General features: G+C 40.9%; 1 protein-coding gene and 1 long non-coding RNA gene across 3 annotated transcripts; both read right to left on the reverse strand.

Moving 5' to 3' along the window:
• Positions 1-881: 881 nt before the first annotated feature.
• Positions 882-42,871, reverse strand: LOC107800927 (uncharacterized). Of its 2 annotated transcripts, XR_012710677.1 has the most exons (3): positions 42,337-42,871; positions 17,428-17,467; positions 16,461-17,328 (listed from the first exon to the last, which is right to left on the reverse strand). It is a non-coding gene; the product is annotated as an uncharacterized LOC107800927 (long non-coding RNA). The 2 variants fall into 2 exon arrangements; XR_012710678.1 differs by lacking the exons at positions 16,461-17,328; positions 17,428-17,467 and adding an exon at positions 882-1,124.
• On the reverse strand, positions 12,673-16,417 carry LOC142181755 (uncharacterized). Its single transcript, XM_075255264.1, has 2 exons — positions 13,908-16,417; positions 12,673-13,836 (listed from the first exon to the last, which is right to left on the reverse strand). The coding sequence occupies exons 1-2, from the start codon at positions 14,649-14,651 to the stop codon at positions 12,949-12,951; spliced, it is 1,632 nt and encodes a 543-aa protein (XP_075111365.1). The 5' UTR covers positions 14,652-16,417; the 3' UTR covers positions 12,673-12,948.
• Positions 42,872-72,089: the final 29,218 nt, after the last annotated feature.

The following is a 72,089-nucleotide window of genomic DNA, read 5'->3' on the forward strand; positions in this document are numbered from 1 at the left end:
TAATACTAAATGATAGATAGTATAATAAAAAATAAGAAATACAAAATTATAAGAAGACTATATGATTTATTTTGCTTTAATTCAATATAGATTTAATTAATGAAATATTGTATTAAGAATTAAGATGCAATTTGAATTCTATTAACTAAATTACAATAAAAATGCAAATTATAATTTAAAATAATTAATTTTTTGTAATATTGACTGCGCATTGCGCGGATACTAGTATATACTAGTTCTTTAACTAAAACCTCAACAAGAACATGAGTCCACATGCCCTAAAAGCTCAACGGCTCATAATAATCTCAAATAAGTATGAGAACAAGATATATGTGCATGCTACTAAGGTGGATATAAGAAATATTGTATTACTAAACAATTTCATCATGTAAAATAGTTATATGAGATCCATAATATTAAACTAGTATATGAAGGATGCAAACATTTTAGTGTGAATGAGATGATCAAGTAGACAGGTAAAACATGCAATAAGTAAGGCAATGTGGCAAACAAGGCATAAAAAGGACTAATAAATTATCCCAAGCATGCATAAACCTAGGCCTCCAAAGGTCCGTAATCTAGTCAAAAGCATCAAGTTATAGTCGTAGGGCTCAATTTCATAAAAAATGCAATATTAAGTCAACAAAAGTCAACCCTGAGTCACGTAGTCAAACCTTGAAACAAAAATCGAATCTCGATGACCCATATCTTTTTGAGTCTAAATATATAATTAGATTCTCAATCGAAGTATATATTGGGTGTTCAAATCATTAAAAGTCGCTTTCTTATTTTCTGTCATGACCCAAAATTTACAAGTCGCGATAGCACCTAACCCGATCTGTTCGGTCAGCCAATTAACAACTAATACATTTCTAATAAAATAAATGTAATCAACAATCGATATATCTGGATTCCAAACAATAACCCAAGGACTGGTAGTACAAGACATGAGTTACTAAGACTGGATTATTGTAAAAACGGATATGAAATAAATACAAATTCTATTTGAAATGTACATATATAGAATTCAACTCTAGAACTATCCAGGGACAAGTGGTAGCCACATTAGGCACGAACATCTTCAGAGTCAGCCCCCGCCATCTACCGCAGCTCTGCTCCAGAATCTGCATGCAAGGTGCGGAAGTGTAGTATGAGTATATCCGACCCCATGTACTCAGTAAGTATCTTGACTAACCTCGGTGAAATAGTGACGAGACTTTTTAGTTAAAAGATACTCACTGATATAACCTGTACCATAAATTAGCAATAGAACGATACTACAATATAACATAAAAGAGTACACGAAACGAATATGCGAAGCAATAAATGAGTACTAGAAGAGATTACAATTTAATATGCATAATATTTCGACCAATCCTTTCCATGGAGTGATAACCAATAAACTATGATAGTAACTCCCTAACTTCCATAGTGTGAGAAATATACTCAAGATATCAAGTCAATGGCATGGCAACACCCTTCGTGCATTTATCTCATCCTCACCAAATAAGTGTATAAAAGCACCAACTAGGTGGCAGAAATGTCGATAACAGTAATGACAAAGTAGAAAATATACAAGCAACAATAATGAAGAAGGAAATACATATGGACAACGGTAATAGACCAGGTTGAAGGCATAAGAGTAATGACAACAATTAGAAAAGAGGAACATAAACTTCACCTAACTAGAATGATGGAGGGTCAAGATGTAGATATAACAAAGAAGAGGGGAAAACACGATCTTTGTGAGCTAACAAATAGAAGGCATGAATGACTAACATGGTAGAAAACTTATACTAAAGTGCAACAAAGTAGAAACGACATGGACACAGATATATTAGTAAGAAAGGAGGCATGATATTTGCAAGTTAAGCAAGTAAAAAGCATGGGCAACACAACAATTGAGATAGAGAACAATGACAGAACAACAACGACAAGTGACATATGAGACATAGGTACAACAATAACAGCTCAAGGTAAAGGCATGGATGTATACACAAGGAAAAGATATTACAACATAATGCATTTCCCTCGTCCTTGCCTGCACGGAAACGCCCTTTGTGCCATGAACTCGTGGTAATATAAAAGCATGATAATATAGATGAAATGTCATGGCATCACCCTTCATGCTTTTACTCTCATCCTTGCATGATAATGTAAGTGAGATGGCACGGCATCACCCGTCGTGTTTTACACTCTTCCTCACATGATAATGTATATACAATGGCATGACATCAGCCTTCTGCTTTACGCTCTTCCTCACCAAGCATATATATATATCAAGGACAAGCAAAGTAGGAAGTATGAATAACATCGAGGAGAGTGATTAAGCGAATATTCCAAATGAACATCAATCATAGCTTTCGAGCCAATAACAATTCAATAAACCTCAAGTATTTTATTATTCAAGTATTTCGATAAGTCTCACAAATGATCTTTAACTCAAGTATAGAGTCCAACATCTCAAGAATAACGGTCGTAGCGATGCATTAATGATTAAACATAGTGATGACTTAATTTAACACATCAAAGTTCAAAGTTTCACAAAAATCTGTCAAATTTTTAATGAAGTTATAATGAGCTAAATCTTGGTTCCTAGCATTTAATTTCATATTCTTGATAATCTAGAAGTCAAGAAGAGCATGAAACGAGCAGGTCACAAAATTCTACAAGACATAATTAATAGTATAATTTATCCCCCGGGCATGATTAACCCTGGCACATGCATATACGCTCGTCACCTCATATATGCATCACCCCCGCATGCAGTAAACAATGGCAATTGTAGAAAAAATTCTCTAAACAAAGTTAGGCAAGACACTTACCTCAAGCAAGCCAAGTCGATACACTAGAAGCGTCATCCCGCTCAAATCATCCTCTGAACGGCTCGAAACTAACCAAAAGCAACTCAAAATCATCAAATAATGGCGTAGGAAGCAAACTCAATTGATAAAGATCGAATCTTTACACATTTACTCAAAGTCAATCAAAAAGTCAAACCCTGTCTCGCACCTCAAAACCTGACAAAACTCACAAAATCTGACAACCCATTCAATTACGAGTCCAACCATACTAATTTCACTCAAATTCGACTCCGAATCGATGTTCAAAACTCAAAATTCACTTTAGGAAAGTTTAGACAGAAACTCCCAATTTCTCTTTTGAAATCATGAATCAAATGCCAAAAATGAGGATAGAATCACGAAATATAATCAAAATCGAGTATACACTTGCCCCAATCCATGTGATGAAAATCGTCTCCAAAATCATCTAAATCCGAGCTACATATCTCAAAATATGATAAAATGTGTGAAACCTTCGAAATAGAGTACTTTATAATACTGTTCCAGCAATACCATTCGCTAACGCAGTAACAGCCTCGCATTCGCAAAGCACATCTTCACAGCCCCTGAATAACCCTTTGTGTTCGCGTCCCAGTCCCCGCGAATGCGATGCACAGACCTAGCCACCCTCCGCGAACGCGTAAGCTCCATTGCGAACGCGAATCACAATCTCCCCCGGCTAAACTCCTTATACGCGAACGCGATATCTTCTTTGCGAACGCGTTGAACAAACAACTCTGCTGACAAAATACCCATCGCCATCGCGTCCCCTCTCATGCAATCGCGAAGCACAACTGAAACACCAAAAAAACCAGAAATCTCATGCAACTCCGAAATGATCCGAAGTTAATCTAAAACATACCCGAGCCCGCCGGGACCCCGTCCGAACATGCCAACAAGTCCTATAACCTAATATGGACGTACTCGAGGCCACAAATCACACATAATAATATCAAAATCACGAATCGCACCTCGAATCGAATTTAATGAACTTTTGAACTTTCAGCTTCCAAAACCCGTGCCGAACTATATCAATTCAACTCGGAATGGACTCAAATGTTTCACACAAGTCCCAAATGACATAAAGAAGCTATTCATATTCCCTGAACCATGATCCGAACCCGATATCATCAAAGTCAACTCTCGGTCAAACTTATGAACATTCCAAACCTTCAAATTTCTAACTTTCGCTAATTAGTGTCGAATCCTTCTAGAAATATCCAAAGGCAAATCCGGGCATACGCCTAAGTCCAAAATCACCACCCGGACCTAATGAAACCATTAAAACTCTGATCCGGGGTCAAATACGTAAAAGTCAAACTTAGTCAAGTCTTCCAACTCAAAGCTTCTAACATGAGATCCCGAATCATCTGAGAAACCAAAACCAACGATTCAAACAAGTCATAATACGTCATATGAGCTACTCAAGACTTCAAACAGCTGAACGGAATGCAAATGCTCAAAACGAGATCGAGTCGTTACATTTTCAAAGTCAAAACCCCCATTTTGACCTTTTGGATTCTATGATTTAGGTGTTAAAGTTTATCGATATTCATGATATATAATCAAAATGAGGTGTAGATTACTTATTTCCAAGATGTTGGTAAAATCTCTTCCAAAATCGCATTAGTCCGACCTCTCAAAATCCAAAAATAATAGCATGACTTCAAAATCTCAAAATTAGACATGTTATACCTCTACTGCCAAATCCTTCATCGCAAATTGCGACCAGGAGCTATGCGATTGCAAAGAGCAATCAACTGGCCTCCTACCAACTGCCAATATAGCCCACGTGACCACAAAGGTCACTTCCTCCAATCCACGCTATTATACTAGAAAAATCTACAAGTTTAGTTCTCGTTCCAAGTGCACTAAAATACTTCTCAGCCTCTCGGGTCCTAATCTAAACATCCAAACAAGACCAAAGTCAATTTAATGAATTTTACGGTTTCAAATAGCATGCAAATGTACGAAAATACCCCCGAGCCTTTGGGACCCAAACCTCCCACACTTATAAGTCCAAAATCATTGTACGAACATTTAAAATTTCTCAAAGCAAAAATTTGAGCAAAAACTCAAAACCATCAATTGAATCATTGCTTCTTCAATTCTCTTTTAATTCTCCCAACCCGCAAGTAGAAAATTCTATTGAATTGTTTAGTTTGAATTGAATGCCTCTTTGGGTTATTGATGCTCTAAAGTCAAATCAAACATAAATAGTATCACAAAAGTTTTTTTTTAATGTTAAAAAAAAAAGAACTTGCATAATAACAAGGCTTAATATGCCTGAGTATCTAACCCCAAATCAGTCTGAACTTTTTTCTTCTTCAAAAAACATGATTTTCGTTTAATATGTAACTGAACAAACTTTTGATTAAACCCTTTTGAATTTAACCTCTGGCGCCATGTAGACCTTTTTTCAGTATATCCTCCAAATATATCAATCTTGATTCGATTCCTGAGCATATAGGGCAATTTTTTTAAATATTTGTATTCTTTAATATCCAGTTAAATATCTCATAAGGTCTATATTTGCAACAGCACTTAAAAATTTTGACAATCTGTGTTGGAGTATTGTATAAGGCGAAAATTTGGAGTCTACACTCTACAGGAAGCTAAGCCACCAATCGCAATAAGTTTCTATATCTGCAACTTTGGAGAGGCGGGTTTCTCTATTATTTTAACTGCACCTAGCTATTTATTTTGTTTATTTGCAAAATTGAGTTTACCATAATTAATTTATTTCAATTAATCACAAATCTGCCTGCAATTACAAGTTCATAATAATGTTTGCTTATGGTTTTTGACACTTATACCTTAAAAACTTGCCAATTTTTTTCTTTTTTATGTCTTAGAGATTGATACACATTTCTATTATCCTTACTTGAGCGACATGACTGTATTGGGAAAAAAACTGAGTTTATATTAAAGATGATGTGGCATGACACGTGGATTAGTTAAATGGTCAAAGCGCAGCAATTGACTAAGAGGCACGGATGGAGACAGCCACGGGAAGAAGAATTTAAATAGGCACGAGACGACGTATAGATACGAGTCTCGTACCAATTTAAATTATTTACAGCCAACGGATTAGAAGGCATTGAAGGCAAAGATCTGATGACAGAAAGGAGTCCAAATTCATTATTAAATACTTGATACGTTACAAAATTGGTATTTAATAGGAATGATTGTATAACGGCTTATTTAATGTCATGATTATATCATTAAAGCTGAGGCTTCATTCCTTTACCTAGAATTATCTATAAAAGGAAGAAGTATCATCATTTGTAAGGACACAGAATACTATTGAGAATTTATTGAAATACACATCTATTTGCTTTTTTACCATCGTTCTCAAAAGTATTTTATTTTTGTCTCCTGATTATCAGTAACCCGAATTTCTTTTTAGCTTTGACCAAAGACTCAGATTTTTGGTTAAACAAATTGGTTCCGTTACCGAGAAACTGATAATCTTTCCTTTTAAGCTATATCTTATCTATTGTCGTCACCATGTCAAACAACAACGCCGACAACAATAGTAATAACACATTGGGAAACCATGAGAATCAAATACATCAAAATCAAGATAACGTGGTTCCCTCTCCTCTAAATTCACCACGTCAATCTCGTGAAGGCACTCCTGTTACTGAATCCCGTGCTGATCAACAAGAGCAATCTGAACATTTTGAAGGAGTTACAACTGAAGCTTTGCAAAAGCTAATTGATGCACAGGTCGGCAAAGCTCTTCAGGCACTTGTTAGTCGATTGCCTTCTGCGCCACCTACACCAACTCCTAATAATAATACATTGGAGAACCCCCGTTCTGGTCTTGATAATTCTGGAAACGGAGCAACCCCCAGTGAACCACAAGAAGGGGGACCAGGTAATTTAAATAATTCGTATTTGTAAAATTTAGTACTAACCTTGCAGAAACAACTTAAGGAACAAAATGAGCGTATTGAACAAATCCCCGGAGTTCCGCCTGTAATAAAAGGAGTAGACATGGACAAATACTCACAATAACCATGGAAGCCTAGTGCTGCTCCCCTTCCAATTCCGAAAAAGTTCAAAATGCCTGACATCCCGAAATATGATGGTACTACAGACCCACGTGACCACGTGACTGCATTTACAACCGGCGTAAAAGGCAACAACTTGACCAAACAAGAAATTGAATCAGTATTGGTCAAGAAATTTGGAGAAACACTCACCAAGGGTGCATTAACCTGGTATTCTCTTTTATCTGAAAATTCTATTAATTCTTTTGATGAGCTTGCAGATTCTTTTATTAAAGTACATTCGGGAGCACAAAAGGTTGAGAAAAGGATGAAAGATATTTTCAAAATCAAATAAGGGGATTCAGAGTTGCTTAGAAACTTCGTTGATAGATTCCAGCGTGAAAGAATGACTCTACCTCGTGTGCCTGACAATTGGGCTGCTATAGCTTTTGCAAGTAATTTAAATAACAAAAGTTCTGAAGCCACGAGACGACTCAAAGAAAGTCTTCGAGAATTTCCAGCAACCACATGGAATGATGTTTACAACAGGTATAGCACGAAGCTGCGAATCGAAGAAGATACCGTACCTAAGCTTCATCATGAAGAAAGGGGCGGTACACGAAGGTCATAAACCGAAAAAAGATCAGGTAAAAACAGGTACGATCCATATATGGGACCCGCAAGAAAGGACCCACGGTCGAAACAAGATAGCCATCAATATGATAAAAAATCGAGGAACCGGGATTCTGGCTCTTTTTCAAAGTTCAGGAATGATCGGAACAGACAAGAATCACGAGATGATGACAGAAGTTTAAAGGCATGATTCAGTGGATATAGTTTTAATGTCTCTACCTCCGAGCTCGTAGCTGTTTTAAGAAACATGGGAGATAAGGTACGGTGTCCAAAAGAGATGCGGTCAAATCCAAGTAGACACAATCCGGATCATAGGTGCGAATTTCACAACGATCACGGGCACAAAACTTCAGAATGTAGATTCCTGCAGAGTGAAGTGGATCATTTATTGAAGCAAGGATACCTCACTGAGTTATTTAGTGAGAAAGGAAAACAAGCTTATATGAAAAACAGACAAGAGCCACCACAACCTCCTTCACCCAAGAGGACAGTGAATGTCATAAGCGGGGAGAAGATATTCATGGCGTAACCTACACAGCCTCCAACAAGGTTTCTAAGGTAACAATTACACACGGGAAACGGGTGCGGCAGGTCCTTGAAAATGAAAGTATTTCGTTCGATGACGCAGATACCGAAGGAGTGACAACTCCACATAATGACGCACTGGTAATATCTTTACTTGTACATGATACTAATGTAAAACGAGTTTTGATTGATCCAGGGAGTTCTGTAAATATTATATTACTAAGGGTACTACGAGAAATGCAAGCTGAAGACAAAATGATACCCAAGGCGCACACCTTGTCAGGCTTCGACAATTCAAGTGTAGTAACAAAAGGTGAGGTATTTCTAACAACTTTTGCTATGGGTGTTGTGAAGGAAACTAAATTTCAGGTAGTTGATATGGAAATGGCCTACAATATGATCATGGGGAGACCATGGATACACGATATGGACGTTGTCCCATCAACTCTACATCAGGTTATTAAATTCCCATCACCATGGGGAATTTGCCAAATTCGTGGGGATCAGCAGATGGCTAGAAGTGTCAACGCTGTAACAAGTACGAGCGCCGAAAATAAAGAAAAGTAGCAATTACAGGAAACAGTTGAAGGTAAAAAAGATCAAACTTCAACTGAACAGGAAAAGATGGATTTGGACTCAAGGCCTGACACAATTCAAGAACCTGAAGAAAATGAAAGCATCAAAACGACAATTGAAGAGCTTGAGGCAGTGATGTTATTTGATCAATGGCCTGAACGGAAGGTTTATGTCGGGGCCAATTTAAGCACGAACATGCGAGGTATGATAATCGAATTTTTAAAAGCTAACTTAGACTGCTTTGCTTGGTCCCACGCTGATATGACAGGGATACCACCAAATGTGATGACTTACAAACTCAATGAGGACCCTTCTTTCACACCAATAAAGCAAAAGAAATGGAAACAAGGTGCTTTCAAGAACCAGGTGATTCAGGATGAAGTCCAAAAATTATTAAAAATCGGATCAATCCGTGAGGTAAAATATCCTACTTGGTTAGCTAACACGGTGGTTGTACCCAAGAAAAATGGTAAGTGGCGTGTTTGTGTAGATTATACCGATTTAAATAAAGCTTGTCCAAAAGATTCCTTTCCCTTACCGCATATAGAACAACTAATTGATGCAACCGCAGGTCATGAACTTTTAAGTTTTTTAGATGCATACTCAGGATATAATCAAATTAAAATGGATCCTGGTGATGAAGAAAAAACTTCTTTCATCACAGACAGGGGGACTTACTGTTATAAAGTAATGCCCTTTGGCCTCAAAAATGCTGGGGCAACCTATCAAAGGTTGGTCACCAAAATGTTCCAAGAACATTTAGGGAAAACAATGGAGGTATATATAGACTATATGCTCGTCAAAACCCAACAATCTCATGATCATATTTCTCATCTATCTGTTACTTTTGAAATTTTGCGAAAATTTAATATGAAACTCAACCCAGAACAATGTGCATTTGGAGTTGCATCAGGTAAGTTTTTGGGTTTTCTTGTTTCTAATCGTGGTATTGAAGTGAATCCTTCTCAGATCAAAATAATAGAAGAAATCCCGGATATCCTTACTAATAAAAAGGAAGTACAAAGATTAACAGGAAGAATTGCATCTTTGGGGAGATTTATTTCCAAATCCTCAGAAAGGTGTTTTAAGTTTTTCTCTGCACTTAAAAAGCAAGATCATTTTGAATGGAATGAAGATTGTCAACAAGCCCTTAGAAATTTGAAAGCTTATTTGTCAAAACGACCGTTGTTGGCAAAATCGAAGGTGGGGGAAAAACTTCTCATTTATCTGGCCGTATCTGAAGTCGCAGTAAGTGCTGTTTTAGTCCGCGAGGACCAAGGTAAACAATCTCCTATTTATTATGTAAGTAAGTCCTTATTGGAAGCTGAGACACGATACCCACAGCTAGAAAAATTAGCATTAGCTATGATCATGACATCTAGAAAGTTAAGACCTTATTTTCAATGTCATCCCATTGTTGTAGTTACTGCTTTTCCGCTTCGAAATATTTTGCATAAACACGAACTTTCAGGAAGATTAGCAAAATGGGCTATAGAACTAAGTGAGTATGAAGTTATTTATCAACCCAGGACTGCTATAAAGTCTCAAGTACTAGCTGATTTCGTGGCTGATTTTAGCCAGGGGATGCATTTAGAAGCAGAAAAAGAATTACTAGTTTTTATTGGTGCGAACCCGGGGACTTAGGTTTTATACACTGACGGTTCATCTAATGTAAAAGGTGCAGGCCTAGGAATAGTCCTCGTACCACCTGCGGGTGAGACCATTAGACAGGCTATAAAATGTCATTCTATAACTAACAATGAAGCAGAGTATGAGGCTGTAATTGCAGGTTTAGAATTGGCACGAGCACTCGGCATAACACAGATTATAATCAAGAGTGATTCTCAACTCGTGGATAATTAGATGCTGGGGACTTATACAGCCAGAGAGTCACGAATGCAAGAATACATCGCAAAGGTACGGGAGTTAATAAAGCAATTCCAAACTTGGAAAGTAGTGCAGATCCCAAGAGATGAGAATGTAGAGGCAGATGCTTTACCAAACCTTGCATCCGCAGCAGACATGGCAAACAATACAGATGCTTCAGTCATACATCTATTTCATTCCGTTCTTGAATCTGATAAAAACGAGGTAAATTTTAATCATCTAACATGGGATTGGAGAAATGAAATTGTTGCCTTTTTACAGCACGGAACCGTGCCTAATGACAAAGGAAAGGCTTACGCGCTTCGCAAAAAAGCTGCACGATATTGTTTATATCAAGGAAATCTTTATCGAAAGATGTTCGGCGGACCACTAGCAAGGTGTCTCGGACCCTCTCAAACCGAATATGTCATGAGAGAAGTACATGAAGGACATTGTGGGAATCACGCAGGAGGACGGTCACTGGTAAGAACGTTAATTCGCACAGGATATTATTGGCCTAAGATGGAAGAAGAGGCAACCAATTTCGTGTCCAAATGTGATAAATGTCAAAGGTACGACAATAATATGCATAGACCAGCTGAGTTACTACATCCTATTTTAGCCCTATGACCCTTTATGAAATGGGGAATGGATATCGTAGGTCCACTTCCACAAGCAAAAAGTCAGGTAAAATTTCTACTTGTACTTACATATTATTTCACTAAATGGGTAGAAGCAGGGGCATTTAAACAGGTACGAGAAAAAGAAGTTAAAGACTTCATATGGCGAAATATAATATGCCGCTTTGGAGTACCAAAGGAGATCGTGTGTGACAATGGACCACAATTCATTGGAGCTCAAGTTACAGAATTTCTTCGAAGTTGGCAGATCAAAAGAATAACGTCTACGCCATATCATCCAGTGGGGAATGGACAAGCAGAATCAACTAACAAAGTTATTATCAATAACTTGAAAAAGAGGTTACAAGATTCAAAAGGTAATTGGCCTGAGGTGTTACCTGGAGTATTATGGGCTTATCGTACAACGACCAAAACAGGCACTGGAGAAACATCATTTTCAATGGTTTATGGTACGGAAGCCTTAATTCCAGTTGAAATAGGTGAGCCAAGCACACGATACGATCAGGCAACGGAGGAATCTAATAATGAAGAGATGCGGGTTAGCCTAGATTTACTTGAAGGAAGAAGAGAAGCTGCTTTGATAAGGATGGCAGCACAAAAGCAAGTAATAGAACGATATTATAATAGGAAAGCACGCCTCAGATTTTTCAAAATTGGGGACTTCGTGCTTAAAAAGGTGTTCCAATCTGCAAAAACTACTAACTCAGGAAAGCTAAGTCCAACATGGGATGGACCATACAAAGTCCGTGGCATTGCGGGAAAAGGATCATACCAGTTGGAAATAATGGATGGTAAAGTTTTACCCTCACATTGGAATGCTGTCCACTTAAAAAGATACTACTTTTGAGAAAGTACCCACGGTCAGGTATCATCGTGTTAAAATTTCTCTCTTGGTTTATTAATATTTTACTAACGATTTTAGATGCTAGGCAAAATATCCTAACTCGTGCCAAATGATGAGTCACAACCTGCAAGGCAAAATGGAGTATTCTTAAATTCCTAGCCCAGGGTTACAATTAATCTGATGGAAATACACACGAGTTAGGCGGTCTTCATCTATAATCGCACATTCGGGTCCCGCATATCTTTCTGTTTCAGGAAAAAAGGGCTAAAGTAAAAGAAATAAACAAGTGTTCGAGGCTTCATACTTCACCGCTCAAACACTTGGGGGACTACAATATTGTACACAGATACATGTAGAAATGCAGATACGAATATCGAACGATAGAAGTCAAGTGTTGAGAAAACTTCAGCATTCATGAGAACAACAGAGTCATCTCTCAAACTCATAAACAAAGTCACCTCTCAAACCCTTCTTAATATGTAAAGATAAGGTCATGACTATGTATTGAAACAGGTTATGAAGAAAAACCTTGTTTATTTTATGTTGTTCACAAATCTGTTACAAGAAAAACAGTTACGAGAAAGTTGTAGATGTATTGTAATACATGTAACAGTCAAACACTTGTTAAAAGTTTATGAAAAAAAAACTTGCCAAACTTGTTTCATACAAAACGTGTGTATTCCTATTTCTTTCATCGTATTATAACATCATTATGAAGTTGAGACGTCTTCTTCATTAAGTGTCGATAAAATAAAAGGGCCCTCTTTTATAAGCCTCATGTTAATAAGTCATGAGAAGAATCATAAAGCATTTTCAAAGGATAAAAATACTAAACTACTCTATAAGTCCTAAATAAGTAAGGAAAAGGCAAGAATAGAACACATTGAAGTACTAACGAAACTTCTTAATATAATTAAAAAGACTAAGTAGAAACTTAGTCAATAAAGGTTTATACAAGTGCCCCATTATGATAACTGGGGACTTTCACCAAAAAATCCCTTAAAAACTAAGGGATAAAACCATCATCCAATTGAAGGGGTTAGCACATCCGAAGTTGCAATATTAATTTCACTTTCAGCCATAGGCACGGTGGCAACTTCTAAAGAAGCAGCAACATGAACGGTTTCAGCTGAAGCAGGAATTGTAATCCCAATTGCTGCAGTAGTCACTTCTTCATTTAAAAGTTCTTCTATTCCAGGAACTTCAAGTGCAGGAGAAGGAGTATCAGTAGACTGTTGGCTTTGCTCGATGGTATCTACGACTTTGGCCAGTTCAGACTGCAAGTCAAAACCTTCTTGAGCAGCTTCCGTCAAAGCATCACGACGAGATTTCAGGAAAGCCCAACTCACCTCTATGTTAAAATTTTCCTCTAGAAGTCCATATTCCTTTTCCCACATAGCAAGATCGTATTTTAAGATTTGATATTCAGCTAAATGGGAATCAAGGGAAGCTTCAAGAGAAGCATGATAACTCTTCAAGGCATGAATCTCGTCAGAAGAAGTCTGTAAGTCAGCCTGAGCTTGAGTCAAGCTTTGCACTAACTCTCCTGCATATTCTTCCTTCCTAGCCAAAAGTGCCTTCAGCTCCCTAACTTCTTCACTAGCCCTGGATAATTGTTCTGACAAAGAGCATTCCAAAATCTCTTTGTCTCTTTTCAATTGGCTTGAAGAGGCTTTGACAGTTGCCAGTTCAGAAGTTAAACCACGGTTTTGCTGCTCCAGGAGATTTTTATCTTCTTGCAACTCCTTTATGGTCCCTTGAGCATTCTCGAACTGCTCCTTCCAATTGGTTGTTTCAAGCTGGGCTCCCCTAACTATTTCTTCGGCCTCGTGGACAGTCTTTTCAGACTCACGAGCTTTTCTTTCCAGTAGGGAAATTCTTCCCATTAATTCCGTGCCAATAAGGTTAGCCTACAGAGATAACTCATAGAAATGAGAGATTGAAGATAATTTAAAAAAAAAAAACTTGTTGGTAAAAATACCTTCAAAGTAGAATGAACTACGTCATTCATCAGAGTTAAGCAGCTATGGCTCTCCATCTTCTTCTTCTCGATATCTCCAATTAGAGGTTCGAGCCAAACATCGGCTCTACCGGTCTTCCTCAAGAGGCTATGATTGGCAGGAACCTCCAAAGTAACACTTCTCATAGTCATACTTCCACTGCTAGAACCTGTCTCTGTATGATGAACAGAGGGAAGAGGAGCAATGGAAGGAATGGAAGGAAAAGATGTAGAAACCAACGCAGGAGCGGAAGCAGGTGCGGTAGAAACAGCCAAGGGAATGGATATAGGAGCGGTAGAAACTGGCAAAAGAACGGAAGTCGTCAAAACTGGTAAAGAAATACTTACGGTTGGCAGAGGAATGGAGGAAATAGGAACAAATGAGGAAAGAGGAGCTTCATCAAAAACAAGGCCGAGCTCGCCACTCCCGAAACCACTGTTAAAAAGATGCTGAATTGACTCATTATTATCTCTTGATTCGGCGTCCTCGTCAGAATGAATCAAAACAGGTTCGGTGGTGGAGGTTCGAGCAGGAGTGTTTTCAACTTCATCATCAATGATTATTCGTCTCCTGACCCTTGGCCTGGTAATTAGGGAGGTACCCACCTCTTCTTCTTCAGAACTTTCCTTTGTAGCTTTCCTTTTAGGCAGCAAGGCTCGAGCCTTATCCAAATCAAGAGCAGCATTCGCAGACATGCGAATGACCATAGCTACTTTAGCCGTCATTCCTCTAATGCCAAATCCTGATTAAAGGATGGATATACATGATTAAAGTTGAGGAAAAAGTGCTTAACATGTAAAAAAAAATTTCATATAAAAAGGGGGATACCATGTGTTTTGACCTTCCAGCCATGTAAGGAAGAAATTGATTTCCAAGTTCTCTGCTCCCTAGAAGCAATCTTCAAAAGTGAGTCTACCCAACCACGGAAGTTGGGAATAGGTTCCACATCTCCCATGGTTGCTACAAAAAACCAAGAAGGGACGAGGTTAAAAACAACTTTCTTTTGAAATTCTCAAAAGTAGGTACGGTAAATAAAAGGAAACCTACGTTCAAAATTCCACTTCTCAGGGAAGGGAATATTTGTTTCGCCAATCAAGTCCACCGTACGAACAGCAACGTAACGGATATACCATCCACGATCTTTGTCATCCTCAGGATTTACCAAAACTTTTTTGCTCCTTGCAGTTAAGGTAAAAACCCTATGGCGTATTAAGTTAGGATGATATAGATGAATGAGGTGAGAAAAGGTGAAATTGACATTGGCCTTGGAGGATAAATATCTCAAACAAGCCACTGTTCTCCACACTAATGGACCGATTTGGGCCAAACAAATTGTAAAGAAACGACAAAAATCGAGAATAACTGGGTCAATCGGAGGATTAAAACCTAAAGTGAAGGGGTAAGTGTAAACAGAAGAATACCCACTTCTAAAAGAGGAAATTCTTTGATTTGGGGAAGGAATTGACATTCGGAGACTATCCTTCCAGTTACAATCTCTTCTTATGGTGGGGATAGTAAGCTCGGTTACTATTGTTGGGTAAGTATCAGCTCTTTCTAAATTTTTAATTTGTTTTTGAAGAGACGTTTTGTCACTTTCAAAAGACAAATCGCTGGGAACTATATCATCAACTGAGGGTTCTTGAGAAGAATCAAGAATTTCCCTACTTTTAGAAGAAGGGGCTTTTGGGATAGAACTCCTTGAAGAAGAACCAGAGGAGCTGCCTCGCGTAGATTCTAACCCTGTTCGAAGCCTACCTCCTCCACCTCTTCTGTGTCTAACAGGGGCGTTGGGGAATTGATCTAGAATTGGAACTTTTTTACGGTTAGGGTTTGAAGAAGACATTGTTAAGAAGGAAGTATGTGCTGAAGATTTGTGAAGAAGACAAAGGAAGACAAAGTTATGTGTAAAATGGGAACCGTCAACTTTAGAAGTGTAATGATGAAAAGCCTATAATAAAGGCAGCTATCACTTCGTAAATAGTGAGAATGAAGAAGTCTCGAAAAAGGGTATGAATAGCGGAATCAATTAGAAAATGACAATGGGCAGAACATTAAATGGAAAAGACTGCTGAGGCGTTAATACTGTCATGAACATTAATTGTGGCAAAAATTCCTTTTACATGAAGATCCACTTCCCAATTATTTAATTGATAAAAAAAATAGAAAGTGGGGGGACTATCTGTATTGGGAAAAAAACTGAGTTTATATTAAAGATGATGTGGCATAACACGTGGATTAGTTAAATGGTCAAAGCGCAGCAATTGACTAAAGAGGCGCGGATGGAGACAACCACGGGAAGAAGAATTTAAATAGGCACGAGACGACGTATAGATACGAGTCTCGTACCAATTTAAATTATTTACAGCCAACGGATTAGAAGGCATTGAAGGCAAAGATCTGATGACAGAAAGGAGTCCAAATTCATTATTAAATACTTGATACGTTACAAAATTGGTATTTAATAGGAATGATTGTATAACGGCTTATTTAATGTCATTTATTATATCATTAAAGCTGAGGCTTCATTCCTTTACCTAGAATTATCTATAAAAGGAAGAAGTATCATCATTTGTAAGGACACGGAATACTATTGAGAATTTATTGAAATACACATCTATTTGCCTTTTTACCATCGTTCTCAAAAGTATTTTATTTTTGTCTCCTGATTATCAGTAACCCAAATTTCTTTTTAGCTTTGACCAAAGACTTAAATTTTTGGTTAAACAATGACCTCGTCTTATTTCATAAGTATTTAAAACAATGCTGGACCCAAGCCACCTCAGATCCTTTATTTATTTATCCAATATGTTGATAATGTTGGTGGTGAACGTATATAAAATTTAAGAAAGCATTAACTCGAGTCTTTCATACTTTTTCTTTTTGGAAAATTTCCAAAGAAATTCGCAGCTGCTACCCTTCAGATGAGCATTGAGTAATTTACTCACCGTGCAATAACTCGTAAACCACACAGGAGATGTAAATCACATTAGACAAACCCGGTGCGGTGACTGATGAGATTGTTGGTGAGAGAAACCGATCCTAACTCTCCCACATAGGAATCACTCACTCAACTAACTCATCCAACGCTTGCAGACGAGTCTTTCATACTGGAAACGTGTCGCGCGTGGATAATCTGATGTAGCACGATAATATCGGTGTAAAGGGGGTCCTTACTGCTTGAAATATTAGTCATCAACCCCAGATTAGTCGGGATTTATATTTATATATTCTTCATTTTTTTTTCTTGGTTAACTGGGATTTATATATTCAGATGTTATTGTTTTGCTGCTCTATTCAAGTTCATCCATATTTAACCGTCAACCTACTGCAATCTTTTCAGAAACCTGAACTAGGTACCAGCTACCCGAAAGCCATATCTGCTGAGCCATTGGTCCTTAAAAACTGAAAAAACAATCATGTATTTTTCATTTTTTAGCCATAATCACGTTGGTTAGAACCATTTAGTAAATAATAACGTCCATAATTATGGGTAAACATTACCACTTTCTTGCGTTTCACTGCAAACTTGACATTTGCCGACCTGTTCCATGTGAAATTAAATTAGGTCTATCCTGATTGGTACCGGGGTACCTATGCAACTATACTACCAAACTGAAATTCCTCTAACTTCTAAGAAATGGGATAAAAATCAATCTTGCAACATCAATGATCTTTTAAATGGAGAAGAAAAATTTGTGTACCCATAAAAGGTGGGGACCAGCGGCGGAGCCAACTTTATAACTACGGGTTCGGCAGAACATGGTAGCTTTGACTCAAATTTATATTTGTGCAAAAATAATTTATATGATATATATAAATAGTCTATTTAAAATCCAATAAGTAAAAAAATTATGATCAAATACCCATAAACTATAAATCCTAGCTTCGCGCCCGCTAAATATGATAAAGATGTTGGTAAATGTACGCATTGATAAATAAGAATACGGGTACAAGTACAATTTCTGCTTTTATCAAAAGAAGAACAAAAGAACGAAAAATAGTACTAGATGGAGTAATAAATGTAACACTAGCACATGGTAGTAGCAACCACACCCTATAAAAGTCACTACTGTTGCAACGACTTTGGACTTGATATCAATTGCCCGAAATGAAATTTAAGGAGTATTAAGATTCATAAAAATAAATTCCTACCACACATGTGACATGCTATCATTATAAAATATCCATCAAAACTACTGAAAATAAAGATTATTTATAAGTGGTCAAATTCCTTAACATGGATGTCATAGCATATTTCCACGGAAAAAAAAAACAAGAAAGCATCAGATTTTTTAGGATGGTAAGCAATTACTAGTTCTAAATATTAAGTCAAAATAGCACGAGCTAGTCAGTTTTCAGATTGATCATTCAAAAATAGCTCGCGTTTGCAAAGTCATTGAAAAATAACAATTATTTTGCTGCAACACGAAAAGTTCCAGCATAATATACTGGAGATCGGTGCACCTGTGTATGTGTATGAACTTCCAACATATTATGCTGGGAGCATATGTGTATGAACTTCCAGCATATTATGCTGGATCGGTATATTATACTAGAACTCCAGTATATTATGCTGGAAGTCCATTATATTATATTGGAACTCCATTATATTATGCTGAAAGTCCAGTATATTACGCTGGAAGTCCAACATTTTTGAATAAATATCAAAAAAAATGAAGGGGTAAATCTTAGCTAATTATAATAATCTCTAGAACAAAAGGTATGTAAGATGAATACAGTGGATAATATTCTTTGATAAATGATCGAACGTTAAAGATGCCAATCGTTTACGTAGGAAAATGTTACAGTCAGTGTTCTCAGCAAGAAAAGCCAAAAGCCCCCTTTATAAGGTTGTTTTCCCGCTATATATAAGGAACAAACCTCTTCTGAACTCTAAAAAGCATATTATGGGGAATATCCGAAGGAATATTCCTAATGCCCCCTATTGGACCTACACTACTGTAAAAGTCGTGCAATCTCTGTTCGCTTGTCTGTTGTCCTCCATAGGACGTCAGACTACGAGGATCTCGTCGTTTGCCGTATTCATCAATGGTCGTGGTCGTCCAAATTTGGACCCATACAGTTAGTCCTTCCGCTTGTCGAGGTTGCAGCTCAGTGCATCCTTGATAAGCGGACTCCATCCGCTCTTGTGGAGAAATTTGGTCTTACGGAGCGTTATGGATTGACCAATAATGGGAGGTCAGCGTGCTCAACAAGACACCAGATAGTGTATCTTATCAGAAAATGACGTCATCTCCATGTGCGTCATCATTATGCGTATTTTCGAGACAGGGGTTGAGAGCTTGTCGCTTCGATTTTGGTGCCACTCTGCTGCCTTCCGCTACGATTCTTGCGCCACCCAATCCTATAAATAGGTGGAGGGTTTGTTTTTTCAAAAACTCTTGGCCATTTCATTTCCGGTTATTCTTTCTCATCTCTTTCGTGTTTGTTTTACCATTTTCTATACTTCCTCTTCTCTCATTCTCCATTCTTAGTCTTCCATATTGTTTTAACGCATTTTCTGTAGAAGAGATGCCTAGAACGCACCAATCTCGTGAGGGGGTCTCTGACGCCACTCTGTTGTCCGTGGCACTTCCTTCTGGTGATGATGGCATGACGCTGGAGGAGGGGGACAACTTTTCCACCGTGGAGAAGTTGCTGCCAAGACACCCTTCGTCTCGAAGTGATTTTCTTAAGGATCCTCCTCCTACTCCCATCCCTTTGTTCTCTGAAACCGAGCAAGTTCATATTGATACTCTTCGTACAAAGTATAATATTCCCGCTGACGTTGATATGGTTTCAGCGGGGAGGGACTTTGTAGAAGTCCAAAGGCCTAGGTACTGTGCTTTTTTTGAGTACCCCTTCGTGATCGGCCATTCCTTCCCCCTTCTTTCGTTAGTGGAAGAATTCTGTCAATTCTACCAGGTTTTTCTGGCACAACTTTCTCCGTACACGCTTAAAATACTCCTGCTGTTAACAAAATATGCGAAGTTAGCGGGGTGCGAGGTAATTTTTCACCATCTTCTGCACTTGTTTTCACCCAGCTTTCATAGGGGCACTATGGTGCATTTGAGGCACCGTGGCACTAAAGGGCTGATGGTTGGGACCGACGACCGAGCGAGTCGTAAGTTTTGGCACAAATACTTCTTCGTCAGAACCGCACATGTCGTGTCTAACCCCACTAGGTTTCCGGAGCGATGGAACGAGAACCGTAAGTGCCGCCATTTGTTTTGTTCTTTCTTTTCTTCCTCATTCACCTTAGTGTTTATTTGCTTCTTGTTTGTATCTATGGGGCTTCCACCTCAACCTATTGCAGGTATAAGGGATTGGGTGGCCCGTCTTCTCCCCCATGCAGTGGAAACTCGACTAGCCTACTTTCGTGAAGCACTTTGGGCCGAGGGTTTCGTCTGGTAAGTGTCTTCTCCTGTATCACTCCTTGACTACACATCGTTGTCTATCGATACGACTTTTTATGATAACAGGTCGAGGAGCTTCTAGGCAGAGGGCTCCAATCCCTGCATTCCGACAAGCTATCGCTGCTGTAGGACGACAGTTTACTTTGAGTGAGTACGTCTGAGAGGGTCGTGCTCAACCGATACAGACGGGAGATCCTTCTCGTGACATGGTCGTGAGGGAAGAGGCCTCTTCCGCACCGATCCCTTACCTTGTGGATGAATCCTCTAATGGGGATGAGTCGTTACAGAGGAAAAAGAGGAGAGTGGAGCTTGGGAAGGATGTGGTCGTGGACACTGGTAAAAGAGTGACAGGTGTGTCGCAGAGGGCGCCTGCGACCACGTTTATAGCTGATGCTATTTTGGCGGGGAGGTCTCCCTAAACAGAAGGGGTTTACCCAGGAGGTGGTTCCGCGCGTTCTGTCGAGGGTGGTGCATCGTCTAATGTCGGAGGGGGCCTATACATCGAGGGGAAAGGCTCGGGTTTGGATGTCGACCCAGGGGTTGTTCGTGAGTTTTTAGAATGCCATACTCATGTGGAGGTCAGAGTGGAGGGTTCTGATCGGCATGTAGTTATTCCTGGGGATTACAATCTGTTGTCGAATTGTGATCAGGTGCGTCTGCTTTAGCCCCTTTGTGTGCTGCTTCCGAGAGCGAGGTGCTCAGAGCGATGAGTAACATAGAGTTATCTCAAAACGTCGCTGGCATGGCCTTGTGGGTAGATGTCTTTCTCTTCTTTTTAGTCGTTGGGTTTGTGTCGTCATTTTTGACCTGCCTTTCTTTAACTTTTTCCTATTGTGCCCGACCCTTATCATGGAGCATGAGCGTGAGCGCCGGGAAAAGAAGAGGACGACCATCTACGGGAAGATGTCTTCTAAATATCAAAAATATCGCACCAAGCACCGTGCGATGGCCGACATCTACAACCAGGACCCTGACTTCTAATTGTTCCGCGAAGGGCTTAAACAAAGGGAGGATCAGCTGGCGCGTAAGGTCGAGGAGTTGAGGGAGCGAGACGAGGACCATATGAAGGCCATTACCCGCAACAGTGAACTTGAGGCGTCCCTTAAGGTAAAGGAAGATGAGCTCGAGTTAAGTAGAGGGGTGATGGCCGAGAACGCCAACCTACAAGCGAAGATGACCAGTTTGACTACCGACCTGGGTGCAAAGACGGCGGAGATCAATGAGCTCAAGGGTGAGTTGAGTGTGAGTGCCGATAGACTAGCGACTGCTATTTCTAAAGCGACAATTTTGGAGGATACCCTCCGTCTCTACAGGTCGGAGCGGACCAAGGAGGAAGAGACATCCGCGCTCAAGGTAGCGAGGCTTGAGGAGCGTGTTAAGGAGTTGGAGGCAGAGCTATTTGTGTTGACCGGGTAAGTGGTTTCACTAAGAACGGAGGACGCGAGTCGACGCTCACAACCTTCTACGTCTCGTGCCTCGTTGTTTATATGAGTTGAGGGTTCATGCTGAGGCTCGGATCGATGTGTACAAGGCTCTTCATGCTGATGGGAGGGCATCTGAAGTAGAACTTCAGGGAGTGCGTGATGAAGCTCGTGCAGCTCGTGAGGCATGCAAATACGACCCTCTTACGCCTGACGGGGATGATATCAACTCTGATGATGCGAACTGTCTTGCCTCTGACTATTGGTATGAAGATGTGTATGCTACCGGGGATGATGTGTAATTTTTGGTTTGTACTTACTTTTTGCTTCAGGATTTTTGTAAGGGCATGCTTGAGCCCGTTGTAAAGATAGGTGCTAGTAATATTATGTTTTAATGAAGAAATTTTTTTGTCGATTTAGTGATGATCTTTGTAATATTTATGATATCCCGGATACTCGTCGAACTGCTAAGCCGATTTTGCTTCGGGTGAGGTCGGACCCTTTTCTTTTGGCGATGGCCTTAGCCATTGGGATGCTACTTTCGAGCTGTGATGACCTTTTAGGTCATCACTTGTTTTATAAATGAATTCTGCGTTTCGAGGCGTTAAGAACCTCATTCGACATCACCTCGATTTGCGTACGTAGTCTGGGTGCATAGCCAAAAAACCATAATGTGAAATCTGTAAAAAAAATGATGAATTTTGACTTCAAATTAGATTTAAGTTGACTTCTGTCAACATTTTGGGTAAACGAATCTGGACCCGTAATTTGACGGTCTCGGAGGATCCGTGGAAGAATATGGGATTTAGGCGCATGCCCGGAATCGAATTCCGAGGTCCCAATCCCGAGAAATGAATTTTTTAAAGAAAATTATTTTATGGAATTATTTATGAGTTTTTGAAAGGAAACATGTTTAAACCTTGATGGTATCAGGCCCGTATTTTGGTTCTGGAGCCCGGTACAAGTCTTATATATGATTTAAGACGAGTCTATGAAATTTGGTAAGAAACGGAAGTCGTTTGAGGTGATTCGGACCCGTAGTTGTGAAAATTGATACTTTGAAAGTTTTGAGATTTTTCTTAGATTTTTATGCTAAATTCGTTGTTTAAGAGGTTACTTTGGAGATTTGATCGCATGGATAAGTTCATATGATGTTTTTGAGTTAGTATGTATGTTTGGTTTGGAGCCCCGAGGGCTTAGGTGAGTTTCAGAAGGTTTTGAACTTAGGAAAAAGTTGCAGGTTTTCAGTTTCTGGTGTTCTGGTGTGTTGTTCTTCGCGTTCGCGGAAGGAATCTCGCAAACACGAAGGGTAAGTTAGGCTGTAGGAATTTTCCTTCTACGCGAACGCGAAGCGTTGGACGTGTTTTCCTTCGCGAACGCGGACCTGCTATCGCGAACGCAAACGCTTTTGGGCCTGGGCAGGGGGAAGGAGATTTTGTTCTATGCGAACGCGGGCAACGACCCATGAACGCGAAGGCTCGAGGAGTCAAAGATCCACGAACGTGAGCTTGTGATCGCAAACACGATGGTTAATTGGGCCTGACACATCGCGAACGCGATGAAGGTCTGCCCAGTGATTTTAAAACAGAAGCAAAAATGGGATTTCACCAAAATTACATAACTTCTCCTTCCAAACTCCAAATTGGGTGATTTTTGAAAGAGAACTTAACCACAAATCCATAGGTATGTAATCTTAGACTCAACTTCTTCAATTTCCATTAACACCCATTAGATTTCTAGGTCTAAATCATGTTCTTAAGGGTAGAAAATTAGGGATTTGGGTAGAGTTAGGGCTTTTTGCATAATTGGGATTTAGACCTTGTTTTGGGGTTAGATTTTGTAACTTATTACATATTCGGGCTCGTGGGTGAATGGGTGATCGGGTTTTGGTCCGAACCTCGTGTTTTGACCAAGTGGGCCCGAGGTCAATTTTTGACTTTTTGGGGAAAATGATAGAAAACCTATAATTGAGCATTGGGTATGAATTCTTTAGCATTTATTAATGTTGTTAAATCAATTTGGACAAGATACGAATTTTTTGGAGGCGAATTCTAAAGGAAAAGTGGTGTTTGAGGCTTGAGTTGGAAGTAGAAGTTCGAGGTAGGTGTTTGGTCTAACCTTAGCTTGAGGGATTAAGAGTTGTGTCCTATTTGCTACATGTTACTTGTTGAGTACGATGTATAGGAATGGTGACGAGTATCTATACGTTGGTGTCAAGCATGACCGTGAGTCTTAAATTGAAATTGTTGTGTTCTGAATAAATACTATTGCCTAAGTTGTTGATTCTCTGTGTTGAACAAGGATTATCATTATCCTCGTGGAAATTTCTTACGATTGAGTATTGGTGCTGGTTGGGGTAGTTAGATGTTAGAACAAATTTGGTTATAGTTGATTCTCCCTTGCCGGTACGTATTTACTTATACTGTCGATTCCCTTGCTGGGATAGTGTTGTTTCTTTATTGATCCTTTGGCAGGACTCTTGTTGGGATTGGTATTGAACTGTATATGTGGATTGGGTTGCGTGCCACAATAATATTATATTTGGATCGGGTTGCAAGCTACAATAATATTATATTTGGATCGGGTTGCACGCCGCAACATTGATATAATTGGGTTGGATTGCACGCAGCAACAATAATATCATTGGATCGGGTTTTACGCCGCAACAGTGATAAATGATATAGATAGGGTTGCATGTCGCAACAGTGTTATTATGTTTTGGATTGGGTTGCGCGCTGCAACAATAGATAATACAAGGTGCTTATAGCTTGGTGACGAGTTCCTTATTGTTTTGCTATGAATTCTAAATTGTCCTTAAGCCTTTCTCTTAATTTACTATTGGTACTGATATGTCCCCGCAGCATGTACCCCCTCCCATACTTGATTGTATTATTACTATTCTTCTTTTGCGTTGTAAATAGTTAAATTGCACATGTTTATTTGGTAGTCTGGTCCTAGACTCGTCACTATTTTGCCGAGGTTAGGCAAGGCACTTACCAGCACATGGGGTCGGTTGTGCTGATACTACACTCTGCACTGTGTGCAGATCCCGGAGTAGCAGCTTTTGGACCTTAGATTGGGTGGCTGCCTTCAGTCCACAGAGATCCAAGGTAGTCCTGCAGGTGTCCGCATGCCCTGGCGTCTCCCTCTATCCCTTTACTCCTGTTTCATTTACTTAGTTCAGAAACAGTGTATCTTTTATCTTTCAGACTTTGTATGTAGTATTCTTAGATCGTCTGTGAAAATGTGACACGAGTTCTGGGTGGTCGAGGCTCAAACAGTTGTATTAGATACATATTTCAGATAGTTTACTGCATTTCTTTCGCTTATTGTAATTTTTGCTGTCTACACGTTATTGCTTTATAATTGTTAAAGAGTATAAATTGGTAAAAAGGTAATTTGTCAAAACAGCTGGCTTGCCTAGCTCACATTAGTAGGCGCCATCACGACTCCCGAGGGTGGAAAATCTGGTTCGTGACAAGTTGGTATCAAAATGCTAGGTTACATAGGTCTCATAATTTACGGACAAGCTTAGTAGAGTTTGAGGGATCGGTATGGAGACGTCTGTATTTATCCCCCAGAGGCTACAGAGTTAGGAAAAACTTCACATTTATTCTTTCCTGTCGTGCGGTTTGGTTTCTCAATGCTAATTGAATTTCTACTCTGTTCTTTCGCAGATGGCGAGAACACGCGCTTCCTCATCCACCGATCAGTAGCCCGAGCCCCCAGCAGCAACTCCCACGAGGGGTAGAGGCTGAGGCCGAGGCCGTGCTAGAGGCCGAGGTAGGGGCAGAGCTCAGCCTAGAGCAGCAGCACCAGCGGCGGAGCCTCAGGTTAACTTTGATGATGAGGTTCTGGCCCAGGCAGTTCCGGTAGGCCCAGGTCAGGTCCCAGAGGGGTTTATTGCTACCTCAGTACTACAGGATGCTCTGGTCCGTCTAGTGGGCCTTATGGAGAGTGTCACCCGGGCAGGCTTGCTTCCTGTAGCCCCAGCCGTCTCTCAGGCTAGAGGAGGAGCTCAGACTCCTACTACTCGCACTCCAGAGCAGGTAGCTCCCCAGTTTCAGACTCCAGCAGTTCAGCCAGTTGGAGCAGTTCAGTTGGGTGTGGCAGCTCAAACCGGTGATGGAGCAGCTATGTTTGTCAATGCTTTGTAGAGGTTGGACAGGTTCACCAAACTCTTCACTACTACTTTCAGCGGTGCATCTTCTGAGGATCCCCAGGATTATCTAGACAACTGTCATAAGGTTCTCAGGAACATAGGGATAGTGGAGACCAATGGGGTCAATTTTGCTTGTCTGGATCCGCCAAGACTTGGTGGAGAGATTATTGCTTGGCTAGACCACCCGGATCACCAGCTTTGACTTGGGAGCAATTTACTCAGCTATTTCTGGAGAAGTTTCTCCCCATTACTTAGAGAGAGGCCTATCACAGGCAGTTTGAGCGTCTCCAGTAGGGTTCTATGACCGTTACTCAGTATGAGACCAGATTCATCGATTTGGCTCACCATGCTTTTATCATACTTCCCACCGAGAGAGAGAGAGGGTGAGGAGGTACATTGAGGGACTTATTCAGCCGATTCGACTTCAGATGGCCAAGGAGACGGGGAGTGAGATTTCCTTTCAAGAGGTGGCCAATGTGGCCAGGAGAGTTGAGATGGTCCTATCGCAAGGAGGTGGTCAGGGGTCTGACAAGAGGCCTTGTCAATCAGGCAGATTCAGTGGTACCCCGTTTGGAGGCAGGGATTAGTATAGTAGGGGCCATTCTCCACGGCCCTTTCAGTCAGCACTTTAGGTTTCTCACAGCACTTCAGGTGGTCGTGGTTCTTATATGCAGTATTCGGATCAGCAGCCCTACAGTGCACCACCAGCTCCTATTAGTGCACCACCACTCCAGAGTTTTTGGGGTAGTCATTCAGGTCGCCAGGTTCAGTCTCAGTTTCCTCAGCTGCAACACTCAGGTGAATGCTTTGAGTGTGGTGAGTATAGTCATACCCGGAGGGCTTGTTCGAGATTGGTAGGTAATCAGTCGCAGTAGCAGGGTTCCCGTGCTATGTTTTAGGCACCAGGTGTTCCACCGCCCGCTCCGCCAGCTAGGGGTGGGGATAGAGGTGCTAGAGGTGAAGGTAGAGGTATTAGAGGTATAGCTCAGACCGCTAGAGGTGGAGGCCAGCCAACAGCATGCCATCCCAGAGATGTAGTCCAAGGTGGTGGGGCCCAACCCCGATGTTATGCTCTTCCAGCCAGGCTTGAGACTAAGGCTTCTGATGCAGTTATCACAGGCATTGTTCTGGTTTGTGGTAGAGATGCTTCAATTTTGTTTGATCCAGGGTCTATATACTCCTAAGTGTCATCTTATTTTGCGCCGTATCTGGTCATGCCTAGTGATTCCTTGAGTGCCCCTGTATATGTGTCTACACCGTTGGGTGATTCTATTATGGTAGATCGAGTCCATCGTTCGTGTATAGTTGTGATTGGGGGTCTTGAGACTCGTGTAGATTTGTTACTTCTGGACATGGTTGATTTTGATGTCATATTGGGGATAGACGGGTTATGACCTTACCACACTATCTTGGACTGTCATGACAAGATTGTGACCTTAGCCTTGCCGGGTTTATCTCATTTAGAGTGGATAGGGACTCCTGGTCATTATACCCTTAGTGTTATCTCTTATGTGAAGGCTCAGGGTATGGTCGAGAAGGGGTGTTCGGCCTATTTGGCATATGTTCATGATTTTAGTGCCGAGGTTCCTTCTATTGATTCTGTGCCTGTTGTTCGTGAATTTCCTGAGGTATTTCCTTCAAACCTGTCGGGTATGCCACCCGATAGGGATATTGACTTCTGCATTGATTTGGCTCCGGGCACTCAGCCCATTTCTATCCCGCCATATCGTATGGCTCCACCTGAGTTGAAAGAGTTGAAGGAGCAGTTGCAAGACTTGCTTGAAAAAGGTTTCATTAGACCTAGTGTTTCGCTTTGGGGTACGCCAGTGTTGTTTATTAAGAAGAAGGACGGATCGATGCGAATGTGTATAGATTACCGGCAATTGAACAAGGTTACAATCAAGAATAAGTATCCATTGCCGAGGATTGATGATTTGTTTGATCAGCTTCAGGTTGCTAAGATATTTTCGAAGATTGACTTGAGATCTGGCTACCATCAGTTGAGGATTAGGGTATCCGATGTCCCTAAGACAGCTTTCCGCACCCGGTATAGACATTATGAGTTCTTGGTGATGTCATTCGGGTTGACAAATACCCCAGCAACTTTTATGGATTTGATGAACCGAGTGTTCAGGCCTTACTTGGATTCAGTATTGATAGTCTTCATTGATGATATTTTGATCTATTCCCGCGGACGGGAGGAGCACGAGTAGCATCTTAGAGTGGTTCTTCAGACTCTGAGGGATAGTCAGTTGTATGCCAAGTTTTCGAAGTGTGAGTTCTGGTTGAGTTCAGTTGCATTCCCTGGTCATGTTGTATCTGCAGAGGGTATTCAAGTTGATCAGAAAAAGATTGAGGCAGTCAAGACCTGGCTTAGACTAGCATCAGCTACAGAGATCCGAAGTCTTTTGGGGTTGGTAGGCTACTATCGTCGGTTTGTGGAGGGGTTTTCGTCTATTACAGACCCGATAACCCGGTTGACCCAGAAGGGTGCCTAGTTCATATGGTCGGATGAGTGTGAGGCGAGCTTTCAAAAGCTTAAGATAGCTTTGACTACGGCACCAGTGTTGGTTTTGCCCATAGGTTCAGGGCATTATACAGTTTATTGTGATGCATCTCGTATTGAACTTGGTGCGGTGTTGATGCAGGATGGCAAGGTCATTGCCTATGCTTCACGGCAGTTGAAAATTCATGAGAAGAACTATCTGGTTCATGATTTGGAGTTGGCATCCATTGTTCACGCGTTGAAGATTTGGAGGCATTATCTATATGGTGTGGCATGTGAGGTGTTCACGGATCACAAGAGTCTGCAGTACTTATCCAAGCAAAAGGAGTTGAATTTGAGGTAGAGAAGGTGGTTGGAGCCGTTAAAAGACTATGATATCACCATCTTATATCATCCGGGAAAGGCTAATGTGGTGGCCGATGCTTTGAGTAGGAAGTCAGCCAGTAGGTGTAGTCTTACTTATATTCCGGTCGGTGAGAGACCACTTGCTTTGGATGTTCAGGCTTTTGCCAATCAGTTCATGAGGATGGATGTTTCTGAGCCCAACCGTGTGTTAGCTTGCACGGTTGCTCATTCTTCTCTATTGGAGCGTATTCATGATCGGCAGTATGATGATCCCTATTTGTGTATCCTTAGAGACACGGTGCAGCACGGAGGTGCCAAGTAGGTTACCTTAGGAGATGATGGAGTTTTGAGAGTGCAGGGTCGAGTTTGTGTGCCTAATGTGGATGGACTCTGAGAGTTGATTTTATAGGAGGCCCATAGTTCCCGGTACTCTATTCATCCGGGCGCCGCTAAGATGTATCAGGATTTACAGTAGTATTATTGGTGGCGGAGAATGAAGAAGGACATTGTTGCACATGTGGCTCGGTGTTTGAACTATCAGCAGGTTAAGTACAAGCATCAGAGGCCTGGCCGTTTGTTCCAGAAGATTGAAATTCCTGAGTGGAAGTGGGAGCGTATCACTATGGACTTCGTTGTTGGACTCCCACAGACTCAGAGGAAGTTCGATGCAGTGTGGGTTATTGTTGATAGGCTGACCAAGTCAGCACATTTCATTCCTGTGGTAGTCTCCTATTCTTCCAAGAGGTTCGCTGAGATCTATATCCAGGAGATTGTTCGTCTTCATGGTGTGCCTGTGTCTATCATTTTGGATCGAGGTACGCAGTTTACCTCACATTTCTGGAGAGTAGTTCAGCGAGAGTTGGGCACATGGGTTGAGTTAAGCACAGCATTTCATCCACAGGCGGACGGGCAGTCCGAGCGGACTATTCAGATTTTGAAGGATATGCTTCGAGCTTGTGTCATTGACTTTGGAGGCTCGTGGGATCAGTTTTTGCCTCTAGCAGAGTTTGCCTATAACAACAGCTACTAGTCGAGTATCTAGATGACTCCTTATAAGGCTTTGTATGGTAGGTGGTGTCTGTCGCTGGTTGGATTGTTCGAGCCGGGAGAGGCTCGGTTGTTGGGTACAGATCTAGTGTAGGATGCTTTGGACAAGGTCAGGATTATTCAGGACAGGCTTCGTATAGCTCAGTCCAGGCAAAAGAGTTATGCCGACCGTATGGTTCGTGATTTAGCTTTCATGATCGGTGAACGAGTATTAGTTCGAGTGTCGCCTATGAAGGGCATGATGAGATTTGGAAAGAAGGGCAAGCTTAGCCTTAGGTTCATTGGCCTGTTTGAGATTCTTGATCGACTGGGAGAGGTGGCTTACAGACTTGCGTTGCTGCCGAGCTTATCAGCCGTGCACTAGTGTTTTATGTGTCCATGATTCAGAAGTATCACAACGATCCATCCCACGTGTTAGATTTCAGCACTGTCCAGTTGGATAAGGATTTGTCTTATGAGGAGGCGCCGGTAGCTATTCTAGACCGGCAAATTCGTTAGTTGATATCGAAGAGCTTTCCTTCTGTTCGTGTTCAGTGGAGAGGTCATCCTGCTGAGGTATCGACCTAGGAGTCTGAGTCCGATATGTAGAGCCGTTATCCCCATCTTTTCCCTGACTTGGGTACTTCCTTCTTACGTCCATTCGAGGACGAACGGTTGTTTTAGAGGTGGAGAATGTGATGATCCAAAAGGTCATCACTTGTTTTAGAAATGAATTCTACGTTCTGAGGCCTTAAAAACATCTTTTGGCATTACCTCGATTTGCGTGCGTAGTCCAAGCGCGTAGCCAAAAAACCATTATGTAAAAATCTGTGAAAAATGATGAATTTTGACTTTAAAATGGATTTAAGTTGACTTCGGTCAATATTTTAGGTAAACGGATCCGGACCCGTGATTTGACGGTCTCGGAGGGTCCGTGGATAACTATGGGACTTGGGCGTATGCCCGGAATCGAATTCCGAGGTCCCAAGCTCGAGAAATGAATTTTTTAAAGAAAATTGTTTTTTGGAATTATTTATGAGTTTTGGAAAGGAAACGTGCTTAAAACTTGATGGTATCGGACCTGTATTTTGATTCTGGAGCCCGGTACAGGTCTTATATGTAATCTAAGATGAGTCCGTGAAATTTGGTAAGAAACGGAAGTCGTTTGAGGTGATTCGGATTCGTAGTTGTGAAAATTGATGCTTTGAAAGTTTTGAGATTTTTCTTAGATTTCTATGCTAAATTCATTGTTTAAGAGGTTATTTTGGCGATTTGATCACACAGATAAGTTCATATGATATTTTGAGTTAATATGCTTGTTTGGTTTGGATCGTCGAGGGCTCGAGTGAGTTTCGGAAGGTTTTGAACTTAGGAAAAAGTTGCAGGTTTTTAGTTTCTGGTGTTCTGGTCTGTTGTTCTTTGCGTTCGTGGAAGGACTCTCGCGAACGCGAAGGGTAAGTCAGGCTGAAAGAATTTTCCTTCTACTCAAATGCGAGAAACAGGACGCGAACGCGAAGCCTTGTAGGTGTTTCCCTTTGCGAACGCGGACCTGCTATCGCGAATGCGAAGGCTCGAGGAGTCAAAGCTTCGTGAATGGGAGCACGTGATCGCGAACGCGATGGTTAATTGGTCCTGACCCATTGCGAACGCGACAGACCCATCGTGAACGCAATGAAGGTCTGCCCAGTGATTTTAAAACAGAAGAAAAAATGAGATTTCACCAAAATTTCATAACTTCTTCTTCCAAACTCCAAATTGGGCGATTTTTGAAAGAGAACTTCATCACAAATCCATAGGTATGTAATCTTAGACTCATTTTCTTCAATTTCCATTAACACCCATTACATTTCTAAGCCTAAATCATGTTCTTAAGGGTAGAAAATTAGGTATTTGGGAAGAGTTAGGTCTTTTTGCATAATTGGGATTTAGACCTCGTTTTGGGGTCGTATTTTGGAACTAATTACATATTCGGGCTATGGGTGAATGAGTGATCGGTTTTTTTTACAAACCTCGTGTTTTGACCAAGTGGGCCCGAGGTCGATTTTTGACTTTTTGGAAAAAATGATAGAAAACCTATAATTGATCATTGGGTATGAATTCTTAGCATTTATTGATGTTGTTAAATCAATTTGGACTATATAAGAGTTGTTTGGAGGCGAATTCTAAATAAAAAGCGGTGTTTGAGGCTTGAGTTGGCCGTGGAAGTTCGAGGTAAGTGTTTGGTCTAACCTTAGCTTGAGGAATTAGGAGTTGTGTCCTATTTGCTACATGTTACTTGTTGAGTTCGACGTATAGGAATGGTGACGAGTATCTATACGTTGGTGTCAAGCATGACCGTGAGTCTTAAATTGAAATTGTTGTGTTCTCAATAAATACTACAAATGCCTAAGTTGTTGATTCTCTGTTTTGAACAAGGATTATGATTATCCTCGTGGAAATTATTTATGATTGAGTATTGGTCCTGGTTGGGGTAGTTAGATGTTGGAACAAGTTTGGTTATAGCTGATTCTCCCTTGCCGGGATGTATTTACTTATATTGTCGATTCCCTTGCGGGGATAGTGTTGTTTCTTTATTGATCCTTTGCCGGAACTCTTGTTGGGATTGGTGTTGAACTGTATATGTGGATCGGGTTGCGCACCGCAACAATATTATATTGGATAGGGTTGCACGCCACAACATTATTATATTTGGATCGGGTTGCACACCACAACAATGATATAATTGGGTCAAGTTGCACGCCGCAACAATAATATAATTGGATAGGGTTGCACGCCATAACAATTATATAATTGGATCGGATTGCACGCCGCAACAGTGTTATTATGTTTTGGATCGGGTTGCGCACCGCAATAATAGATAATACGAGGTGCTTATAGCTCGGTGACGAGTTCCTTATTGTTTTGCTATGAATTCTAAATTGTCTTTATGCCTTTCTCTTAATTTACTGTTGATACTGATATTTCCCTGCATCATGTACCCCCTCCCATACTTGACTGAATATTACTGTTCTTTCTTTGCGTTGTATATAGTTAAATTGCACAAGTTTATTTGGTAGTCTGGTCCTAGCCTCGTCACTACTTCGCCGAGGTTAGGCTAGACACTTACCAGCACATGGGGCCGGTTGTGCTGATACTACACTCTGCACTGTGTGTAGATCCCGGAGCAGCAGCTTTTGGAATGTAGAATGGGTGGCTGCCTTCAGTCCACGTGGATATGGATGTTACATAGGAAATGCCTAAGGTGGTTGCTGATAAGCTAGGATAGTAACATGTTTTATGCCCCTACTTGCCTATGCTTTGATCATATATTGTTACAAAATAGTCCTAAAAGGCTCACAAGTTGTGCTTGATTGCAGGTTTGATCGACAAAGTGATGAAATGTCAAAGATCGGCTCAAAAAGAAATGAAACCTGCTCAAGTATCAAAGACCAAGAAATCTAAGGAAAGAAGGCCTAGTGCGGACCGCACAAAGTTGAATGCGGCCGCACTAGGTGGTTCATAGAGTTGGTAAACTAGGCTAAAGGCAACGCGGCCGCGGTACACATCTCGCGGTCCGCGGTGAAGGCTCCACGGCCGCACTACTCTTTTGTGCGGTCCGCGGTCATGAGATTCAGAGAGATGAAAGTTTGAATAGCCAATGCCATGCGGTCCGCGGTCGTGATTGCGCGGACCGCGCCAGCTCCCTCCGCGGTCCATTCTACGTGGTCCGCGGAGTCCAAGTTCAGAGAAGCAAAAGTCAAAGTGAAAGATCCCAATACGGCCGCGGTCCATTTAGTGTGGCCCGCACTGACCCCGCAAAGGTATTTTTGTCCAATTTTTCCAGCCTAGTATAAATAGAACATTTTACCATTTTTAGGTCATCTTTGGTATTCAGACGTGAGTTGCGCTTCTAAGAACGATATTTGTAGCCATTTTTGGCACTTTTGCTTTACATTTACGATAAATTTTTGTAGTTTAATTTTAGCATTTAATTAATATGTTTAGTTCTTCATCTATTTCTTCAATTTCTTTATCTAGCATGAGTAGCTAAACTCATTAGCTAGGGTTGTGGCTCAACCCTAGTGTGGGTAATTGATGGGTGTTGCCATCTAGTGTTAGATTGACTATGGGTGTTTGCTATTTGGGTTGATTTTATGTTTTAATCTAGAATTGGTGGTTGCAAACACTGATTCAAGCTTTGTGGGTTTAACTCTTCTTGAGAAAGAGAGTCTATGACCCCAAAATTGACCCAACAAGGAATTGGGATGGACTCATGAGAAATGATAGTCCCAATTAACGGGTTAAACCTCGAGAGAGTAATTACCCTACTTGAACCCTAGTTGCTTGGTCTAATTTGCCTACCTATTTGGTCTCGAGAGAGTCAATTGGGCAAAATCACTCTCTTTACCGAAAGGTGTGAGAGTGGGTAAAATTGTGCAACGGTTATAGCATAAGCCCCAATTATGTCAATCGAACCTTAGTAACATCTACCCGTCAATTAGCCACCTAGGTAGTGTCATGACCCTAGTGCCCTTCTTCCCATTAGATTCAACTTAGCAACATTCTCGTAGCATAATTTAGTGTTAATCATAGGTTTTATAAAAATAGTTATAATTCGAAAACCCAAAAATGTTTGAAGTGACATTAGGAGTACAAACATATCTCTAGGCTAGACAGACAATCCAACTCCACTACTAGCTCCCTGAGGAAATCGATCCCCACCCTCATATCGAGTAAAAGCTATTGTGACCCGCTCTTCCTACCTTAGTGTAGTGTCGAGTTGGCAGCAATCACTTTTTGGTGCCGTTGCCGGGGAGCTTACGGTGTTGACTATCTGTTTATTTAGTTTTGTGTTTTGCTTCTCTTTCCTTCTTGTTTACTAATTTTTTTTGTGTCGATCAATAAGGTACAAATGGCTCTTAATGCAAATGACCCTCTCAGCTATGTGATAGTGGGGGAGGAGGTAGAGGATCTAGAAAAAGATGAGGTCTTACCTCAAGTTCCACGGAGAGGCCGAAATGCCAATGTAAATGCAAATGAGAACAACAATATTCCAGACCCTCCTCCGCCACCGCCGAGAGTGGCTCCCAGAGTTTCACCAAATCAAGGATATGACAGTGCTATTGTTCCTTCCTGAATCCGGGCGGGGAACTTTCAAATCATAAATGTTATGTTGACCTTGCTCGAGCAAAGAGTGTATTTCACGGGCGCCTCCGATCAAAATGCCTACAAGCACTTGAAGGGGTTCGTGGATACATGCTGGGGTAGCAAGCAGACAAACGTGTCCGAGGATGCATTGAGATTGAGGCTTTTCCCGTTCTCTCTTCAAGGTAAAGCATTGGATTGGTTAGAAAGGCTCCCCAATCATTCTATTACAACATGGGATAAATTGGCGGACAAATTTATTGTCAAGTTCTTTTCTCCAAGTCATATGGCAGCTCTTCGGGATGAAATTCTATCCTTCAAGCAAGAGCCAACGGAACCTTTGCACGAGATATGGGAAAGATATAAAACAATGGTGAAAGAGTGCCCTAATAACGACATGACTGATGCTATGATTCAACAAACCTTTTATCGGGGCATCAACACCACGAATCAATGCATTGTGAACCAATTGGCCGGAGGGAACTTTATGAAACTTTCTTACCAAGAGGCATGTGATGTACTTGATGAAATGGCTGACACCTCTTCGGCATGGCAAAGCCGAGCAAATGTGCCCCAAGGTGACCCCACGGTCATCCATTTACACAAGGAATTGCACGTTCATGGTCAAGCTATTGCCGAGCTTACTACTACTATGAACCAACTGGCGAAGGTGCAGTTACAACAAATCCAAAATCCGTGCCAAGTCAACGCAATGGAAGGTGTCACTATGCTTAAGAAAAGGCAAAGAGGGCAACAATCTCAAGGGAATTGTGAACAATATGACAATTATGGTAGTGGGTTTTCAAATGAGTGTTATGATGACCAAAATGAAGATGTTCAATATGTCAACAACTATCAAGGCAATAGAAGCAACTCTTCCAACCAATAATGGCGACCCCAAGGAAATTGGGGCAATCAACAACAAGGCGGAGGTAATTGGAATAACAACAATCAACAATAAGGTGGTGGCAATTGGAATAACAACAACCAAAATAACAATTGGGGTAATCAAGGCAACCAAGGGAATTGGAATGGTAATAGCAATAATTGGGGCAACAACAACAATCAAGGCGGGTGTAACAACAATGGAAACCAAGGCAACATGGGGATGGGCTTTCAAAGGCCCCCAATGTACCAATAACCGATCAATCCACCCCCTTTCCCTTCTCAAGGTCCTAGTTCTTCCGTAGGTGATATGGGAAGAATTGAAAGCATGTTCGAGCAAATGATGAAAAAGAACTAAGATTCTGATGCCCAATTGGCTTCTCATAATACATCTATCCGGAACTTGGAGGTGCAATTAGGCCAAATCTCTCAAGCGTTGAATACTCGTCCCAAGGGTGCTCTACCAAGTGATACGGTAGTGAACCCGAAGGGTGGGAATAACAATCATGTGATTGCGATTACAACAAGAAGTGGGAGAGGCGGTGATGTGAATGCCTCAAAGCAAAAGCAAGTTGTGGATGAAGATGTTGAGTTGCGTGATGATAAAGTACCTTTGGTTGTTGAAGATGTGGTTGAAGAGAATGTGAACAATGATGTGAGGATTGATATTGATGAGGCCGAGGTAGAAACTCAAGATGCCGTGAACCCGTCTAGGGAACACGTGATTGACATGCCCGAGCCGGTTGTGCCAAAAGCCAAGGCTCCTTTGCCAAGGCCACCTCCACCTTATCCTCAGAGGCTCGCGAAGCAGAAGAATGATAATCAGTTTAAAAAGTTCATTGATATGATGAAGAACTTATCTATTAATGTGTCATTGGTGGAGGCACTTGAACAAATACCGGGCTATGCAAAATTCATGAAAGACTTGGTCACAAAGAAGCGTTCTATGGATTGTGAGACTACAAAGATGACTCACCAAGTTAGTGCTATAGTGCATTCAATGGCCCTGAAGCTTGAAGATCCCGGTGCTTTCACCATTCCTTGCACTATTGGGAGTGCGGATTTTGCAAAGGTCCTTTGTGACTTGGGGGCTAGCATAAATTTGATGTCGTACTCTGTCTTCAAGACTCTGGGTATTGGGCAACCTAGGCCAACTTCAATGAGACTTCAAATGGCAGATCGATCGATGAAGCGACCTTTGGGCATTATTGATGATGTGCTTTTCCGGGTGGATAAATTCATATCGCCGGCCGATTTTGTGATTTTGGATTGTAAGGTGGACTATGTCTCAAAGTGGGTTGAAGCCGTGGCTTTGCCCAACAATGAAGCCCGGAGTGTTGTGGCATTTTTGAAAAAGAGTATCTTCACATGGTTTGGCACTCCTCGTGCTATCATTAGTGATGGGGGATCTCACATTTGCAACAAAACTTTTGACACGTTGCTTTCTAAGTACGGTGTCAATCATAAGGTTTTGACCCCCTATCATCCTCAAGCTAGTGTCCAAGTGGAAGTCTCCAACAGAGAAATTAAGAGTATCTTGTCTAAAACTGTCAATGCTAATAGGACCGATTGGTCGAAAAAGTTGGATGACGCTCTTTGGGCTTATCAGACGGCTTACAAAACTCCGATTGGTTTGTCTCCGTATAAGTTGGTGTTTGGGAAAGCTTGCCATCTTCCGGTGGAATTAGAGCACAAGGCCATGTGGGCTTTGAGGAAGTTGAACTTAGAATGGGATGTTGCAGCAAATCTTCGGGTTGAACAACTTAATGAGCTCGATGAGTTTAGATTCCTTGCCTACTCCATCTCGTCCTTGTACAAGGACAAAATGAAGTACCTTCACGACAAATATGCTCGGGGTAAGGAGTTCAAGGTTGGAGATATGGTTCTCTTGTTCAATTCCTAGTTACGTCTGTTTCCGGGTAAGCTCAAGTCAAAGTGGAGTGGGCCTTTTGAAGTTGTGTTCGTTACCCCATTTGGTGTTCTTGATCTAAGAAACAAGAATGGTGAAGTATTCAGAGTCAATGGACATCGGATCAAGCATTATCTTGGGAAATTTGATGATAGCTACGTGGTGGCACTTCTCCATCTAAAGTGATGTGCTGGTAACATGCATCGTGCCGCGACGTTAAATCAGGCACTGCTTGGGAGGCAACCCATGTTTTTTTCTTTTTGTTGTTTTCTGTATTTTTCTTGGTAGTGTAGATTTGATTTTTGAGCTAACTAATTGTGAGATGTTGCAGGGATTGAGTTGATGCAGTGCAAAATAGTTTGAAAAAAGTTGAACAGTCTCTAAAGTTTGGTAGTGCGGCCGCATTGCACTTTGTGTGGTCTGCACTGGTGATGGTCAAAAGTGGTGCTCTCTGAAGTTTGCCACCGCGGTCGCATTCTATTTAGTGCGGTCCGCGGCCGCGGTGTGCTTTTGTGCGGTCCGCAGAGGTTGCCTTTTCAAGCTTCAAGTGAAGACACCCAGTGCGGTTTGCAGTTGGTTTTGTGCGACCGCGCTGGTAGGTGAGGATGGGTCACATTGCTTCTCTATAAATAGACCCCAAGAGTCACCTTTTACCCTTTTCGAACTCTTAACACTCAGAAGCCTAAAAGCACTATTCACACTTTCATTTGATTGTAATTCTTGTTTGCATTGATTAGTTGCATTCCATCTCCACAATCTGGTAACATTTCATCCATATTTTATTGATTAATTTTATACTTTCCTTTTATTTTCATGCCCAGTAGTCTTAGCTTCTTTTTCTTCCCGTAGTCTTTATTTAACTGTTAGCATAGGGTAGTTTTAAATGTTGGGTTTATATGCTAATATGCTTAGTGATTGGGCAATTGAGTAGGGACAAGTTAGGTGTAAAAATTGAACAAAAATAGCAACAACTTAAACCCTAACTTAGTGCCTGTGCAAAATAATCTCCGCGGCCCACGGTCGCCTTTGTGTGGTCCGCGGTGCCCTTACACGGTCTGCATTGCCATTTTTGCGCGGACCGCGGTGCCCAAGTGACTGAAATTGAACCTATGCTCAGTGCGTCCGCATTGCACTTTATGCAGTCCGCGCTGGGCTACCGCGGCCGCGATACCACTTTGTGCAGGACCGCGGTGGAGAGATTCAGAGGAGTGGTTTCTAGACCTTACCCCAATGAGGACCGCGGTGGCTTTTGTGCGGTCCGCGGTGCACCCAATGCGGCTGCACTCCTTTTTTTGCGGGCCGCGGTACACTGTTTCTCCAATATGTTCTACAACTTTTGATCTTCTGTTCTGCAATTCATTTTCCAAAATCTTTCACTGTCTGTGTTGATACTAACAAAGCTAGATGTTTATGCTTGCACGAAATGGTTAAACAAAGAGGCAAAGGCTCGAAACAACCCGGCCGAGGTAATTTCTCCCGGGGAGGGAAGCAAAGGATGGTAAAACTTACTCCCCAGGCTCGAAAAAACATAAAGGATATGAGGAAAGCAATCAAAGCAGCCCACAGAGCCATTGACTACTCGGGGAGTGAGTACGAGCCCTCTCGGGAGATCTCTTCAGATTCAGTCCCACTATATATCCTGTATCCGGAGAACTTTCATGCATAGAGACACTCTTCCCTCTTCCCCCGATGCTCGAGCTTCAATCAACATTTTTTCTGGGTCATTTGAGGGCTCAGCGGCAGGTAGTAGGGATGAATACTCTACCTCTCCCACAACGTCAATATCTGGAGAGGGTGCTAGAGGTGATGAGGGAGATGGGGAGTTATTTGGGGGTGGCGTGCCATAAGCTGGGGGTGTTGACCGGACTAGAAATCCCGCTGTTTGGGAAGATAGATTCGTCAGCCAAGTGGCGTTCCACAAGTTCATGGAATGGTGGCCGGCACGAAAGTTGATTCTTAAGAGGAGCTTCATTGAAAGAGACCTTCTACCCCTATACCCCAATGTACATAGACAGTTTCAAACTCGAATGGGTTGGGAGCACTTCAAAGATAATTGTGTGAAGGCAAATGAGCATATGGTCAAGGAATTTTATAGCAATATGGCCCACATCTTGTAGGGCACTAAAGTGACCAAAGTGAGAAACAAAAATGTGGTATTTATCGGGAAGGCACTAAATGAATACCTGGGGTTCAACGAAGAAGATGAGTCCCTTTACAATGAAAAGTTGGCAATGGGCGAGGAGGTTCGTCTGTGGTTAGCCTCATACCTGGCAGTCCCGGGTACGGTTCAAGAGTGGTAGAGAGTAGGGGTCAAAATACTTCGGAGGATTTTTAACTTTGAGGCTAGGGGATGGTTGACTTTTGTGTGCAGTCGGCTCGATCCCACTACCCATGATCAAACTATTCTGCTTGCCCGGGCTGTTCTTGTTGCATCTATTATGGCGGGAGACCCTATCAACGTGGGCAATGTGATGTCCCGTGTCATTTCTGCAAAGGGGGTTGAGCATGACCGAAACTACCCTTTTCCCAGCACCCTCACTATGTATTTCAAGGACCTGGAGGTGGAGAAGAGACCTTTTAACATCAAGGTCAAACCTGTGGCTCCGTTTTCATGGTACAGTCTGAAGGGGTCAGCAACCCCAAGGACAAAAATTACAAGCCACCTGCTTCTGCTCCAATCGGCCAATCTGAAGAGCCGGTTGCGGTAGAGCCCTCCACTGAGCCTACGTCAACAGTCGCTGCATGCCTCCCGGACCTTCCACTACTACTGGTCCCTCCACTTCAGCTGGCCCAGGGATTCCATCTTCCCGGGCCCATCCTATCACTGCCCACCAGCTGAGCCAGACACTTCATAGCTTGAATAACTGGATGTCAGCTGCGTCATCCAAGTTGTCCATCTTGACTTCTACCATTGCGGTTCAGTCGGCACCACAGCCAGCACAGTTTCCACAGGCCATTGAGGATATATTGAAGAGGATCCTAGAGAGCCAGGGAAATATCATCAGTACTCAGGGTGCCTTGGCTAAGGCAGTAGATTCACATGGCAAGGCCCTGAAGGAGCTTGCCAGGAAGCACAAGAAGCTGCGCAAAACACGGGCTTCCAAGGAGTCGGTGAAAGAGCTGAGAGAAGATGTAGACAAGAAGATGGCAGACCAGATGCCTCTTGACTTATTATTCGGGGATCCAGCCCCAGCAGCAGCACCAGTAGCTGTCACACCTCCTTTTTACTACACCCCCGTAAGAGAGTGTATAAGGGAGTTTTTCCAATTAAAAGACAATCGAAATAGGATTATTTATTTATTAAATTCAGAGTCGCCACTTGGGATAATTTTATGGTGTCCCAAGTCACCGGTTCAAATCCCGAATCAAGAAAAGGATTGACTCTGTTTAACAGTTCGCGAATACAGAAATCCGGGTAAGGAATTTTGTTAACCCGGGAGAAGGTGTTAGGAATTCCCGAGTTCCGTGGTTCTAGCACGGTCGCTCAACTGTTATTTTTGTCTCAATTATTTGATTTTAAAAACACTTTTAGACCTATGTGCATTTTAGCTTTAAACCGCTTTTAATTATTTTAAGGAAGATTTCAACGTCATCTAAAATACGTCTTTGGACCACGCCACATGAAATGCACCCGTAATCCGAGACACATTTTATTTAACGTTGCTAAGATTTGGATTTGGGTCACATGAAATGCACACCCGGGTTTAGGAAATTAATTTAAATTACGAGCCCAAAGCAACTACGAAAAATGTGTTTTCTATACTAAACCTTTCTGAGTGTAGCCTGAAAATTCTTCTGCTCATATTCATGATGCATGAAAAGTTAACGTCCTAAGGCGTTATTTCTATCAAAAACCAACATGACACATATTCACTCTTGTTCAAATTTTATACAGCTAGAATATATAATCACAAAAATGAATCCCAAATCATGACCTCTGCATATAAAGAAAAAAACATGAATCAAAATAGACCAGTACATATGCTTCTAACAGGAATAAAGGCTCATTAGATATCTTAATACAACAAAATGGGAAGAAAGGTTTTAGAGTCACTTATAACTTGTTTCCAACTACCAATAATTTAAACAAAAGCGTAGGATTTTGTATATCAGACTAGAAAGAACATATAGAATTTATATAGTTAGTTAACATTAGAACTTAGCTGAATTCCTAAGACATAGCATCTAATTTAATAGATGTGATGATGGCTGCTGCCTCAATCAGTTTCAAATCTCATGGAACAGACAACCGTATCCTATACTTTGTAACAATTCTTATAAGTTATAACACTAACGTCTTAACCATTTTAAAGGAGATAATCACAATGCATTTGTGAATACATATGGACATGCTATCAATTGACGCTTTAGTTTAAAATGGAGAAGTTATAAACATGATTCCTAATACATTGACAGTTACTAAAAATACTTAGCTCATGATTCCGAACAAACAACGAACACAGAATGATGGCTTAAATTAATTACATCAGAGGTTAGTAAGATGCACTTCAAATATGTAAAAAGAAATGAGCGAAGTAACAACAACCTTTCCAATATATGCAGATTATAAACATGCTTAGACCTGCGGAATCGAAAAGAGGAGAAAAATCACTGACCTTTTGCGGGCATCGAACCGAGGCATTAGCTTTGGATCTACCGAACTCCGGCCTTGAACTCGCTAATTTGGATGATTGTTAAACGATGCAATAGTCAACAAAATGCAGCACCTCTAGTTAACAAAATCCAAGAATAAAACAGTTCCACAGTGCTCAAGAACTTCAAGATTCATCCGGACATCAGGAAAAATCCTTACTTAATCTTTCAATATATATAAAGATTTCTGACTGGTTTACAAGAAAATACGAAACCTCAACTGCATAGGAGCTCAGCGGCTATGGACTAGCAATAATCAACCATGAACAACCACAGTTCCAAGCTTCAATAATTTTTGAGAAATCCACAGAAGAGGATTTGAATTCCTGATCTTTGGTTACCTTAAGGGAAGAGGATTTGAATTCGTTACCTTAGGGAAAGGGAGGTCTGGTCACTGTTGCAGAGAGGATAGGAGAGGAGTGTCGTTGCTCCTTGGAAAGGAAGGGGTCCAATGGTCTGGTGATTTTCAGAAGATCAGAGAATGAGCGTTGTTTCCTCTGTTTTGTCCCCCTTTAATTTAGGTCTAAATTAGTTTTATAGTTTTTTTATGTTAAAGGGTATGGGCCTAGGGATTATGGGCTATGTCTAAAAATCAGGCCTAAAAATAGGTTGCTCGAGCCCAAGTTTTATTCTCTCACCGCGAACGAGACTAAAATACTACTTGATTTATTAATTAATCCTACTCAAGTAAAATAACTATTAAAATAAGACTGACCGTTAAAACAAAACTATTTTTTGGTATTTTTCAAGATTAAAAATGACTACAAAATATTAATGAACCTATTTTTTGTAATTTTGATTTTTTTGTAATAAAATAAAGTAAAAGAGTCAAAATTACTTAAAATATCTATATTATGCCTTATATTAAATATTTACGCGCTAAATATGAAAAATCTTGGGGAGGGTCAAAAATCACATGTCTACAACTGCCCCTCTTTGACTGGAAAGACGAAGTATTTTCAGACAAAGATCGACTAGACAAGTTTTTTGACCCGACCCTTATTTGGAGAGACTAAAACTAAGAGAAAAAGGGAATGTGACTGAGCCCTGGTATCTGAGCTGCCTACATATCCTTGGCTATAAAGGAATCAGGCCAAGTGTAGTTCAAAGATGAGTGAGAAGACAGAGTATGCCGAGGTGGAGAGCTGGTCGAGGTGCCGTTCCGCTGAGGTTCCAGTCCGCAGTCCCGTTATTACATCAAAAATCAAAACATGAAAAAGACTAGCTAAGCCTGTCAACTACGAGTTACAAGATTCCTATCTATAAGTCTTCGGAAGCTTGATCTTGAGTCTTGAATGGTTCTTCATGCAGACTTTGGATTTGAACCTTGACGCTTGCTAGTTGCAGGTGCTAGCTCATTCTTCTTCAGCTTTTCGGATCTAAACCGGGCATGCAGTGCTTGTAACCTCGGCCATGTCTTGAGCAACCCACGTCTTTCATCAACTTCTGCATTTGGATTAACTTCCTGTCTTCCCCTCCTTTTCCTTATTGCGACTAACTTCTGTTGATCATCTCGGGATGTTGACTCGCATTCTTGCCACGAGCTTCTTTTGTTGCTGACTTGAATTGTAATCTGAGATGTTTCCCCTTTCTCCAGGTGGACGCCTGATTGCTGAAACTTGAAAGTATTCCCTTGTTCTCCAGGTGGGCGCCTGATTGCTGAACTTGAAATGTATTCCCTTGTTCTTTAGGTGGGCGCCTGATTGCTAAAACTTGAATGTATTCCCTTGTTCTCCAGGTGGGCTCTTGATTGCCAAAAATAAACAAAAACAAAGAAAACTTCTACCTGAGTTTGACATATTACCAAATATCACTAAGAACTTGAAACCCGAAACTTGGACTATACTCCCTTGTTCTCCAGGTGGGTGCCTGATTGCCGAATTCGAAATGTATTCCCTTGTTCTCTAGGTGGGCGCCTGATTACCAAAACTTAAAATGTATTCCCTTGTTCTCCTGGTGGGCGCTTGATTTCCACAAAATAAACAAAAACGAAGAAAATTTTCTGCCCCAGTTTGATGCTGGGCGCATTGAATCATGTTACCAAATATCTCTAAAAGCTAGATCCCATTATCCAGGAGGGTCATAAAAACTCCTAGTTAAATGACGGCTTTAAAAATCTAAATCATATCTTCTAAAGGTGTTACTCCTGCTACATCTTGTTATCTAAGAAAGTCTTAAACTATATCCCATTATCCAGGAGGGTCCTGACAACAAAAAATTAAATCCCATTATCCAGGAGGGTCCTGAAAACTTAAAACTAAATCCCATTATCCAGGCGGGTCCTGAAAACCTAAAACTAAATCCCATTATCCAGGAGGGTCCTGGAATTTAAAATCAAATCTCATCTTAAGGGTGAAAATTTCAGAGCTAAATTCAACTTCCTAACGGTGAAACTTATTCTAAATCTTAGCATCTAAGGGAGGTATTAAACTAAGTCCCATTATTTAGGAGGGTCCTTAAAATTTCAAATTGAATCTTATCCCAAGCATGAAAACTTCAAAGCCAAACTTATATTTCCTCAAGGTAGAGCCTAGCTAGATCTTGTTACTCATGAACGTTTTGAATTTTAACTAAGTCCCATTATCCAGGAGGGTCCTGAGAATTTTAAGATTAAACTCCATTATCCAGGAGGCCCCTGAAATTTTAAAATTAAATCCCATTATTCAAGAGGGTCCTGAAAATTTAAAAACTAGATCCCATTATCCAGGAAGGTCCTGAAAACTTAAAAAAACTAAATCCCATTAACTAGGAGGGTCCTGAAAATTTTAAATTAAATCTCATTATCCAGGAGGGTCCTGAAAATCAAAAATCAAGTCTTATCTTAAGAGTGACAACTTTTATGGCTTAATTATACTACCCTACAGCAGAATTTACGCTAAATGTTGTTATCTAATTGAAATATTAAAGTTATGTCCCATTATTCAGGAGGATCCTGAAAACTCCTAATTGAATCCTATCTCGAGCATGCAAACTTCTAAGCTAACTTATATTCCTTTGGGATACATTTATGCTAGATTATGCTATTTCTGAACTTTAAACTAGGTCCCATTTTCCAGGAGGGTCCTGAAAACTATAAATTAAATTCCATTATCCAGGAGGGTCCTGAGAGTTTGCGGTCAAACCTATCTGGTTCTTGCCTTTCCTTGCAGTGGGTTTCTCCGAAACAAACAAAATTTCCTGCCCCCTGTTTCAAATCAAAGAAAAATCTTGTCAGTTTAAAATATGGTGGTTGGCCTTGACTTTGAGGGAGGTTGCTCTTTCACTTCTCATGATAACCGATTTCCACTCAAAGACCTTGCTTGTTCCTTGACTAATCACTTTCTCTGTCATCCTTATCACAGAAAATACCTCTTCTCCGTTCAGACCCAATACCCTCTATCTGTTGCATTACTCATGAACTGACATTTACCAACCTTTGTGTCTCCCATGAATCCCAAAGCACGTCAATTACCGTCCACTCAATGTGCATGTTGTTCTTTCCTGACTTAACCCACTGGCATTGGCCTCGAGGTCTATTGCTCCTTCACTTGCCATGATAACTTTGATTTTCACTTGAAAGACCTTGCTTGTTATTGGTTAACCACTTTCTCTGTCAATCTTATCACAAAAATACCCTTAATCTATTCTCCTAACACCCTCCATCTGTTGCATTGTCCATGAATTGATATGTATCAAACCTTTGTTTTTCACATGAATCCCAAAGTATGTTGATTGTTACCAACTCAGTGCGCACGTCGTTCTTTCTTAACTTATGCCACTTTGATGTGCTGGCTAGATCCCGTTTTGTGAAATTGGAAAGCTGGTGGCAAATTTTGAAGTCATTTCTCACTTATTTTGACCTTACAGACTCAAGAAAAGGAAGTAAACAAGACAAAAGGAATAGAGTAAAGGACAAAGGAAAGAGATGATCCCTAACAAGAAAACTACAAAGTAGAAACCTATCAGATGTGGATACCAACTCTAATGACCATGACATGCACATGTGGCTTATTCTGTTGAGCAAGTCTGATGTTCAACTCCTGTTATACCCCCTAAACCATGAAACTGGCTTCAATGCTCCAATTATCCAATCTAATTCACAATCCTTATTCGACTTGTAGTGCCCGAAGGGTTTTCACCATCAAGCCTCTCTCATTTTGTTCTTTTTGTCAACTTACCGTCGCCTTACAGTGGCTGTGAGGGTTTTCACCAATAAGACTCTCTCATTTTTGACTTCTCTTAGCTCCTGTCACCTTACGGTGCCCGTGGGGGTTTTCACCAATAAGACTCTCTCATTTTCATTATTTTCTGCTTGGACCAGAGTGTTGCCCTTGATATGAATCACCTCCACTTGCTTGACTTGGCATTTCTCAAAGACTGATCGGAAGGTCTTCCTTTGGACCGTAATGTGGGTTTTTGGATAGGGTTAGAAAGAAAGGGTATCAAAAGGCTCAAAACAACTCATTTAGGTTCAAAATTACAACTTTCGGAATCAGATTTCCTACAACAACCACAACTTCTATCCCAGTTTCTTTGCTTGGGTACTTTTGGAATTTTATTTTGATGGGACCGAACCGTGAGGCTGCCTACATATCCTTAAAAGGAATCAGGTCGAGCGTAGTTCATGTCATAGGAATTTACTTTGTTTGTTGTGATTTTTCTTTTCTTTTCTTTCTCTTCTTTTCTTCTTTTTGTTTTTTCTTTTGTTGTTTTTTTCCTCTCTTTTTCTTTTTTTTTCTTTTTCTCTTCATTCTTTTCTTTCTCTCTTCATTATTTTCTTTCTCTTTTCATTCTTTTTTTTGTCCTTTACTTATATTTTGCACTTGCGTTTCTGAACTTTACCACTGATTCCAAAAGAGGGGTATGAAAAAGAAATAAATAAGGCTCAAAAGGGTAACAAAGGATAAAGTGTTTAGATAGCAGAACAAAATGCCTTCATCATTCCAATCTTCAAAACATGCCCAGTACAAACAAACACAATTAAATAAACCAAAGGAATCATACACAATATCTTTTGACTGTATTAGAATTGATAACCATATCCACATATTTGCCCTCTACATCTGTTAAATACAAAGCACTATTGGAAAACACTCTCGTTACCACGAACGGCCCCTGCCAACTTGGGGAAAACTTGCCTTTAGCTTCAATATGACACGGCATGATGCGTTTCAATAGTGTTTCTTTATGTTCTATCCGCCCCAGTTTCACACAATTTGGGCTTGAAGTGATCTCAAAATGCCTTTACTTATTTCCCTCAAATGTCCTTACATCTTCAACATTGTTTCATTGCTTCGTGATTAAACTGACTTTTAAAATCAGGCTGAGAATTACGCGTGCATGTCATATCACTAGAGTCAACAGGAAAAGAACTATAAAAGAAAAGAGAACTAAACGAAAATGACTAGAAATCACAGAAAACAGAAAATGCAATTAGATAGATGGTGAAAGGGTTTAGACAACAAAACAAACAAACTAAACCGAGGTTACGAACCTAGAACAAACCTAGACAACACTAAACAGGCTATTATGACTAAACAAACTAAGCAAAATAAAAGGATAGAAGGGTTTGAGTTGCAAGGGAATATCCGAATTACAAACCTGAAATAACTCGAACAGCAGAAATGACACCAAAATAAACCACCAAAACTCCTCCCTGGCAAACCAAGAAAAGAGCGTTTTTCCAACCATCAAACTCAACATATTAGCCACTGACTTCTGCATCAACAATGCTAGGACCTTCACAAACCTCCATCACATTGTTCTGAACCGATTGTCTTTGGGTTCCCTTTGCCTGCTCATTCTTAGGATCAACCTCTGATAGCGCTGAAAGCTTCGTAGCACGTGGACCTCCAAGGATCCCAGAAGAATTATCACATTCCTTTTCAAAATAAATCATACCCACTATATGCGTCTCATTATGCACAGGTGACTGACTTTGGCTAGTGTCTGCTGCATCTGGATTTTGCACGACAATGTTGCCTGCATCAATAAGCTTCTAAATTGCGTTCTTCATATTCCAACACTTCTCTATGTCATGCCCTAGGGCATCCGAGCAATATGCGCACCTTTGAGAAAAATCAAACTTCTTTGGAAGAGGGTCTGGCATTTTTTATCTGGGTCGGCTTCAACATGTCCAATATCCTTAGCCTCTGGAACAGACTGGCATATGACTCTCCCAATGGAGTGAAGGTATTCTTCTTCCGTAACCTCCCGTTCTTAAAGGCTTGATTGGGCCGAAAACATGATCTAGGGGGTTTTCAGTAGGCTCGTGGAGGTAGATAGGCATTTTGTGGAGCTGGGTACTGGGAGAGTGATGCACGACTTTGAGAGTTCTGTGGAGAGAAGTGGCATTGGGGAGGATCATCTGGTGCATAAGGATATCCACGGGGGCGATGTTGAGGCTGGAAGTATTGATCGGAAAAGCCTATTGGATCATCTTCTTTGTTTCTCTTTCTTCCACCCAAGCTTACTGGGATATTCTAAATATTTTTCGAACAACTCATGATTTTGCCTGACTTGATTCCTTTTTCTATTAGCTCCCCCATTTTTAACACATCAGTGAAAGGCTTCCCTAGGGACGGGATCAAATGACTGAAGTAGGTGGGCCCCTAGGCTTGTAGGAAAAACTCAACCATTTCTTCTTCACCAATCGGGGTATTGACTCGAGCAGCCTGCTCCCTCCATCTGAGCCCAAACTCTCTAAAGCTTTCCTCCGGCTTCTTTCCCATTATAGATATAGAGGAGCGGTCTGGGGTAACGCCTAATTTGTATTGAAAGTTTTGAACAAATCTTGAGCCATGTCACCCAATGTAGGTCACTTACCAACATCTTGACGAGCATGCCAGTCTAGAGCTGCCCCAGTCAGGCTCTCACTGAAATATGCCATCATCAAGTCATATTTCTCTCCAACACCTCTCATTTCACTGCAATAAACCTTTAGGTAGGCTACCGGATCCCCATACCAATCATACAAGTTAAATTTTGGCACTTTAAACCCCGCGGGCAAGCGAACGTCAGGGGACACAGACAGTTCTTTGTAAGCCATGCTTCCCTGGTCTCCCATTGCTTGCTTGTTCTTTAAGGACTGTTCTATGCCTTTCAGCCTCCTGGGTGCCCCATCTTTCCCTTTTCTTCCTGTGAACCTTTCATTTTCAACATGAGGCTCATCCCTGGGGCCCTGTTTGTATGAGTAGGGAACCTTGTGGGCAACCTCTCAGGGGTAATATTGGGCATCATGAGCTTGGAGATAAGCGGGTGGATCTCGAGAGTATGGAGGATCATCTGGCATTGTGTTCGGAGTTTGGGTAAAGGCAGCATCTAGGAAGCTAGGTGGTGGCGGGGGTAGCGCCTTCCCAGTCATCCAAGCCTTATACATATCAGCCATGTGTTGTTTTAACATCTTTACCACTTCAACCAACCCATTGTCCTGTTCAACCAACTGCTTTCGAGCGCTGGTATCAACCAACTCAGTTCTGTTGTTGTCTGCCATTGCCTTCGACTTTATATTGTAGAGAAGAGTTACCACTTTAAAACCATAAACCAACCACCCTTCTTTTATGAATATAACAAAATGAAGCCATCACGTTAGCGTTAGAGCATTTAACATAAGATAATTTCACTTTATGTGCAATGCACCTAGCCACAGTTATCGGTTCTAAAATGACTTCGAGGGTACAAAGGTCAGTTGACATCATCCCAATTTGTTCATTTCAACCTCTATTTTCTTTGATTTTCTAGCACTTGCTTGATCATTTTCCTTCCTCTTTTTCTAATTTCACTCTTTTCTTTCCCCTCATTTCTCACATCCCACAATTTCATCTCTGTTTTTTCTCTCTTTTTCCCTTTTTTCCTTTTTTTTCTTTTCTTTTAACAGTAAAAAAAATGATTCGATCGAACCCTATGTTGGTTGCCTACGTATCATGACGCCGCATGAATCAGATCTTTGCGTAGTTCTGGAAGAACGAGAATAAAGTAAACAAACTAACGTTCTTTTTCTTTTTACCTTAATGACTACTCTGACGAGAAAATGAAAATAAAAGAAGCAAATCTCTTTTTGAATTTTCTAGACTTAATGTTCTATAACCTATTCTAAACTCAAGCTTAACGTTCATATATATTTTTTCAAGACAAATACCCCGTGGAAAATTATTAAAGTAAACCCTAGAAGAGAAAAAAAATATTTTTTGATTCGTTTTTTTAAGGAGGAAATATAAACAATAAACCACAGAAACATATTTTGAATTTTTCATTTGATACCCTGACGCGATATTTCGAAACGAGCAATGAACAAGATAAAATAAAATGCTTTTGGATTTCAATTTTGATTACCTAAAAAAAATTCTAATGATAAACAAAAGATAAAGTATTTTTTCTATGTACAATATCCTAAAGTTCTAATGAAAATAAAATAATTTTTTTTAATCCTAGATATTGCCTAAAGGAAAAACAACCTCAAAATTTTCTCATTTCTAGAATTAGTATTCTAAAGAAAATTTATAACGAAATATAAAATGCAACATCTCTTTTTTTGGATTTTTGAGTTACAACATATTTTCCAAATATAAAGCAGAAAATACAATAACAAAAGGCTTGACATTACTGTACAAAACTAGAAAGTAAAAGACGAAATAAAATGAAGAACAGACTCAAAACTTAAAAGTAAAACAAATCTCCTCAAGCAACTCCTGACTGAGCGATCATGACCGGATGGTCACAGGCTGTCTGTCATGCTCAAACTTCGGTAAATAAATTCACACCTGTATGAGAAAACTTTAAATCAACACTATGTGAGACAATAACACTCCCTACTGGACACATGGAAGACATGGTTGAGGCTATTTTTGCAAACTGGCTTATTTGGCCACAAGGTGGCTAGAAGTGCAAAATTTGGCTATGACCCCGCAAAGCCAAGAACCTAAGATTTACTAGGAAGACCGTACCCTATGTGGGTTGCCTACATATCACGCCCCGAAAGACGAGAATCAGGTATGCGTAGTTCGGGCAGATTGGATACGGGCGAGAATTAAAAAAAGCCAACAAATTTAGAGAAAACATATTTTTTATCTTTTTTTAAAAAAAACAATGATGAGACATGTATCTTCTTTTGGATTATTACGGAAAATGATGAAAAAAATGCAAAATATCTTTTTTTTAAATTTTCAAGCTCTCTTTTTTTTAACAAGAATGTGACAAAAAATATAATCGGGCCCCACTCGCCTTATCTTCACACTTCACCCTCTTTTTTTTTCCTTTATTCTTTCTTTTTTCATTTCTTCATCTACCCTTAGCTATCATTGGTCCGCCAAATAACCCTTTTTCCCTTGACTAAATGCAACATGTAGCACATAAGATGCATCATGATGGTCTTTTTCATTTTTGGTATACCTGTCCTAGACAGACCCAACCCCTATGTTGAGTCTCCAAAGTTAAATGCACATGATGCAAGCAAATGTTCCTACTAAGGATCCGACATGAGGTCTTGTTGTACTAGGTTTAAAACCTGGGTTTATTGTTCTAGACCTGGCTTACCCGAGCGGACAACTCGAGCTGGGAGGGGGGCAGCGTACCGGGAATACAAAAGCTTCACCGGTTTTGCAACTTGTCCGAACCTCGTTCTAAATTTGGGATATGACTCTAACAGAAAAGAAGTCACACGAAGTGCACACTTCTTCATGATTTAGAAGACTCAGAGAGAAGAGGGATTTCGCAACAGTTTATATACAGTCTATGGAATATCAAAGCGGTAAAAGCAATCAATTAGCACATTAGGCCCAAATCATGTAACAAAATTAGATAATGGATAAATCCAACTATAACAATTATTCTAAGCTCGAATTCTTGAACCCTGAACCAAAGATTATGGGTTCTTTCCCCAGCAGAGTCACCAGAGCTGTCACACCTCCTTTTTACTACACCCCCGGAAGGGAGTGTATAAGGGAGTTTTTCCAATTAAAGGACAATCGAAACGGGATTATTTATTTATTAAATTCAGAATCGCCACTTGGGATAATTTTATGGTGTCCCAAGTCACCGGTTCAAATCTCGAATCGAGGAAATGATTGACTCTGTTTTACAGTCCGCGAACATAGAAATCCGGGTAAGGAATTCTTTTAACCCGGGAGAAGGTGTTAGGCATTCCCGAGTTTCGTGTTTCTAGCACGGTCGCTCAACTGTTATTTTTGGCTCAATTATTTGATTTTAAAAACACTTTTAGACCTATGTGCATTTTAGCTTTAAACCGCTTTTAATTATTTTAAGGAAGATTTCAACGTCATCTAAAATATGTCTTTGGACCACACCACATGAAATGCACCCGCAATTTGAGACACATTTTATTTAACGTTGCTAAGATTTGGATTTGGGTCACATGAAATGCACACCCGAGTTTAGGAAATTAATTTAAATTGCGCGCCCAAAGCAACTACGAAAAGGGTGTTTTCTATACTAAACCTTTCTGAGTGTAGCCTGAAAATTCTTCTGCTCATATTCATGATGCATGAAAAGTTAACGTCCTAAGGCGTTATTTCTATCAAAAACCAACAGAACACATATTCACTCTTGTTCAAATTTTATACGGCTAGAATATATAATCACAAAAATGAATCCCAAATCATGACCTCTGCATATAAAGAAAAAAACATGAATCACAAATAGACCAGTATATATGCTTCTAACAGGAACAAAGGCTCATTAGATATCTTAATACAACAGAATGGGAAGAAAGGTTTTAGAGTCACTGATAACTTGTTTCCAACTACCAATAATTTAAACAAAAGCGTAGGATTTCGTATATCAGACTAGAAATAACATATAGAATTTATATAGTTAGTTAACATTAGAACTTAGCTGAATTCCTAAGACATAGCATCTAATTTAATAGATGTGATGATGGCTACTGCCTCAATCAGTTTCAAATCTCATGGAACAGACAACCATATCCTATACTTTGTAACAATTCTTATAAGTTATAACACTAACGTCTCAACCATTTTAAAGGATATAATCACAATGCAGTTGTGAATACATATGGACATGCTATCAATTGATGCTTTAGTTTAAAATGGAGAAGTTCTAAAGATGATTCCTAATACAGTGACAGTTACTAAAAATACTTAGCTCATGATTCCGAACAAACAACGAACACAGAATGATGGCTCAAATTAATTACATCAGAGATTAATAAGATGCGCTTCAAATATGTAAAAAGAAATGAGCAAAGTAACAACAACCTTTCCAATATATGCAGATTATAAACATGCTTAGACCTACAGAATCGAAAAGAGGAGAAAAATCACTGACCTTTTGCGGGCATCGTATCGAGGCGTTAGCATTGGATCTACCGAACTCCGGCCTCGAACTCGCTAATTCGGATGATTGTTAAACGATGCAATAGTCAACAAAATGCAGCACCTGTAGTTAACAAAAGCCAAGAATAAAACAGTTCCACAGTGCTCGAGAACTTCAAGATTCATCTGGACATCAGGAAAAATCCTTCCTTAATCTTTCAATATATATAAAGATTTCCGATTGGTTTACAATAAAATATGAAACCTCAACTGTGTAGGAGCTCAACGATTATGGACCAACAACAATCAACCATGAACAACCACAGTTCCAAGCTTCAACAATTTTCGAGAAATCCACAGAAGAGGATTTGAATTCCTGATCTTTGGTTACCTTAATGGAAGAGGATTTGAATTCGTTACCTTAGGGGAAGGGAGGTATGGTCACTGTTGCAGAGAGGAGAGGAGAGGAGAGGAGTGTCGTTGCTCCTTGGAAAGGAAGGGGTCCAATGGTCTGGTGATTTTCAGAAGATCAGAGAATGAGCGTTGTTTCCTCTGTTTTGTCCCCCTTTGATTTTGGTCTAAATTAGTTTTATAGGGTTTTTTTAAGTTAAAGGGTATGGGCCTAGGGATTATGGTCTTGGGGGATTATGGGCTATGTCTAAAAATCAGGCCTAAAAATAGGTTGCTCGAGCCCAAGTTTTATTCTCTCACCGCGAACGAGACTAAAATACTACCTGATTTATTAATTAATCCTACTCAAGTAAAATAACTGTTAAAATAAGACTGACCGTTAAAACAAAACTATTTTTGGTATTTTTCAAGATTAAAAATGACTACAAAACATTAATGAACCTATTTTTTGTAATTTTCGTTTTCTTGTAATAAAATAAAGTAAAAGAGTCAAAATTACTTAAAATATCTGTATTATGCCTTATATTAAATATTTACGCGCTAAATATGAAAAATCTTGGGGAAGGTCAAAAATCACATGTCTACAGTAGTAGAGCCATAGCAGGAGCAGACTCAGAGGCTTCCTAGGAAGAAGAGGAAGCTCCCTAGTGCAGACAAGGCGGTCATCCGGTTGGCAGACCCACAGGAGGTCTCCTCTAGTCAGCCACAGGTTGCTCCAGATATTCAGCCCGTACAGGTTCAGGCCCCAGTCCCAGCAGCTGAGCAGCAAGAGACCGGGAACCAGTCTGAGGTTCCCGTACATATAGAGGACCCGGGGACCACTCATGTTCCCATGCATACAGACGAGGCTTAGGGAGCTCCTATATCCTTTCATCTTGATTTTTGATGCTTATTTGTTTAGTTGGCATTGGGGACAATGCCAGCTTTCATTTGTGGGGGTGCGCCCTACTTTTTATCTGGATGATTGTATATATTAATTGACTTAGTTTATGTTTCTATTGATTTTCTTTTTGCTTTGTATATAACTTTACATTTAGTTACTTTTATCGCACTTTTTATCTTCTCTTTGGTCTGTATATAAAGTTATATTTTTTTATATATTCATCCCCCGTTGTATATTATAATCCCCTATTATAAATATTCATTCTATTTTCTATTTTCGTACAAATTTTTCATTTTTAGCTTAGTAGATAGGCTCGGAGCCTTTTTATTTCATTTTTGGCGCTTTCAATATGCCTTTGGTTTTCTTAATGCCACGGTTCTTTTCAAGGATGGAGTATTGTGCGAACCGGGTGGCTCTTCCCGATGATGGATGGCGTGACAACCTTCATAAGAGTTTGAGTCCGTTTTTGATTTTTCTTTTGTTTTTAGTAGTTTATAGTTAAGGGTACCTCAAGCAAAGCTTCACTTGGGCCTAACACATGCCTTTGATCCCATGGTTAAAGACAAGTGGTTGTGTTTAGGATGGTGAAAGTAGTGACCTTGAGACTCTTGTTTTGACCAAACAAATATCGTGTGGTCTTTCGGGACTATTGTGTGCTCAATCGTGTCTAAGGTTGTTGTGGGCCCCCGACTCTATGTCTTTAGCAATCCTTGAGTGTGTGTGGTAAGAAATCAAATTGTGAGTCCAAGTCCCGAGCCAATGGTCTAGAACTTGCCCTGAATGTTTGTTGAGGCGAAATTTTGAGTGAAATTCGACTTGAGAAGTGATTATAGGCTCTCTTTGATCCAAATAATAGTCGAACAATTCCATAGCCTACCAATGATATAATCCCTAGCTAACCCTTTTGAGCCTTAAACCTTTTTCTTTTAAGAACCAATGCTACAAGCCTATACCCGTTCTAAATTATACCCTCTCTTGGCACCCAAATCATCCCTTGAGTAATGGCAAAAGTCTAAGTTTGGGGGGGAGAGACAAGAAAGGAAACAAAGTGGTAAAAGGTACAAAAGCAAAAGGAAAGGAAGGCGATGAAAAAGAAAGAAAAGAAAAAGACAAAAAGAAAGCCCAATGTGCAAAGAATAAAACGGGATTCAAGAAAAACAAAAGTGAAAAAGGTGTGGAAAAAGTAGAAAAAGAAGAAATGCTTTGAATTACAAGAAAGAGTGACAATGTGTCTCTCTAACCCCTTGAAAAGAAGTGAAATACTCAAAGAGTCAAAGAGAATTGTGCCAAAATGAATCAAAAGAAGTGCTTAAGGGAAGATGGAACCCATATAGACCAACAACTTTTCCTACCCTGAACCAAAAGCCTTTACATTGACTCTAAAAAAGCCCTATATGACCTTGAGTTAAATGACGCTCGCATTAGTGGATACTTATATGAGGGTCAAGCTTATGGTACTTAGAGTCGGACTTGTGACCTTTCCTTGAGAGAGACGAGTGAATTCCCATTAACCTTGGTTTGTGTGCTTATACTCTAAAAGGTGAGGTTTGCTTAGGGAGATTTGAGGATGTGTGAGTTTGGGTTCCACATCGACCAAAGTAATTGAGAGAGTTCTTTGATGTAATGAGTCAATTCTTGATGCTCTTGTGTCACACTTGATCCATAGTTTTTCAAAGTTTAAATTTTGTTATTGATCCATTCGTATTGAGGGCAATTGTTAGTCCCAATTGATGCTTGTTGAGGTTACCTTAGGACAGCTGGAATTACTTGAATTTTCCTTTAAGGGGTGGGTCTTATTTTGTTTGCTTGAGGACAAGCAAAGGTTTAAGTTTGGGGGAGTTGATAAGTTAGGATTTTAACATGTTTTATGCCCCTACTTGCCTATGCTTTGATCATATATTGTTAAAAAATAGTCACAACTTGTGCTTGATTGCAGGTTTGATCGACAAAGTGACGAAATGTCAAAGATTGGCTCAAAAAGGAGTGAAACCTGCTCAAGTATCAAAGACCAAGAAATCTAAGGAAAGAAGGCCTAGTGCGGACCGCACAAAGTTGAATATGGTCGCACTAGGTGGTTTAGAGAGTTGGTAAACCAGGATAAAGTCAACGCGGCCGCGGTACACATCTCACGGTCCGCGGTGAAGGCTCCGTAGCCGCACTACTCTTTTGTGCAGTCTGCGGTCATGAGATTCAGAGAGATGAAAGTCTGAAAAGCCAATGCCATGCGGTCGCGGCCGTGATTGCACGGACCGCGCTAGTTCCCTCTGCGGCCGCGGTCCATTCTACGCGGTCCGCGAAGTTCAAGTTCAGAAAAGCAAAAGTCAAAGAGCCCAGTATGTCCGTGGTCCATTTAGTACGGCCCGCACTGACCCCGCAGGGGTATTTTTGTCCAGTTTTTCCAGCCTAGTATAAATAGAATATTTTACCATTTTTAGGTCATATTTGGTATTCAGACGTGAGCTGCGCTCCTGAGAATGATATTTGTAGCCATTTTTGGCACTTTTGCTTTACATTTACGATAGATTCTTGTAGTTTAATTTTAGCAATTAATTAATATGTTTAGTTCTTCATCTATTCCTTCAATTTCTTTATCTAGCATGAGTAGCTAAACCCATTAGTTAGGGTTGTGGCTCAACCCTAGTGTGGGTAATAGAAGGGTGTTGCCATCTAGTATTAGATTGACTATGAGTGTTTGCTATTTTGGTTGATTTTATGTTTTAATCTAGAATTGGTGGTTGCAAACACTTATTCAAGCTTTGTGGGTTTAACTCTTCTTGAGAAAGAGAGTCTATGACCCCAAAATTGACTCAACAAGGAATTGGGATGGACTAATGAGAAATGATAGCCCCAATTAACGGGTTAAACCTAGAGAGAGTAATTACCCTACTTGAACCCTAGTTGCTTGGTCTAATTTGCCTACCCATTTAGACTCTCGAGGGTCAATTGGGAAAAATCACTCTCTCTACCGAGAGGTGTGAGAGTGGGTAAAATTGTGCAACGGTTATAGAATAAGCCCTAATTATGTCAATCGAACCTTAGTAACATCTACCCGTCAATTAGCCACCTAGGTAGTGTCACGACCCTAGTGCCCTTCTTCCCATTAGATACAACTTAGCAATATTCTCGTAGCTTAATTTAGTGTTAATCAATAGTTTTATAAAAATAGTTATAATTCAAAAACTCAAAAATGTTTGAAGTGTTATTAGGAGTACAAACACATCTCTAGGCTAGATAGACAATCCAACTCCATTACTAGCTCTCTAAAGAAATCGATCCCGACTCTCATATCTGGTAAAAGCTATTACGACCCGCTCTTCCTACCTTAGTGTAGCGTCGAGTTAGCAGCGATCATCTCCCTCTATCCCTTTACTCTTGTTTCATTTACTTAGTTCAGAAATAGTGTATCTTTTATCTTTCAAATTTTGTATGTAGTATTCTTAGATTGTCTGTGAAACTGTGACACCAGTTCTAGGTGGTGGAGACTCAAACAGTTGTATTAGATACATATTTTAGATAGTTTACTGCATTTCTTCCGCTTATTGTAATTTCTGCTGTCTACACATTATTGCTTTATAATTGTTAAAGAATATAAATTGGTAAAAAGGTAATTTGTCCAAACAGTCGGCTTGCCTAGATCATATTAGTAGGCACCATCACGACTCCCCATGGTGGGAAATCCGGGTCGTGACACGAGCTGACGTCGAAGTAGTATCCCGTCATAGTTCAAGTGAAGTAGAACTCATGCTTTTGTCGATGTCCTTAGCCATTGGGATGCTACTTTTGAGTTGGCATCGAAGTAGGATCCCGTCATGGTTCGAGTGAAGTCGAACTCATGCTTTTGTCGATGGCCTTAGCCATTGGGATGTTACTTTCCAGCTGGTGTCGAAGTAGGATCCTGTCGTGGTTAGAGTGAAGTAGAACTCATGCTTTTGTCGATGGCCTTAGCCATTGGGATGTTATTTTCGAGTTGGCATCGAAGTAGGATCTCATCGTGGTTCGAGTGTAGTCGAACTCATGCTTTTGTCGATGGCCTTAGCCATTAGGATGTTGCTTTCGAGCTAGCGTCGAAGTAGGATTCTGTCGTGGTTTGAGTGAAGTCAAACTCATGCTTTTGTTGATGGCCTTAGCCATTAGGATGCTACTTTCAAGCTGGCATCGAATTAGGATCCCGTCGTGGTTCGAGTGAAGTCTAACTCATCCTTTTGTCGATGACCTTAGCCATTGTGATGTTACTTTCGAGATGGCGTCAAAGTAGGATCCCGTCGTAGTTCGAGTGAAGTCGAACTCATGCTTTTGTCGATGGACTTAGCCATTGGGATGTTACTTTTGAGCTGGCGTCGAAATAGGGTCCCGTCGTGGTTCGAGTGAAGTCGACTCATGTTTTTGTCGATGGCCTTAGCCATTGGGATATTACTATCGAGCTGGCATCGAAGTCGGATCCCGTCATGGTTCAAGTGAAGTCGAACTCATGCTTTGTCAATGGCCTTGGCCATTGGGATTTTTATTCACACATTGGCGATTTTATTATATTTCTGTAGGAAATAAATGTTGACTTTGTACATACAATGGAGATTTGGATTTCTATACCTAGTCCCTTCATTACTCGGCCTCGAGATCACGTCGACGGGCGGGGTAATGAACAATACTTCAGACCTCGAGACGACCCCCTTGTCGCCTCATTAAAAGCCTCACCGAGAAAACCCGATTGGGACAAAACCCGGATGAGGGAAAAAGAGTACGACTTAGGTGGCGCCTCCTTTCAGAAGTGGAAGTATTTGAGATGGGCGACATTCCAATTATTTTGGAGTAGTTTTCCTTCCATTGTCTCTAACTGGAATGCTCCTTTGTTTGCTGCCGCCGTGATTTTGTATGGCCCATCCCAGTTTGTTCCCAGTTTTCCCTCATTTGGGTCTTTCGCTGCTTGTGTTTTAGCTTTGAGGACGTAGTCTCTGACCTTAAGCGGTCGTACTTTGGCCTTCTTGTTATAGTACCTTTCTGCTTGTTGCTTTTGGGCTACCATTCTTACGTGGGCCATATCTCTTCGTTCTTCGACTTCATCCAGGTCGTGTAGCCTACTTTCGCCGTTGCTTGGTCTGCTTTCGTTGGAGTATCTCAGGCTAGGTTCTCCGACTTCGACAGGTATAACCGCATCAGTCCTGTAGACTATTGAATATGGCGTCACTTGTGCTAGTTTTTGGCGTAGTGTGGTATGCCCATAGTACTTCTGGCAGTAGTTCAGGCCATAGCCCCTTGGCGTCCTCGAGCTTCTTTTTCAATAAATTCAGTATCATTTTATTGGAGGATTCAGCTTGGCCATTACCGGCGGGATGGTATGGTGTGGAGAGTATTCACTTGATGTGCCATTTTTCAAAAGACTCGATCATTTTCTTTCCGATGAACTGAGGTCCGTTGTGACAGCTGATTTCTTTGGGAATGTCGAAGCGGCATATTATATTTTTCCATATGAACGGGATGACTTCTTGCTCACGTATTTGAGTGTATGAACCTGCATCCACCCATTTAGAAAAATAGTCAGTTAAAACCAAAAGGAAGCGTACCTTACCTCGTCCTGCTGGGAGGGGTCCGACAATATCCATCCCTTACTTTATGAATGGCCATGGCGAAGTGACAGAATGTAGGAGTTCTCCTGCTTGGTGTATCATAGGGGCATATTTTTGACACGGTTCACACTTTCTAACGTAACCTGCGACTTCTTTTTTCATGGTAGGCCAGTAGTATCCGGCACGGATGAGGCATCTAACGAGGGCACAATTTCCCGTATGGACACTGCAGTGCCCCTCGTGTATTTCTTCTAGTACTCGCCTTGTTTGATTTGGCCCAAGACACTTGGCCAGGGGGCCGCCGAACGTTCTTTTATAAAGATCATAGTTTACGAGGCTCTATCTGGCTGCCTGTATTCGAAGATTTTTGGCCTCTTTCTTATCTTGTGGGAGAATTCCATCCTGCAAATATGTTATGATACGGTTGCGCTAGTCCCAAGTTAGGTTTACAGAATGTACCTCAACCCGGTCTATTGAGGAATGGAGAAGAGTGACCACGTTTTCCTTGTTGATATTTCTGGTGGCTGCTGCTAGCTTGGCGAGACCGTATGCTTCGATATTCTACTCCCCGGGTATGAGGCGGCATTCGTCAAATTCTGGCAGCAGTTTGTGAATTTCTTACTGGTACTTTTGTAGTCTCTGTTCTTTGATTTGGAAAGTCCCAGTGACTTGGTTCACCACGAGTTGAGAGTCGCAATGGAGGACGAGTCGTCGAGCACCATATTTGAGGGCTAATTTCAATCCTGCAATCTCAACTTCATACTCGGCCTCGTTGTTAGTCATCTCGGGGCATCGTATGGACTGGAAAATTACTTCGCCCGTAGGAACCTCAAGGACGAGTCCCAGTCCCGATCTCGATGCATTAGATGCGTCGACGGTGTAGAGGGCCCAGAGTCCGAATGTGCGGAAGTGCAGAGTGCCTCCTGCTCTACTTCAGGCAATACTTCCGCGTTGAAATCGGCGACCAAATCGGCAAGCACCTGCGACTTTATAGCAGTTCGTGGTTGATATGTTATATCGTGCTCGCTTAATTCTATGGCCCATTTGGCTAACCTACCCGATTGTTCAGGTTTGTGTAAGATGCCTCTAAGGTGGAAGTTTGTCACCACCTTTATGGGGTGACATTGAAAATATAGTCTAAGCTTTCGTGAAGCTACGACTGATGCCAGAGCTAGTTTCTCAAGTTGGGGGTGCCTTGTTTCAGCATCAATTAAGGTTTTGCTGATATAATAAATTGGAGATTGCGTACCTTTGTTTTCGCGAACTAAAACTGCACTTACCGCGACTTCGGAGACTGCTAGGTACACCAGGAGGCATTCGCCCGGGTCTATCTTAACGAGTAGTAGCGGCGAGGATAGATACACTTTCAGTTTTCTCAAGGCGTCGACACATTCTGAATTCCACTGTAGCCCATGGTCCTTCCTTAGTACATTGAAAAATTTATGGCATCTGTTTGATGATCGTGAGATGAACCTCGACTGGGCGGCTATTCGTCCTATCAACTTCTGTACTTATTTCTTGCTGGTTAATGTCTACGGTATTCCTTCGATGGCCCTGATCTGATCCGGGTTGACCTCGACACCCCTTTGCGACACCAAAAAACCAAGGAACTTTCCTGAGGTTACGCCAAAGGCATATTTTTCGGGATTCAGTTTCATTCTGTATCGCCTCAATATTTCGAAGGCTTCCTTCAGATGACCAATGTGATCCTCCTTCCTTTTCAACTTCACTAGCATGTCGTCGATGTAGACCTTCATGGTCTTTCCGAGTTGTTCTTTGAACATCTTGGTGACTAACCTTTGATACGTCGCCCCTGCATTCTTGAGTCCAAACGACATGACTCTGTAGCATTACGTTCCTTGGTGAGTGATGAAAGTGGTCTTTTCTTGGTCGTCTTCTGCCATTAGAATTTGGTTGTAACCAGAATAAACGTCTAAGAAGCTTAATAGTTCATATCCCGTCGTTGCATCGATGAGTTGGTCGATATGTGGTAATGGAAAGGAATCTTTTGGGCATGTTTTGTTCAGGTCGGTGAAGTCGACACACATCCTCCACTTCCCGTTCTTCTTTATTACCATGAGCACATTGGCGACCCACTGAGGATACTTTAATTCCCGGACAGAACCATTAGCGAGCAGCTTATCGACTTCTTTGTTGACTGCCCCGTTCATTGAGGCATTGAACTTTCTCCTCATTTGTTGTACGGGCGGGTAAAGAGGGTCGACATTCAGCCTATGTGTGGCGATGTCCCTTCGGATTCCCGGCATATCTGAATGGGAAAAGGCAAATAAATCGACATTGTTAGTTAGGAACTCATGGAACTTACCTGGTTCTGAGAGGTTGTGTCTGATATAAGCTTCTTCGTGATGTCGGTTTTGTCCAATTAAACGGGGTCGAGGCCTTCTACGGTTGCCTTGTAGGCTTCCACGACATCCGGGTCTTTGATGGTTTCTATTTGTATGTCGGGTTTGGTTCCCGATATGGCTGATTGCTATGCTTCCGCACTTGCCCCCTTTAGTTGTTGGGTATGTGTGCAATCTTGGGCGATTCGGTAGCACTATTGGGCGGTGCGTTGCTCGCCTCGGATGCTGAATATTCCCCATGGGGTAGGAAATTTGATTACTTGATAGAAACTTGATGGGACGACTCACATGGCATGTATCCATAGATGCTCTATAATGGCGTTGTAGGCTGTTTCCTAGTTCATGACGTGAAACGTCATTTCCAGAGTGACTCTTCCTACCATAATGGGTAACACTATCTCTCCAGAGGTTTGTTCCACTGCATTATTAAAACTCGTTAGTGTTATGCAGCGTGGTACTATCTTATCCTCGAGTCTCATCTGCACGAGGACTCGTGGATGAATAATACACGCGCCGCTTCCGTCATCCACCATTATTCTTTTTACATCGGTATACACGATACGTAAAGTTATAACCAAAGCATCATAGTGAGGGAAAGACAAACCGTTGGTATCTCACTTATCGAAGATGATACTATCTTCGAGGTCATCGTACCGTTCGTGAGCGACTATCCGCTTGAGTTTGTGTATGGTGGTGAATTTCACATGGTTGATTACCGTATCATCTCCTCCGCCAATGATCATTTGTATGGTACGAGCCGGTGAAGGTGGTTTTGGAGGTCCTTGAGGTTGATCGCGTCCACGAGTGAAGTTAATTCGTCCTCGATCGCTCAGTAGTTATTTCAAGTATCCCCGATTTATCATTCTTACCACTTCTTGTCGCAAACCTATGCAATCTTCGATCTTGTGTCCTCTTTCTTGGTGGAATTCACACAGAACGTTCAATCTTCGGGTGCTCAGATCTGACTTCATCTTTTGCGGCCACTGCACCTTTGTCCGAGCTTTTCTAGTGCATACACTATTTCTGAAGGAGAAACACAAAATTATGAGCAGATAATAGTGGAGGCATACCTCTTTTGTTGCGATGTGACACGGTGTGTCGAGGCGTGGCGTCTGCATGTCGTGGAGGGGGTGGGATGAATGTCCGGATGTAGGGCTGATACCTTTCTCGATTGAAATGGGATAGTTGGTCCCTTTGACCATCGTTGCGGTGCTCTCCTTGTTTCAGTTTGGACCGATGTTAGCCGTTCGATCGGACCAGTTAGGTCATCCTCGTCTGCCGTTACTTCGACACAGTGGGCATTATGGATTTCTTCCTACGTGGTGGGCGGGTACTTCATGAGTCTACTTAGCAGCTTCTTGGTTGCTTTTGACCCGTTTCTGTTTAACCCATTTTAGAAGGCTGCTACCGCCATCCCTTTTAGTACATTTGGTAGGCTCATTCTTACTCTGTTGAATCGGTCTAGGAAATCTCGAAGTCCTTCACCTGTCATCTGCCTAATGGCGAAGATGTCATATACCCTGGCCTCTGCCTTTTTCGCTCCCACGTGAGCGGTGACGAATTTATCTGCCATTTCTTCGAACGTTGATATTGATCGTGCTGGTAGTTGGGAATACCACGTCAACGCTCACCCTGTCAGAGTTTCGCCGAACTTTTTCAGCAACACCAATGGCACATGTTCTTTCAATAGATCATTGCCTTTTATTGCAGTAACGTAGTGGATTATGTTATCTTCCGGGTCCGTGGTGCTATCATATATTTTCAAGTATGACGGCATTTTGAAGGTTTTTGGAATAGAGTGGAGAGCTGCCCCTTCACTATATGGTTGTTCGACGAATTGTCCTATGTCACGTTTTGGTAGCAACTTCGGAGCGCTCGGTATTTTATCGACCCTTTCCTGATGCTCTTTCACTTGATCGCGGAGCGTTTTGTTCTCATTTTTCATCTCTTCCATTTTCTTTAAGATGGCTGCAAGTGCATCGTTATCTGCATCAATGACAGCATGAGTGTTACCTGTGCGTGGAGTTTCTGGTTCATCGGCGACAGTTGCGGTTTCTGCGGGTATTGTACCTCTGGTATCCCTTTGAACGGGTTTGTCGAGTATGCTGCTCAAGGTGTTTGTCAACCACTCTTTTAATAGTCTTTTGAACTGTGTTTTCGTTCAGATTTTTTATTTTTACATAAAAAGTGACTAAATTTCGATTACTTTTGAAACTGTGGCTATTTTTAAATAACCACTTGCAAATTTAACTATTTTTAAATTTCTCCCAAATATTAATCGTTCATATCGATAACTCTTCTGAAAGTGAATAGTCGACAAAAGAGGAGGCAGAACGTTGTAGAAAGCATAACATCCCTACATGAAGCTTACCACTTTGGGAAACAAAAATTACTACATTAATCATAACAAAACTATGTTAAGTAACGATATTTGACTCTTATATATTTTTTTAAATAATTATCCTTCTTATTCGGAGTTAATTATCGAAACCACTAATTTTTTTCTCTTTATTTAAAACTTCACTTCACTTACCTAAATGTCATTCTGGTGGATGACTCTTTATTGTGAGTTTTTTTGTCCTTGGGCTGTGTTTATGTATTTCCTTGTTTCTCAGTGATTGTTTTGATAGATCATCTCTGATATTTTCCTATTACAAAGAAAAAGAAGGAGAAGAAAACAAAGCATCTGTGTTCGCGATATGTGCTGAATCAGTGTTGTGATGGAATATTGAAGTGGTTGTTGAAGCATTCGAGTTTCTTGTTGTCTTTGAATATAGCGAATTTCCTCTAATGGTACGTCTTTGTACTGAAGAAAATTAAAAGTGGTAGCAGCGGCCGTATCTCGTATTGCCGTTTCCTAAATGGTTCCTATACTGACAGTGCTATCTTCTTCCAGAACCTAAATATTATTTTTTTGGACTCAAATTACCTTAATAGGTATTTAAAAAAATATATTTTTATATATAACGTGCAAATACAAGACGCTATACATTAACGGTAACGTCTGCCGTTAAGGCATAACATCTTGTATTCATACGCTATACATATAACGCCAAAAAAAATGATATACCCTGAATATGGACCCACCAATAAGTGAACTGACAAACACAATAATTTAAATGTGTATAGCGTATACTTAAAGAACTCTATACGGCAAAACATTTCCATATCCCTGGCTAGCCACTTCCTATATAAAGTGGTTAGGATTTTAAGAAAATTCGTTCAGATAAAATTCTAACTCCCGTTCAATTTTTTCTTGTTGTTAAATTCTGAAGCATTTTTTTCGTAATGTCTGAAGAGCGTAGAATAAGAGTTTCATTATATTAGGGGGGGGGGGGTTGTGATGGAGAATAACTCTGTGAGGTATAATTTATCTCCGCATGATCATGTTAAATTACCACTTACAATAGAGTACGATAAATTGATATCGTTGTTATGCAAAAAAATGGGTGTGAGGAAACGTTCAGTGATAGCTAAAGTAATCGGAAGATATCCGTATTTCGTCACTCCGCAAGTGGCTGTTTTTTACTCGGAGTTAAACATCTACGATGATGAAACTTTGAGGGATTTTCTGAGGACTCCGGATGAATACCGGGAATATCTTGTAATAAATATGTTGGATATGTACGTCAAAGTCGAACACGTTCCAAACAATGAGGTTGCCGGACAGGTTCCGGATAACCCCCAGTCATCCGGTGGCTATTCTGGAGGAGTTTTTGCCGGACAGGTTCCGGATGAAAGAGTTTTCCTTGATTTAAACTTATCCCCGCCCGCTTTACATAATTCACAAGGCGAGTGGTAACTTTTAATTTTCCTTTGTGTTACGATGTACATTTTTGTTGTATTGAATTTGTATTAGCGCTCATATATTTAACAAGGGGTACAGACCGGATATGAATTTTACAAATTATGAACTCAAGCATAGTTTTGGTGTGTTGGATCATGGTGGTCCATCAGGGAGCCATCACCTAAATAAAAATGTCCATCATGAAATTTCATCACATTACGATTTGTAAGTGAAGTGATACAGCTATATGGAAAGTATTTATTAAATTCAGCATCTTATTATTTTGTTGATTGTGCAGTGAAAACGAGCAAGTTGAATCAAATGTACTCACTCGCCCGTAGCTGACGTATTAAATCAGGATCTGGCAGATGCACATAGTGAGGAAGAGAACAATGATTACGACAACAATGCTAATGAATCTGGAGACGAGACACCCTTTCTTCGTGAGGATGGTGATGAGAAGGATGAGAAGGAAGGACCTGATTTGACGAGAGAGTATGCTCCACTCCCCCCCTAGATGAAGAGTGTACGAGTCTCAAGTGCCGTTTCATTCAAGGGAGATTCCTTACCTTAATAACTTGCCAAGCATGACGGATGTGGAAGCTCTCACAAGGGATTTTGATGAAATTCGGACAGCAATATGGGATGAGTCTAGACCAACGGTGCTGGCAAAAGGCATGATTTTTCCTAATAAAGCGCGCCTAAGCAGGGCTTTGTAAAATGCACAACGTAAAAGAGTGTCGTGAGATGACGGTATGGGAGTCAAGTCCGGTTGTATACAAGGTTGTTTGTCGCAAGTGATTTTGGCCATGTCATTGGATGTTGTGTGCGAGCAAGAAGAAGACAGGTCTGTGGAAAGTGGGTAAATACATTCCCACCCACACATGCGAAATGGACACATTCAACGGGAATCACTTCAACTTGGATATTGACTTTATTTCTCTTGTTCTTATTCCACACATCGAAGCGTCCATAAGGTATAAAATCAAAGAGTGCATTACAGCAGTCCACCAGGAACATGGCCGTACCATTACTAAAAGAAAGACATATCTCGGGTGCAAACGAGCGTTTAAAGTAGTCTATGGTAACTGGGATAAGTCATTTGCAAATCTGCCTAGGTACATGGCTGCACTGCAGCAGTTTAACCCCGGGATGGTTGTTGAATGGAAGCTTGAGCGGATTCCAGGTAAACCAGAATATACATTCAATTGCGTGTTCTAGGCATTTAAACCAGCAATTGATGGTTTTTCGCATTGTCGGCCCGTAATATCCATAGACGGCACTCATGTCTATGGTAAGTACGATATCAAGTTGTTGATAGCCGTGGCAGTAGATGCTAATGGACAGATATTTCCTCTAGCTTTTGCTATTTATGCCAATGAAAGCCAAGAGACGTGGATGTTATTTTTGAACCACTTGAAAGTGCACGTTGTCAAACAGCGTTCCGGTATTTGTCTAATATATGATCGGCACGGTGGTATCTTAAGTTCTGTGGAGAACTTGCCTGCATGGCAGGAACCTTATGCCTACCATCGTTACTGTGTTATGCACCTTAAAGCCAATTTTCAGAAGGCATATCCCAACAAGGATCTGCTTGATTTGATGTGGATGGCAGCAACAGACCACCAACAGCATAAATTTCGGAGGCACATGGAATATATCAGGCAAGAAGACAAATCAGCCTATCATTGGTTAATGCGACATGACCCTGAAAAGTGGACTTTGCATACGGATGGTGGCAGACGACGGGGAACTCCGACTACAAATGTGTCAGAGTCTTTCAATAGGTTATTGAAGTCGGCAAGAGGATTGTCTGTCACAGCCATGGTGCGGATGTCGTTCAAGCAGATGGCGGAGAGGTTTGTTGAAAGGTCTGCAGATGCAGCATCATTGATAGAAAGGGGTGTTGAATTTATGCCAGTGCCGATGCAGAGATTTGAGAAATACAGATGGCGAGCGCATTGGCATTCATTTTTGCAGTATGATAACAAAAGAAATGTTTTTGAAGTTCGCACCGCTATCCATTAAAATCGGGGTAATAATGTACATACTGTAAATGAATCTACAAGGTTATGCTCTTGTGGGAAATGGTCCATCTACCACATGCCATCAAGTGCTTTCAACAAGTTGGTTTAGGTGTAACCAACTATGTTGATCAACAATATAGTGTTGCGCAGTACCTAAACACATATAGTAGGCAGTTGCAGCCAGTGGGTGCTGAGCATTATTGGCGTCCTGAACCATTTAAAATGGTATGTAACAAGTCCTATTTGCGTCGAATACAGGTGAAGAAGAGAATGCGTATACAGAACCAAATGGATGTTAGTGATACCGTTTATGCGCGCAGATGTGGTATATGCTTGCAAAAAGGACACGACCATCGAAAATGTCCTTTGGGTGGCAACAATAATAAAGCTCGGGGTGGATGTTCTTCTATTGTGCCTAACTATCAATGTGTTTGTGTTGTAATATTTAGTTGTTTTGTTTATGTTGCAAGATTTATAAAATAAAATTATGTTTGTTAATTATGAGTTGAATTTCTCCATTTCAATTTTTTAATGATAATTAAAAAACGTATATATTCGGAAGAACTAGAAACAACATTGAACTTTCATAAATCTGATTAATTTATGTCTGTGTGTTGTCTTGTCGATCTGAAAAAGCTGCCCAACTGACATAAAGTTGTTTCGTACCCGTTAGAACATTTAACACGCAAAGCATAGTGCGGGTAAATACTATGTTATGTCTATATATAGCGCGGTTAAATACTACGTTATGTGTGTGTTGTCTTGTCGATCTGACATAAAGTTATTTCGCACCCGTCAGAACATTTAACACGCAAGGCATAGCTTGGTTAAATATTACGTTATGTCTATATATAGCGCGGTTAAATACTACGTTATGTGGGTTATCTTGCCTATAAATGACGAGCTCATTCTACATATTTTCTTCGCTAAAAAATAACTAATAGGAAATCTTCCTTGAAAAGCAAGTTTTTTAACAGAAAAATGTCTCAGCCTATTTATGTCCCAAGGTGCAAGTGCGGAAAAAAATGCCAGATGCAAAGTTTTTGGGATAATGGTGCAACTGGACACTGCTTCTAGGAATGTTTGAACAAGTTTTATAGGGTTCCCGGCGAACCTATTTGCGATTTTGAGGTATAGATTGATGAACCTTGTCATCAGGAATACTACAAAGGATTGTTGAACGATCTTAATGATTTGTATTTAGAATAGTGGAAACGTGAAAAACAACTTAAAAAAGAGGTTGTGGAGTTGAAAGCGAAACTTAAAGAGGTATAAGAAGAAAAAAATAAGTTGTTAGAACAATTTAAGTGGTTGGAGCAGAGAATAATGGGCGGCAGTGACTAAATGTATGTGTTTAATGTATCAATTTATTTTTATATGTGTTGTCGTGCATTTTATTAGTTGTACTGAAGCATTTTTTTTATGTTAAGTTGCTATATTTATGTTCGTGTTGTAGTATTAAGCTAAAGTAGTTGTAATGAACTTTATTTTCAGTCATTGTAATGGAATTTTACTTCTTTACAACTTGTGTTTGTGTTGTAGTACGAACTAGCTAATTAACGGAGAAATAAAAAAAGTAATGCACATATTATATAAAAGTTGTTGTTAATGTATATACAAAAATATTATTTACATAAAAAAAAGAATAAAATCAATGTGTCCCGCATCCAGTGTGCTTCAACGCAGCTACTGGCCTGAGGCGCATCACATCCCGCCTGGGTACGCTATCGGGATCGTCATCATCAAGTCGCCTCCTTATAGCCGGATGCGCCGCTGCATGATCATCAGTGGTGCTGACAGGATCAGTAGAAGGGGCCGTCAGTCCAGTAGAAACCTACATAAGAATAAAAAGCTCAGAATAGCAAAGTATATAATAAGTCACAACTATTTGAATTGTCGTACCACTATCTCGTCGGGCTCCTGAATGTAATCATCTGTCGCAGCCATGTCAACATCGCATTCAGCCTTAAAAAGGAAATTAACAAAGTTATGGAAAATAAAGACAAATTCTAATTCAATACTATGAAAACCATACATGCGAACGTGATGATGAACCATAACTCAGCCGGCGCCCACTATGTAAACCTCAGGTTGGCCGCTCCTCAGCAACAGTAGACGGGCCTGGAAAGTATGTATCCCAATCCACTCCAGAAAGGTGCGTGCCCGTGATCAATAATTGACCTGACGGGGTCACCTGCGAAGTCCCTAGAGTGAGATCCATCCCAAAGTTGTATGACGGCATGTCCGTCTCATGTAATACACCCGGCAGATCGGCAGCAACATAATCAGCAGGGGCCTCAACTCCCCCTTGCTGGGGACCAACTCTTCTCTGCCCATAGCTACGTCGTCTGGCACCCTCGCCTCGTTGGGCACCACCACCTCGTCGGGCACCTCCACCTCGTCGGGCACCACCACCTCGTGCCACACTAGGGCCTCGCTCATACTGCTCTGGCTCTACATAATCACGCATGTGTGCCAAACGCTGATCCTCCCATGCTCGCTGCAGTGTCCGGGCAGCCAAATCTATAAATCGACGGCTATAATCCTGCATGGCATCCGCAGGATCGCCGACATAATCCTGCATCTGTAGTCCCATCTAATAAACTGTGTGTAGTCCAATAGCCTGCACAACATATAAAATATAAACTACGTATAGTGCTCTAAAATACAATTATATAATGAATAATAATAGAAAACATACCAGGGCCTCGTGTCGCTCGGCGTATGGGACGTACCGACCGCCAGCCAGATGAATAGGGCTCCCGATAAAAATTCGGGTGACGTGCCGGTACTAGGACATATACCTATGAAGATCAACCTCCTGGATATGTGTAGGTGGGGGAGGAATCATCTAATCTCAATGGTCCCAAATATGGATCTGCACCGCTAACCATGCCATAAATACGTCGTCCGCCCTGGAACGATCATCCCTTTGATAATGTGTAGGCTCCCATATAGGCCCCCTTGGTATATACTGCGGGCGGTCAAACTGCCGAAGTACCCGCTCCGAGGCATATGAGTGGGGCAGAAGTGCTCCAAATCAATCGTCCGGCCGAGCAATAAGGTGGCAGGGAAGCTATCAAATCGTCGTTGTATGGCGTCCAGATGAACTATCAAATAAGAACATGAAACGTGAGTATGGGCAACACTAAGTTAATCTACACCAGGTAAGTTTAGGTACATATTTACCTGTGCGCCCTCCAACAGATCCAACAGATCCAACACATCCCTGCAGAGGGGGAGATTATGATGAGCATCATATTCTCGTGAATGCGTACGGCGGAGAACCCACCTCCTGGCTAGAGGGAGAAACAGAGGTGCTACAGTATGAGGCAATTAATTATGGTTGCGGTGGCTGAAACTGCAAGAACCGCTCCTAGGCCCAAACCTAACATACAAAGTTGATGTAATGTTTAA

This window comes from Nicotiana tabacum, chromosome 6 (assembly GCF_000715075.1).
Source record: "Nicotiana tabacum cultivar K326 chromosome 6, ASM71507v2, whole genome shotgun sequence".
Classification (NCBI taxonomy): Eukaryota; Viridiplantae; Streptophyta; class Magnoliopsida; order Solanales; family Solanaceae; genus Nicotiana; species Nicotiana tabacum.

Bases quoted from the DNA above. Each gene is read 5' to 3' on its own strand.
- LOC142181755 (XM_075255264.1), bottom strand. From the start codon at position 14,651: ATGACGGCTAAAGTAGCTATGGTCATTCGCATGTCTGCGAATGCTGCT. The intron at 13,837-13,907 runs GTATTTTTACCA...TTATCTCTGTAG, and splicing joins TAGTTCATTCTACTTTGAAG to GCTAACCTTATTGGCACGGA.